The 72,089-nt window shown below is 44.0% G+C and overlaps 1 protein-coding gene across 2 annotated transcripts; it reads left to right on the top strand.

The window, feature by feature from the left end:
• Window positions 1-18,961: 18,961 nt before the first annotated feature.
• Window positions 18,962-34,743, top strand: LOC135558960 (phosphatidylinositol 4-phosphate 5-kinase type-1 gamma-like). 2 transcript variants are annotated; one of them, XM_064993210.1, is made up of 18 exons: window positions 18,962-19,310; window positions 23,600-23,637; window positions 23,854-23,949; window positions 24,231-24,361; window positions 24,580-24,697; window positions 25,551-25,703; window positions 26,664-26,963; window positions 27,294-27,493; window positions 27,680-27,763; window positions 27,876-27,924; window positions 28,523-28,607; window positions 28,780-28,938; window positions 29,141-29,270; window positions 30,983-31,018; window positions 31,117-31,200; window positions 31,295-31,808; window positions 33,009-33,092; window positions 33,191-34,743. In XM_064993210.1, the coding sequence occupies exons 1-18, from the start codon at window positions 19,193-19,195 to the stop codon at window positions 33,191-33,193; spliced, it is 2,382 nt and encodes a 793-aa protein (XP_064849282.1). In that variant the 5' UTR covers window positions 18,962-19,192; the 3' UTR covers window positions 33,194-34,743. The 2 variants fall into 2 exon arrangements, with proteins under 2 accessions (XP_064849282.1, XP_064849283.1); XM_064993211.1 differs by lacking the exon at window positions 33,191-34,743 and adding an exon at window positions 31,905-31,939 and having other exon boundaries at window positions 33,009-33,089.
• The last annotated feature ends 37,346 nt before the right edge of the window (window positions 34,744-72,089 follow it).

Here is a 72,089-nt window from a genome sequence, read left to right as displayed (position 1 = left end):
AGATCTGCTAGTCAACCAGACCCTTCCAGATCTGCCAGTCAACCAGACTCTTCCAGAACTGCCAGTCAACCAGACTCTTCCAGATCCGCCAGTCAACCAGACTCTTCCAGATCCGCCAGTCAGCCAGGATCTGCCGGAACCGCCAGTCAGCCAGGATCTGCCGGAACCGCCAGTCAGCCAGGATCAGCCGGATCCGCCAGTCAGCCAGACTCTTCCGGATCCGCCAGTCAGCCAGACTCTTCCAGATCTGCTAGTCAACCAGACCCTTCCAGATCTGCCAGTCAACCAGACTCTTCCAGATCTGCCAGTCAACCAGACTCTTCCAGATCCGCCAGTCAACCAGACTCTTCCAGATCCGCAAGCCAGCCAGGATCTGCCGGAGCCAACTACCTGCCGAGCTTCCTCTCAGTGCTGGGCTTCCTCTCAGTGCTGGGCTTCCTCTCAGTCCTGAGCTTCCCCTCAGTGCTGAGCTGCCCCTGTCCCGAGCTGCCCCTCTGTCCCGAGCTGCCCCTCTGTCCCGAGCTGCCCCTCAGTCCCGAGCTGACCCTCAGTCCAGTGGGGTTCTGGGTGAGGACAACTAGGCCATGGTCGGTGGCGAAGGTGGACTATCCTAGGACGGGAGGAGAGGGGACTAAGACATTTATAGAGTGGGTTCCGCGCCGGAGCCGGAGCAGCCACCATGGAGAGACGCCCACCCGGACCCTCCCTATTGTTTTGATGTGCGTCCGGGAGTCCGCACCTTAGGGGGGGTTCTGTCACGCCCTGGTCGAAATATATTATGTTTATTCTTCATTTATTCGGTCAGGCCAGGGTGTGACATGGGTTATTGTGGTGTGATATACTGATTGGGAACGGCATTCAACACCATAGTACCCTCCAAGCTCGTCATCAAGCTCGAGACCCTGGGTCTCGACCCCGCCCTGTGCAACTGGGTACTGGACTTCCTGACGGGCCGCCCCCAGGTGGTGAGTGTAGGTAACAACATCTCCTCCCCGCTGGTCCTCAACACTGGGGCCCCACAAGGGTGCGTTCTGAGCCCTCTCCTGTACTCCCTGTTCACCCACGACTGCGTGGCCACGCACGCCTCCAACTCAATCATCAAGTTTGCGGATGACACAACAGTGGTAGGCTTGATTACCAACAACGACGAGACGGCCTACAGGGAGGAAGTGAGGGCCCTCGGAGTGTGGTGTCAGGAAAATAACCTCACACTCAACGTCAACAAAACTAAGGAGACGATTGCGGACTTCAGGAAACAGCAGAGGGAACACCCCCCTATCCACATCGATGGAACAGTAGTGGAGAGAGTAGCAAGTTTTAAGTTCCTCGGCATACACATCACAGACAAACTGAATTGGTCCACTCACACAGACAGCATCGTGAAGAAGGCGCAGCAGCGCCTCTTCAACCTCAGGAGGCTGAAGAAATTTGGCTTGTCACCAAAAGCACTCACAAACTTCTACAGATGCACAATCGAGAGCATCCTGGCGGGCTGTATCACCGCCTGGTACGGCAACTGCTCCGCCCTCAACCGTAAGGCTCTCCAGAGGGTAGTGAGGTCTGCACAACGCATCACCGGGGGCAAACTACCTGCCCTCCAGGACACCTACACCACCCGATGTTACAGGAAGGCCATAAAGATCATCAAGGACATCAACCACCCGAGCCACTGCCTGTTCACCCCGCTATCATCCAGAAGGCGAGGTCAGTACAGGTGCATCAAAGCAAGGCCATCAGACTGTTAAACAGCCACCACTAACATTGAGTGGCTGCTGCCAACACACTGACACTGACTCAACTCCAGCCACTTTAATAATGGGAATTGTTGGGAAATGATGTAAATATATCACTAGCCACTTTAAACAATGCTACCTTATATAATGTTACTTACCCTACATTATTCATCTCATATGCATACGTATATACTGTACTCTATATCATCGACTGCATCCTTAGGTAATACATGTATCACTAGCCACTTTAACTATGCCACTTTGTTTACATACTCATCTCATATGTATATACTGTACTCGATACAGTAGATGGTATCTTGCCTATGCTGCTCTGTACCATCACTCATTCATATATCCTTATGTACATATTCTTTATCCCCTTACACTGTGTATAAGACAGTAGTTTAGGAATTGTTAGTTAGATTACTTGTTGGTTATTACTGCATTGTCGGAACTAGAAGCACAAGCATTTCGCTACACTCACATTAACATCTGCTAACCATTTGTATGTGACAAATAAAATTTGATTTGATTTGATATTTAGGCAGCCATATTCTTTGTGTGTTTCGTGGGTGATTGTCCTTGGTGTCCTTGTTCCTGTATCTGTGTTAGTTTACACTAGTATAGGCTGTTTCGGTTTTCGTTACGTTCTTTTGTTTTGTAATATTTGTATTGATTCGTGTTTACGTTTGTTCATTAAACATGGATCGCAATCTACACGCTGCATTTTGGTCCGACTCTCCTTCACCGCATGAAAACCGTTACAAGAACGCGTCTCCTTCCTGAGCGGTATGATGGCTGCGTGGTCCCATGGTGTTTATACAAATAAACATCCCCACTAGTGTCACACTCCCAGTACCTGGTATCACAGAAACATCCCTACTACTGTCACATTCCCAGTACCTGGTGTCACAGAAACATCCCCACTAGTGTCACACTCCCAGTACCTGGTATCACAGAAACATCCCCACTACTGTCACACTCCCAGTACCTGGTGTCACAGAAACATCCCCACTACTGTCACACTCCCAGTACCTGGTGTCACAGAAACATCCCTACTACTGTCACACTCCCAGTACCTGGTGTCAAATAAACATCCCCACTACTGTCACACTCCCAGTACCTGGTGTCACATAAACATCCCCGCTACTGTCACACTCCCAGTACCTGGTGTCACATAAACATCCCCACTACTGTCACACTCCCAGTACCTGGTGTCACAGAAACATCCCTACTACTGTCACACTCCCAGTACCTGGTGTCAAATAAACATCCCCACTAATGTCACACTCCCAGTACCTGGTGTCACATAAACATCCCCACTAATGTCACACTCCCAGTACCTGCTGTCACAGAAACATCCCCACTACTGTCACACTCCCAGTACCTGGTGTCACAGAAACATCCCCACTACTGTCACACTCCCAGTACCTGGTGTCACATAAACATCCCCGCTACTGTCACACTCCCAGTACCTGGTGTCACATAAACATCCCCACTACTGTCACACTCCCAGTACCTGGTGTCACAGAAACATCCCCACTACTGTCACACACCCAGTACCTGCTGTCAAATAAACATCCCCACTACTGTCACACTCCCAGTACCTGGTATCACAGAAACATCCCCACTACTGTCACACTCCCAGTACCTGGTGTCAAATAAACATCCCCACTACTGTCACACTCCCAATACCTGGTATCAAATAAACATCCCCACTACTGTCACATTCCCAGTACCCGGTATCACAGAAACATCCCCACTACTGTCACACTCCCAGTACCTGGTGTCACAGAAACATCCCCACTACTGTCACACTCCCAGTACCTGGTGTCACAGAAACATCCCCACTACTGTCACACTCCCAGTACCTGGTGTCACAGAAACATCCCTACTACTGTCACACTCCCAGTACCTGGTGTCAAATAAACATCCCCACTACTGTCACACTCCCAGTACCTGGTGTCAAATAAACATCCCCACTAGTGTCACACTCCCAGTACCTGGTATCACAGAAACATCCCCACTACTGTCACACTCCCAGTACCTGGTGTCAAATAAACATCCCCACTACTGTCACACTCCCAGTACCTGGTGTCAAATAAACATCCCCACTAGTGTCACACTCCCAGTACCTGGTATCACAGAAACATCCCCACTACTGTCACACTCCCAGTACCTGGTATCAAATAAACATCCCCACTACTGTCACACTCCCAGTACCTGGAATCAAATAAATATCCCCACTACTGTCACACTCCCAGTACCCGGTATCACAGAAACATCCCCACTACTGTCACATTCCCAGTACCTGGTGTCAAATAAACATCCCCACTACTGTCACACTCCCAGTACCTGGTATCAAATAAACATGCCCACTACTGTCACACTCCCAGTACCTGGTATCAAATAAACATCCCCACTACTGTCACACTCCCAGTACCCGGTATCACAGAAACATCCCCACTACTGTCACACTCCCAGTACCTGGTGTCAAATAAACATCCCCACTAATGTCACACTCCCAGTACCTGGTGTCACATAAACATCCCCACTAATGTCACACTCCCAGTACCTGCTGTCACAGAAACATCCCCACTACTGTCACACTCCCAGTACCTGGTGTCACAGAAACATCCCCACTACTGTCACACTCCCAGTACCTGGTGTCACATAAACATCCCCGCTACTGTCACACTCCCAGTACCTGGTGTCACATAAACATCCCCACTACTGTCACACTCCCAGTACCTGGTGTCACAGAAACATCCCCACTACTGTCACACACCCAGTACCTGCTGTCAAATAAACATCCCCACTACTGTCACACTCCCAGTACCTGGTATCACAGAAACATCCCCACTACTGTCACACTCCCAGTACCTGGTGTCACAGAAACATCCCCACTACTGTCACACTCCCAGTACCTGGTGTCACATAAACATCCCCACTACTGTCACACTCCCAGTACCTGGTGTCACATAAACATCCCCACTACTGTCACACTCCCAGTACCTGGTGTCACAGAAACATCCCCACTACTGTCACACTCCCAGTACCTGGTGTCACAGAAACATCCCCACTACTGTCACACTCCCAGTACCTGCTGTCAAATAAACATCCCCACTACTGTCACACTCCCAGTACCTGGTATCACAGAAACATCCCCACTACTGTCACACTCCCAGTACCTGGTGTCACAGAAACATCCCCACTACTGTCACACTCCCAGTACCTGGTATCACAGAAACATCCCCACTACTGTCACACTCCCAGTACCTGGTATCATATAAACATCCCCACTACTGTCACACTCCCAGTACCTGGTGTCAAATAAACATCCCCACTACTGTCACACTCCCAGTACCTGCTGTCACATAAACATCCCCACTACTGTCACACTCCCAGTGCCTGGTATCACAGAAACATCCCCACTACTGTCACACTCCCAGTACCTGGTGCCACAGAAACATCCCCACTACTGTCACACTCCCAGTACCTGGTGTCAAATAAACATCCCCACTACTGTCACACTCCCAGTACCTGCTGTCACATAAACATCCCCACTACTGTCACACTCCCAGTGCCTGGTATCACAGAAACATCCCCACTACTGTCACACTCCCAGTACCTGGTGCCACAGAAACATCCCCACTACTGTCACACTCCCAGTACCTGGTGCCACAGAAACATCCCCACTACTGTCACACTCCCAGTGCCTGGTATCACAGAAACATCCCCACTACTGTCACACTCCCAGTACCTGGTATCACAGAAACATCCCCACTACTGTCACACTCCCAGTACCTGGTATCAAATAAACATCCCCACTACTGTCACACTCCCAGTACCTGGTGTCACAGAAACATCCCCACTACTGTCACACTCCCAGTACCTGGTGTCACAGAAACATCCCCACTACTGTCACACTCCCAGTACCTGCTGTCACAGAAACATCCCCACTACTGTCACACTCCCAGTACCTGGTATCAAATACACATCCCCACTACTGTCACACTCCCAGTACCTGGTGTCCCAGAAACATCCCCACTACTGTCACACTCCCAGTACCTGGTATCAAATAAACATCCCCACTACTGTCACACTCCCAGTACCTGGTATCACAGAAACATCCCCACTACTGTCACACTCCCAGTACCTGGTGTCACAGAAACATCCCCACTACTGTCACACTCCCAGTACCTGCTGTCAAATAAACATCCCCACTACTGTCACACTCCCAGTACCTGCTGTCACAGAAACATCCCCACTACTGTCACACTCCCAATACCTGCTGTCACAGAAACATCCCCACTACTGTCACACTCCCAGTACCTGCTGTCAAATAAACATCCCCACTACTGTCACACTCCCAGTACCTGCTGTCACAGAAACATCCCCACTTGTTTCCTTTTCCTGTGTGCCCAGTGGCAGTATGCCTGTGTCCGGAGTGTCTTCAAACGTCTCCTGTGTTTCAAAAGGTTTTATCTATTGCGCCGATACACAGCCCCATCTTCTGTCCTGACTGTATATGACTCCAAGACCGTAGCCTTTCTGTCCCGTGAATCCGGACCCCGAATTCGAACTACATCCTGAGCTGCCAATGGTGACAACACTCTACCAGTTTTGTCAAAGTAGAATTTTTCTCTTTCCTTCAACTGCAGGGCCATGTCCTGCACAGCTGATGGGCAGTCATTCCTGCAGAGAATAGGCAGCCTGCATCCCATCCGGATTTCTATAGGTGACCAGACATACTCCAAGGTCGCAGCTCCGTAAGATAATACATTCAAGTTTAGATCAGTCCCACTATCTGCTGAGTTTTCAGCCATATCATTACTTTTAGGATTTAGTGAACTAGAGGATATATGTCTGATCTCATAATGCTCTGCAATAATCTAAAACTCACTGCAAGCAAATTGGGGTGCATTATTGGAAACCACCACTAGGGTGAGCTCATGCCTCGCAAAACATTATTTCAAATGTGAAATGACAGTCGTTGCTGTCGTGCTGGACAGGAGTGCAATTTCAGGGTAATTTGAGAAGTTGTCGATAGTTAACAAATAGTCCTTATCATTGCAGTGAAACAGGTCGACTCCAACCTTCTCCCAGGCTGTATTGAGTACCTCTCCCATAACCATGGGTTCCTCGGGCTGACTATAATTACATTTGAGACGTGTCACAATTTCCCACCATTTGCTCTATGTCCAAATTTATATTGGCCAATAAAGGAAATCTGGCCCTTATCTTACATTTTTTAGCTCCCAGATGTCCTTCATGCACTCTCTGTAGCATCTCCTGATGCATTGAAGTGGGTATCACCATTCTGTTTGTCTTCAACAGCACACCATCAACCACTGACAGCTCTGCGCTTAGTGGGAAGTACTGCTTACAAGAGACTTTTTGCCAGCCATTTTCCAGATTCCGGGTCACCTTGCAAAGATTGGGATCTTTTGTGGTCTCTTCAGTTGCATCTCCGAAACAGGAAATGACCATGACCATATCCACCTGCAAGGCAACCTCCTCCATAGACTTCCTGACTGATGCTGATTTGGGTCACCACTGGTGGAGCCCTTGAGAGGGCATCTGCTAACACCAAAGCTGATCCCGGGAAACATAGGTTTGAACAAAATCATAGCATTGCAACCTCATCGTCATCCTTTGAATATGAGGAGGCATGTCATTCAGGTTCTTTAAAGGGATTGGAATAAGTGGTTTGTGGTCTGTTTGTAGAATCCGCTTTTGTAAGCCATGAATGTAAAAGGTAAAACTTTTCACTGCCAACAACCAAATAATTGACCATGCCAACCATACCAACACACTGACTGCCTTTCCTATCAGTGGGGTTTGTCATCACCCTTACAGCTTTGACATTGGTATTATCAGGCTGCACACCCTCAGAGGACAGCTTATCCCCATGAAATGTAATCTCCTTCACACAGAACTGCATTTAGCCTGGTTTAGCTTCAAACCATGCTCCTGAACCCTGAGCAGAGTATTTTCCAGCCGCTCAATGTGTTTCTTAAAACGAAGGACCCCAGACCACAAAATCATCCATATACACTCGGACTCCCTCTAATCCCTCATTGACACTTTCCTTGGCCTTGTGAAAGAGCTCAGGGGTAGAGCTTATGTCCAAAGGTAACGTCTTAAAGGAATATCTTCCAAAGGAGGTATTGACTGTACAATGTTTGGTGCTGGCTACATCCAACCTCACCTTCCAGAATTCATTTGAAGCATCCAACTTGGAGAATTAGCACCAGCCATTTCACATACCATATAGATTCCTCCCTCTTAGGAATCTGAAAATGCTCCCTTTTGATACATTTATTAAGGTCCTTGGATTCCATACAGACTCTCAGATCTCCATTCCTTTTACGGACATACAGTTGAAGTCAGAAGTTTACATACACTTACGTTGGAGTCATTAAAACTTGTTTTTCAACCACTCCACACATTTCCTGTTAACAAACATTAATTTTGGCAAGTCGGTTAGGACATCTACTTTGTGCATGACACAAGTAATTTTTCCAGCAATTGTTTACAGACAGATTATTTCACTTATAATTCACTGTATCACAATTACAGTGGGTCAGAAGTTTACATACACTAAGTTGACTGTGCCATTTAAACAGCTTGGAAAATTCCAGAAAATGATGACATGGCTTTAGAAGTTTCTGTTAGGCTAATTGACATCATTTGAGTCAATTGGAGGTGTACCTGTTGATGTATTTCAAGGCCTACCTTCAAACTCAGTGCCTCTTTGCTAGACATCATGGGAAAATCAAAAGAAATCAGGCAAGACCTCAGAAAAATAATTGTAGACCTCCACAAGTCTGGTTCATCGTTGAGAGCAATTTCCAAACGCCTGAAGGTACCACATTTATCTGTACAAACAATAGTGCGCAAGTATAAACACCATGGGACCACGCAGCCATCATACCGCTCAGGAAGGAGACGCGTTCTGTCTCCTAGAGATGAACGTACTTTGGTGCGAAAAGTGCAAATCAATCACCGAACAACAGCAAAGGACGTTGTGAAGATGCTGGAGGAAACAGGTACAAAAGTATCTGTATCCACAGTAAAACAAGTCCAATATCGACATAACCTGAAAGGCCGCTCAGCAAGGAATAAGCCACTGCTCCAAAACCGCCATAAAAACCCAGACTACGAGCCGAAGAACACCTTCCCAACCGTGAAGCACAGGGGTGGCAGCATCATGTTATGGTGGTGCTTTGCTGCAGGAGGGACTGGTGCACTTCACAAAATAGATGGCATCATGAGGAGGAAAATTATGTGGATATATTGAAGCAACATCTCAAGACATCGGTCAGGGTCTTCCAAATGGACAATGATCACAAGCATACTTCCAAAGTTGTTGCAAAATGGCTTAAGGACAACAAAGTCAAGGTATTGAAGTGGCCATCATAAAGCCCTGACCTCAATCCCATAGAAAATTTGTGGGCAGAACTGAAAAAGTTTGTGCGAGCAAGGAGGCCTACAAACCAGACTCAGTTACACCAGCTCTGTCAGGAGGAATGGGCCAAATTCACCCAACTTATTGTGGGAACTTGTGGAAGGCTACCCGAAACGTTTGACCCAAGTTAAACAATTGAAAGGCAATGCTACCAAATACTAATTCAGGGTATGTAAACTTCTGACCCACTGGGAATGTGATGAAAGAAATAAAAGCTGATATAAATCATTCTCTCTACTATTATTCTGTATTAAATGTTAGGAGTTGTGAAAAACTGAGTTTAAATGTATTTGGCTAAGGTGTATGAAAACTTCCGACTTCAACTGTACAAAATGGAATTGACTCAGTCTGTTGGCTTCTCTTTTTTCATGAGCACGTCAAGTTTCACCATTCTACCCAACTCCTTGTCTTTAGATCCTTTCATAGTGGCAAAGGAACACTTCGCGGAGCATGAATCACTGGCTTGGCATTTTCTGTGAGAGTAATATAGTGAATGAGAGGCAATTCTCCAAATTCTGTGAACACATCAGCATATCTTTGAGCAATATCCTCACCGTTTTGATTTGACTTGCTCACCTGGTGAACACCTGCTGAACACAAAGTCATTAATGGTGTACACTCGCTTAACTAGACCCAACAACTCACATGCTGTATGTGTGTGCAAAATGAGGGAGGATAAGGGCAATAAATATGCCATGGTGGCGAAGCAATTACAATATACCAATTAAACGCTGGAGTGATTGACGTGCAGAAGATGAATGTGCAAGTAGAGATACTCGGGTGCAAAGGAACAAGATAAATAAATAAATACAGTATGGGGATGAGGTAGTTGGATGGGCTATTTACAGATGGGCTATGTATAGGTGCAGTGTCTGTGAGCTGCTCTGACAACTGGTGCTTAAAGCTAGTGAGGGAGATATGAGTATCTAGCTTCAGTGATTTTTGCAGTTCGTTCCAGTCATTGGCAGCAGAGAACTGGAAGGAAAGGCGGCCAAAGGAGGAATTGGCTTTGGGGGTGACTATTGAGATATACCTGCTGGAGTGTGTGCTACTGGTGGGTGCTGCTATGGTGACCACTGAGATAAGACGGGGCTTTACCTAGCAGAGACTATAGATGACCTGAAGTCAGTGGGTTTGGCGACGAGTATGAAAAGAAGGCCAGCCAACGAGAGCGTACAGGTCGCAATGGTGGGTAGTATATGGGGCTTTGGTGACAAAACGGATGGCACTGTGATAGACTGCATCCAATTTGTTGAGTAGAGTGTTGGAGGCTATTTTGTAAATGACATCGCCGAAGTCGAGGATCGGTAGGTTTGGTCAGTTTTACGAGGGTATGTTTGGCAGCATGAGTGAAGGATGGTTTGTTGTGAAATAGGAAGCTGATTCTAGATTTTATTTTGGATTGGAGATGCTTAATGTGAGTCTGGAAGGAGAGTTTACAGTCTAACCAGACACCTAGGTATTTGTAGTCTACATATTTTAAGTCAGAACCGTCCAGAGTAGTGATGCTGGACGGGCCAGGATGGGCCAGAAGTATACAGAATGGTGTCGTCTGCGTAGAGGTGGATCAGAGAATCACCAGCAGCAAGAGCGACATGATTGATGTATACAGAGAAGAGAGTCGGCCCGAGAATTGAACGCTGTGGCACACCCATAGAGACTGCCAGAGGTCCAGACAACAGGCCCTCCGATTTGACACACTGAACTGTATCAGAGAAGTAGTTTGGTGAACCGGGCGAGGCAGTCATTTGAGAAACCGAGGGTGTTTAGTTTGCCGATAAGAATGCTTGTGGTGCCTTTGTTCATAGTGCCCCCTTGTGTCCTTGTCAACAAAATCCACTGCTGCACTTTCCACTTCCATAGCAGTGTTTGTTGGTATGGAGCTAAATATTTTAATATGCAACTGTGGCAGCTCATTCGCCTGACATATTTTTACTGCAGTGTCCAAATGTAACTCACTTTCCCGCAGCAATCTTTCTCAAATTTTGGAGTCATTTACACCAAACACCATCTTATCTCTAAGCATAGATGAGGTTAGGTCTAAAAAATTGCATGTCTGTGCTTTTAATTTCAAGTCCGTAAGAAAGACGTGTAACTTCTCACCTTGCCGTTGAACACGACCACGAAACCCAAAACGTTTATGTGTCTTGTTCTTCTTAGGTGAACAATATGCATCGAAACGATTCAGTACCAATGCGAACTGTCTTTATCCTCCTCGTTTGCAAACATGAAGGCATTGAATATATCGAATGCCTGCGGTCCTGCTTTGGTGAGCAAGAGAGCAACTTTATGTTATTCTGGATTCCTTATGTAACTCCAATGGCAAACATATAGTGCTAAATATAACATATAGAGCTACATTTTCACTCCTGGTACCATGTATTACTTTGTTGGTTACAGCGAGCAAAGACGACCGTCAATCATAGTTAACACGTTTTTTTATTTGTATCTTGTCCCGACAGTTGCCACACATACACAACAGGTATAGGAAAAGAGTGTCGGAAAACATTACTCAAACCCACATCAATGCTGCGGTATATCTTCGAGTTCTGTGCTCGGAGTTCTGTGCCCAGTTGCTCTCGGTGTATCCATTCTAGCTCAGTGGGTGTATCATACAATGCATCCATATGGCAGAGGGAGACACATTCATAACTAGAGTGCAGAGGCCTGTCTGCCATCCCATGATGGATGGAGCCCCATCTGTGCAAAAGCCCACCATTCAATCCCATGGAATCTGTTTTTCCTCAGTATAGCCATGCAGCACACTGAACATCCCTTGTGCCGTTTCATGCTCGGGAATCGTGAGACAGAACAATATGTCCTTGTGAATAGCATCCACCAACATGTATAGTGAATAAAAGTCAATGCATGGGCATCTCGGCTCTCACAGCTAACGTCTATTTCGTGAGCATAAGATTGCTAGCAATAGCATACATTATTTGTTTAACAGTGTTATCTGACAGAGGTATTGATGTGAGTGGCTGTGCTTCTGCCTCCCCACACCTTGTTTTCACCATATCAATTGCGGCAAATAATATCAAAGTTTCATAGCGTGTGTGTGGTTTCATAGCGTAGCGGGCCTAGTCATTCACCGGGGGCATTGTGCAAAGGTCAAGTGCAGCCGTTTCCTTTAATCTAAGGGTGCTCTCTTTTTAAGGTTAACCATATTACAATGAAAAGCACGTTTGTCTATTAAAATAACATCAAATTGATCAGTAATAGGAGTGTAGACATTGTTAATGTTGTAAATGAAAACGGCAGATTGTGGAATATCTACATAGGTGGACAGAGGCCCGTTATCAGCAACCATCACGCCTGTGTTCCAATGGCACGTTGTGTTAGCTAATCCAAGTTTAGCATTTTAAAAGGCTAATTGATCATTAGAAAACCCTTTGCAGTTATGTTAACACAGCTGAAAACTGTTGTCCTGATTAAAGAAGCAATATTACTGGCATTAGCATTAGCATTTGTGGGTCCGATTACAGGCTCAAATGGCCAGAAACAAAGCACTTTCTTCTGAAACTCGTCAGTCTATTCTTGTTCTGAGAAATGAAGGCTATGACGTGAGAAATTGCCAAGAAACTTAAGATCTTGTACAACGCTGTGTACTACTCCCTTCACAGAACAGCGCAAACTGGATCTAACCAGAATAGAAAGAGGAGTGGGAGGTCCCGGTGCACAACTGAGCAAGAAGACAAGTACATTAGAGTGTCTAGTTTGAGGAACAGACGTCTCACGAGTCCTGTTGGGGAATAATCAGAATAGTTGGGTAACATAGATAAGATGTTTTATTTTCATTATATGCTTATGTGAGATATGTCATTAGAATGTCTATTTTTGGATAATACTGTTGGCCGGTTGCAGTTATCTGTTCTCTGTCATGGGGTCAGTTACTTGGGCCGCAGAGAGGGGAGGGGTCAAGCTTGTCTTCATATGTAAACATATCTTTTAAACCAATTATCTCTTGGCTCCACAATGTCTGTGTGCCAGTCACTGTGTCTCTGTGATCTTGTCAAGGAGGGGTGTATTTGATATATGCCTGTTGGATGAGGTTTTGTTTTATGGTCCTGAGAGCGAGATAAGAACATAGTTTAGGAGACAAAGCTGAACGATAATTTATAGCCAATGCTGTCTGGCTATATGTGTCTTTGCTATAATGGATCTCAGTTGCAGTGTGTAAGGACTCTCAGAGAATTCATTTATAGACACTGAATTGATCTGAGAGTCACAGGGTTGTGATGGAGCTCATATAATTAAAGATGGACTTTATGATAACTCTGACTTGTGTGTGGTTTGCTCTCATGATTTGGTAATTACAGGAAATTTCCACTACAGTCCTCAACTGGCAGCTTCATTAAATAGTACACGCAAAACACCAGTCTTGATGTCAACAGTGAAGAGGCGACTCTGGGATGCTGGCCTACGAATATACAATGTTTGTTTGCTTACGGTCATTTCTATTAATGCATTCAATATATATCATCGCATTAGTTTACCGTTCTCGTTGCCGGAATGGACACGTTGTTTGCAGAGTTCTCAACCTATGCTACATTTCTGAGAAACATGTTCTGGTTTTTCTTTCCATTTACGAGTTTTGTCAATTTATTCTCCTGTCAATGTTGAGTAAAGACGAGCACCTGATTATGCATATAAACTCAGCAAAAAAAGAAACGTCCCTTTTTCAGGATCACGTTTATCGTCGAAGGAATGAGCATTACACCGAGGCATGTATTCTGGAGCGGGATCAATTTGGATCATAAATTTCGGCATGACTCGAAAAAATATAGTGTGCAGTGGGAAAACAGTGGGAAAAAAAACCTTGCCGAAGACCAAAACTAACAAAAATGTCACACAGTGTCATCATAATATATGCACAAACTGTTCCACACTGCTTCGGATGCGAAGCATGCGGATGCCTTAAGCCGGCCCTAAGTAACATCTTGCTGGGGGTACCACTGCATTGCGAGCAAAACATTTTAGTTTTAGAGTTTGTAATTATACAAGTTTAGCCAAGCGGCATTATGGAATGGCATGTCGCGTTGAGGGGTGGTAGGTAGCCTAGTAACAGAATGGTCGCTGGTTCGAACCCCGAACCGACGAGGTGAAAAAATCTGACAATGTGCCCTTGAGCAAGGCACTTAACCCGAATTGCTGCTGTAAGCCATTCTGGATAAGAGCGTATGCTAAATGTAAAAAATGGGCTTAGAGAAAATGTTGAAATTGTTTATGTAAATTCATGCAATTCTACAAATTTTGCCATGTGGCGGAGTGAGAAATGTGCAGTTTTACAGCTAATTTCCTACAATTCTACACATTTTTCCCGGACTTATGCCATGTTAATATTATATCTGAGTGAGAGTCATTTGCAAAATCATTGGGGGCCTCCCGGTCCGTAATTCGACCATTATTACTACACGTTTAGATAGCTGGCTAGACTAATTTACCAATCTAAAAAATGTTAGCTTACATGGGCTAATTGAGTGACTGTCAATGGCTGACATAACAAGAGAAAAACTGCTGATGCACAACCAAATTTAGAAATTGCACAAATAGAAAATATAAATGTATTTGTTATTTTTTGGAAATTGATCCGTGGACCTACAAAAGGGGGGCCGCGGGCCCATCCTTGTTGTAAACCCTCCCTGAAGTCATACTAAACGTTGCTAAAGAAGAGTTTTAGTTATGGAAGTTAGCTTAGCTAACTTGTGGTACCTAACCTAACCCTTGTGCATGTTGATAACACTGTATCAGCTCAAACATTGTGGCTACATGACACTAACCAGGTTTCCTCCATCCACATTTCATGGATAGAAACAGGATATGCCGGTACAATTATATAAATGCTGACAGACAAATTCTTTGTTCGACATGGTGGGATCTCTGTGTGGGTAAAATGTACTATGCGAGAAATGGCGGTGGAAATGCCTTTATGCACAATTATTGATATAATAACCATCATATCGAAATAAACTTGGAGTCACACAAAATCTTGTGTGTTCCTCTCATTACGTCTTGGGAAAGCATGCAGTTTATTAGGCTGCAGATGAAATGAATTATGCTGAATTTCACAGGGTGGTGAAAGTGCACGCGATGACCTTGATGGTACTTTCCTATTAATATCAAGGGTCTTATTCTTGTGACATGATGTTTGATGCTTCCTACTCAGCACGAGATGTCCATGGACAGTGGAATTATGGGCGATATCCGGTCTGTCAGTCATGGCCTCTATCTCATCCAAAAATAGTAGTTCCAAATTTGACTATGTTTAGTCCGTCCAAATTGGTCCAAATTTAGCTGAAGATCAGCCTGACTGCTGGCTTGCTGTACGAAAATAATCATAAATTAAATATTTAAAATTATAGTGGCTCTATGGAAATATCCACAACAAAATATTCATCAAATCTTTTTTTTTTTTTTTTTTTTTTTTTACAAATTTGCCTGTATTCACATGGGTGCACAATATTAACAAGTGAATTTATTACAATTTGAATTCGGTATTTGAATTGCCATTTGCTTCTGTGGCACACTGCGCAAGTGCTGGGGGACGAAAGATGTGATGGCAAGTCATTCGGGCCATTTGCTCCTCTCACGGCCACACGCCCCACAGCAACAACTTTCAAAAACCGAATCCAAAAGAGGACTGGTATACAGTACATTCAAACGGGTGAAACGGAAGATCACATCAGGTATAATAATCATGATCTCCTTTGAATCATTTGTTTTTTTTCTCACTATATTTACTATTTACTTTCGTAAAACTGTTTTGCAGAAAATGAAGAAGAGTGTGACTAGGATTGTGGCAGTCATGAAATTTTGTCAGCCGGTGATTGTCAAGCAAAAAACTACTGGTCTCACGGTAAATTACCGTTAATTAACGTAAACATGTTTACCATCTCCTGGCTTCCCACGCATGGCCTACAAGCCACTGATGCAGACCTTTGGAACATCTACATTTTAAAAAGTCGAATAAATCCATGTAATATAGCCTACACCATCACAATAAATCCATTATTTATTTTTAGACAGGTCCAAAGAAACATGATTTGAAGAAAATGTAGTTTATTTCAGAAATTCAGAATTGTCCTTATGCCCTGATCTGATCTGATGATCTGATCTGGCTATGCCATATTGCTGTGGGCTACACCAGTTCATTTAGCAGACAAGATTTGCTTAGAAATCCGTGGCATTACTTTATAGTATGAAGAATGCAACTGAACATCGCTGAATGAAATAGAAAAGGATATTTTCTTAAAACGATATGAAGGAGTGTGCTCATATGGCTGTTCTGTGTTGAGTGGTTAACAAAGGAACAGGTCCTCCAATATGCTTCATTTAGTTATTTATGTATCTTTCATTGTGATACTGTAACGGTTCTCGTCTGTCGAAAGAGAAGCGGACCAAAATGCAGCGTGGTGGTTATTCATGTTCTTTAATGAAATGAACTAGACATTAAATAACGTACAAAACAAAGAAAGTGAAAACCTATACAGCCTATCTGGTGAACATAGAGACAGAGACAGGGACAATCAACCACAAAACACTCAAAGAATATGGGCTGCCTAAATATGGTTCCCAATCAGTGACAACGATAAACACCTGCCTCTGATTGAGAACCCCTCCAGACAGCCATAGACTATGCTAGATACCCCCACTAAGCCACACACCCAATACCTAACAAAACCCCAAGACAAAACACACCACAATAAACCCATGTCACACCCTGGCCTGACCAAATAAATAAAGACAAACACAATATACTTCGACCAGGGCGTGACAGATACAAACAGTGGGCTATATGTTTTGATTTTTTATACATTCTAAGGCTGCATGAAGTGACGTTGATGATGATTTTTTTTTTAAAGTTGCATGAAATACATGAGCTCTACTTAGGTTTTTTCTGCAGACTGCACAAACTTCATCGGTCTCTCATTCACAATTTGACATGCACTTGATAATGCCTTGAATTTCCCGGCGGCATCCCCTTTGTGTGGCCGTAATGCCCCCTAAAAAAATCCATGCCTTTTGCGGCCAGTGGCAGGTGTGTCCTGAATATAATAATTATAATTCCCTTCTTCTGGCTGCGTGCTCAGAAGCACATCTCACTCACATGGTTCCCTCAGCTAGCTCAATTCTTATTAGCCAATGCCTGTCTTTTACACAGGCTACAAGTGAAGACAGACACATCAGGGATGCAACTGAGTGTGTCCTTATCCAATTCTGAGGCATATATTGAAGATATTGGAAGAACTGTCCACATTTACTTTATGTCAGCCAAAAAAAGTAGGTCTAATAAACAGCAAAAACCACTTGCCTATGTCAATCTACTATCCCGTAGTACAAAGGTTGACCTATTCTGTGCATGAAATAAATGTTCCAAACATAGTCTGGGACAGTCGTAAGATGCCAAATTAATACAACCACTCACATAAAAAAAAAAAATTAAAAGGCTGATGCAACAGATCAGAACGTTTAGCTTAAATTGTTGATGAACTATTAGGCTATTTCTTCAGATCATAAACGTTCCCCAAACTACACATACGCTGCGTATACCATTTAGGCTCTACACCTGTTGTAAAGTGGATTAATGTGCTTAATTTGAAGAAGTTATTTGGCAACTTTAGTGATACAAACCTTGCCAAAACATATAGGCCTATGGGATACGCTACATTAGGGGTGCGACTATAATTTGAAAAAGTCGCAAAAAAAAAAAGACTTGCACTGTTTCTTGCCTTTACTGCCAACAAGCTGGGCGTCATTCACACGTGATAATATATCATTCACGAGTGATAGGCTAATATAGTCACCCATCAGACTATTCTTGATTTAATCCTTTCTTTACATATACTAAATAATAGGTAGGGGCGAGGACCGGGACGGAAGAAAAAGTGTTACATTGATGCTATTGACCCGGATAACTGGTTGCTGCAGAAATTAGGAAGTTCCACCTCAGAGAGGCCCAGCCCACGAGCTCCATCAGCAGCAGATGAATATGGACAGCGAACGTGTTAGTGCATCGAACCGAATCGCATCGGTTTGTTCTCTTGCACCGAATATTTTTTAACTATCGTTCCATGTATCAAATCGTCTTGAAAGGGAAAGATGCGCGTCCCTAACACACACAACTAGCCGCTAACACACTGAACCCCTTGTCAAAACCCACCCCAACCAAGATGAGAATGACTGCCCCCCCCCCCCCCCCCCCCAGAGCACTGAAATGAATGTCTAACACACATTTACGTACCAGTGTTATTGCATGACAATCCGAAGGTGTTTATTGTATTGCATTTGATTGAATGAAGAAGAAACTGAAAGCCACTGACATTGTTTGGGTTTACGGTCTGCAATTGTAAGCCGCCTTTACAGCACACACTTATTGTACAACTCAATAGTGACAGCTACGTGCTATAATGAAAGAGCTATTTTATGACAGTGTTGCTGCAAGATCTTTACTCTGTGTGTAACAGAGTGTATCTTTATTTTCCAATTCGGAACGGAAATCCTTCTTGCTCCTCAGTATGCTACCCATCCCGACAACATTTAGTGGACAAACATGCCAAATTAAATTACGAGTTGATTTCGCATAGACTGGATTTCTGTCATTCTACATGAGCATGCTATCCGCAAGAGGAGAGATAGAGAGAGAGAGAGAGAAGGATGCTCCAATGACATGCATGACAGACTCTCCTACGGGAATGACGCAGCCGCCGCTGTCATGCAACACTGCTTGGTTTATAAGGAGCGAGGCGAGCAGTTGCCTAGGTTATAGCGGTAGTATATCCGACAAGGCAACACCAATAGGCTATTGTTTGTATTCATGGGCGTACAATTACCACGATGAAAATAAGAGTGGTGTTGAAGAAATGCCGATGAGGCCACGTATTTAGCCTATTCAACGTGATGTCAGAGTGTCCTGTAGGCTACATTTCGCATTTGCCCTTGCATCAACAAAGGACATTATATCGCGACGCTTATCCTGGAATTGTAAATGGATGAGACTGCGCCAGCGGGGGAGGCCGGGGGAGGCATGCCCACATCGGGGGCGGGTAGATCGGACCAGATGGATACGGCCGGCCTCTCTCTCAAGCTGCATTCTGGAGACATGGGTTCGTATGTCTGGGCTTTATTATGACACTAGTTTAATTGACTAAATACATTTGCATGAGAGATTGTTCAGATGAACTAAACTGTCAGGAGAGCGCTGGCAACGTTCGACGGGGAGTATAAGGGTTCATTCAGGTTTTGGTCCAGCTGTCAATTATGGTTTGTCTCAGTAGACTAAATTATCTGTCAGTTTCCAGACCTAAGAAATGATTTATGGTAATAGGCTTATAACTAACCAAGATGGTCATCCTGCTATTTCTAAAGACAAGGACAAGCTGCCAGCAACCACCAAAAGCAAAAGCCTAATTAATTAATGCAGACATTGAGCATTCAGAAGCTGACCTAGTCCTGATTAAAATGTACAGCATGCATTAGTTGGCAGGCAATGTCCAGGGCCTGACTATGTGAAACAGGTCAAGACAAACTGTCTAGTTCGGAACCCAATTAAAGGTCATGTCTGCCAGTCTGTGGCATCAGATCATGGTCAATTTCCATCAAAAGGAGAGGAAATCGGGCCTCCACCCTCAAGCTCATGATTGTATAAGTTTGTGATTTGCAGAGAGGTAGAGATTGTCTGTCTGTCTGTCTGTCTGTCTGTCTGTCTGTCTGTCTGTCTGTCTGTCTGTCTGTCTGTCTGTCTGTCTGTCTGTCTGTCTGTCTGTCTGTCTGTCTGTCTGTCTGTCTGTCTGTCTGTCTGTCTGTCTGTCTGTCTGTCTGTCTGTCAGTGTAACAGACTATCTATATGATTCTTTGATCGTCATCTCCACTATCTTATTTAATCGTGGGATGTCGATTAAGGCAGGCCGCCTCACTGCGGAAGACACATTTCAGTTGGATGCAGTCAGTAGTACACCTGACTAGGTATCCTCCCTTTTCCCTTTAGAGATCAAACTAGGCCAATGTCTTTGTCACATAAAAGTGTTACGGTTAAAGATGAAACACCAGGAAGCAGATAGAAACTTAATACATGGCGTTGAATTATAAATGAACAAAAATGCCCTGAGCCTCTCTGCCTCAGCTTTACCTGAATGTACACTGAATGACCAGGAGAACAGACTATATAGAGTGTATAGGCAACAGCGCCACAGTTTAGCCTATATTACAATAATCCTTGAATATAGGAAGAACACCTTGTACCAGATATGTATGTAAGCAAACGCACAATTGTAATGGAAGAACAGAAAACTGTCTTAGTCCTTCATAGTATTCTAGTCTGTTACTGGATGTCTATTACAGAACCCAGAACCAAATCTCTCACGTGCGCTGGCCAGCTACTCAGTTTTTGATTCTGTCACAATAGACTATTGCATAGTTCCAATGCTATTACTCTGGTATAACAGCAGTATAATGTAATGTATAATATAATGTCTTTATTTAAAGATGATAAGACAAGAGTCCGAGGTGAACTGGAAGCAGTATGTGTGTATGTGTTACAGATGGATGGTTTGGTTCATGTTAAACCAAACCATCAAGCTGTACTCCATCTTCTGTGCTTCCTGTCAGCGAAGCTGTTCAAGCAGAGTTGAACACTGCACATACACACACTTGTGCTTTCCTCCTTTGTCAAACCAAGTATGAGGGAATGAACAGTACGGAGTAGGAATGAATGAACAGTGAATTTCAATACCATGGCAGATTCCCTATTGCACATGGAGTAAATGGAAATTGAATGGGCAACAGGGGTGTTTGTGTTCGTAGTTGACACACACATTTGATTTGTACAACATAATTGACTGGTTTTCTTAGCAGCTCTTCTTGCAGTCATTTCCCTATTGAATCTTTACAGTTTCCCATCTGTAGAGAAGCAGCAACTCCCCCAACGCGCACACACACACACACGCACGCACGCACGCACGCACGCACGCACGCACACACACACACACACACACACACACACACACACACCCACACACACACACACACACACACACACACACACACACACACACACACACAAACACAGAGAGTAGCAGACCATTATCTGCTGTAATCTGCTTATCAGCAGCACTTAGACTAGTGATGGAGCTAGAGACTGGCATCTGGTACAATCCTCATCCAGCAGACCTCTAGCCCCTCTCTTCCTCTCTCTTCTATTTCTCTTCTATTTTTAGTCGCTTTTCTCTTTCTCTCCTCTTTTCTCTCTCTATTAACCATCCCACCCCTTTGCCCTCAGAACAGCCCTCAGAACAACCTCAATTCGTGGGGACATGGACTCTACAAGGTGTTGAAAGAGTTCCACAGGGATGCTGGCCCATGTTGACTCCAATGCTTCTCACAGTTGTGTCAAGTTAGCTGGATGTCCTTTGGGTGGTGGATCATTCTTGATACACATGGGAAACTGTTGAGCATGAAAAACACAGCACTCAGTTTACATTGCTATCTGAGCAGTCTGATTTCTCTGACTAAGTGTTGGCACCAGCCCAAAACTGCACCTGCTCAAGCCTGAGGGAAATTGTCTCAAATCTCCTACGTTGGAAATGAGGGATGTGTGTGTGCCTGGGAGCACACTTGTGTGTACAGCATCGTGTGCACGTGCGCGTGTGCACGCTTGCAAGTAACAGCTCTATCCCCTAGTCGGCAGTGTTTTGCTATTAGACAGTCTTACACAACTCTTGTTTACGTCTCAATAACACACGCCATCAGTCGGCCATCTTCTGAGCTGACCAGTGAGAGGCCTAATCCTCTTCCTACCATAAAACCCGCACATGCCGAACAGTCTAATGGCTACAAATTCCAACGCAGTCCCTGGAAATGTCGACACCTCTGGAAACCCAATCAGTCATTTTATGATCTGAAACCTTCTGTCTTTTCAGTCTATATTGCAAAATGAACTGTTGAGCGTTCCGTCTTTCCGTCAGTTCCGTCCGTGTGCTCTTTCTCCGTTTTCTGTCTCGGGATTGTTCTGAGAGTTATGTCTGTCTGAATGTTCCGTCCTGAGTGGTTTTTTCCCCCTCAGTGTTCTGTACACACGTTTCGTGTCCGAGTGTTCTTTCTACCTCAGTGTTCTGTCTGTTGAGTGTTTTGTCTGTCTGAGCGTTGCGTCTGGGTTCGAGTCTGTGTGTTCTATCTTTCTAAATGTTCCTCATATATAATTAGGAATTAGAACTTTGCGTGACTGGCAAAATCCTGCCAAAAAGACCCTGCTAGCAAGACAACCTTCCAGAAGCTGATCTGTTGTCTGATGGTCATTAGCCCAGTGTCATTACTAGACCTTTAGGTCGATGACTAACGAGATTGGGTTGGCTCTAGTGTGTCCCATTGTTTCGTCTCTGGTGTGTGTGTCTATCTGTCCTTCTCTCTCACTCATCTGTAAGTCTCTCTCTTTTTTTTCCCCTTGCCAACTTCCTGGCGCTGGTTGTTCCGGCGGCTGGCACCCCTCTTAATCCTGCACTCTGATTGGCTACTCACTGCTCAGGGCATCCGGTCTCCTGGGAGACGGTGGGAGTGTCAACCAATGACAGGGCATTCAGATTAGAGAGCCTGTCGATCCTAAAGAGTCACCTTCCCAGGACAGATCTGCTCTAGAAATAGATTATATCTACATTAAATGCAGACACAAACTACCGTCAGGTCTGAGTTTTGAGGTGTTTTGGTATTTTTGTGTGTTTTTGGTGGCTATAACTGGAATAGCGTTGCACGTTCAGGCTCGAGTGACAAAGAGTTGGGTGAGACATTCAAAACTCTTCAGGGTAGATATGTTTACACATACTCAGGGTGTTAAAGATATGAATATATGTAGAACCAGAATTGTTTCCTGGGTTGTGTCTGGCAGTGCTTGTGTAACATATCCATGAAGGATTAGCCTTCAACTACTACCTGTGGATATTCTGATTGAATTTGTTATTTTAATTCTGGGCATCAGTGTTGGTTAACTACACTCTGCTGCATTGTATTTCTACGTCTGTAATGCTATTTGAGCCAAGAACCAGGTGTAAAGAATCCAAGCGCAGCATAAGGCATTTGATGGATAGGTCCGTGTGTGTGTGTGTGTGTATGTGTGTGTGTGTGTGTGTCAGTAATGTCAGTATGTGTCGTGGATGGTGTCCAAGATGGTGATAGTAGACAAGCTCCGGTTGGGCCATCTTCACTACGCCACTGATACTTTCCAGAGGGAATACACCTTTTAATAGTCGTGTAGATACAGTGCATGAACACTGATGTGTGTAGCTTTGGTTTCAGTCTTTTAGTACACTGCTGGCAATAACCGGTGCATACTTTGCCCTGGAACCCTTTTCCCTGGTTCCTGAATGCATTGATGTTCTCTCCTGCTGTCTTCTCTGTTCTTCAACAGAAGACGCTGGTCCTAGGAGGGCTACAATAACAAGCGAGGTGAGGGCTAGTTACACACACACGCACACGCACACACACACACACACACACACACACACACACACACACACACACACACACACACACACACACACACACACACACACACACACACACACACACTACATCCACCTAAAATGACATTGTTTTATGCAGTAAAGCGTGCACTGCAGTGTAAGTAACCCACAAATAAAACTCGTCCCTTTTCTCCCTCAGATGCCGTCCCCCACAGCTCAGGGTCTAGGCCCAGGTCAGGAGAAGAAGATCGGCCACAGGAGAGTGGACGCCTCTGGAGAGACCACCTACAAGAAGGTACACTACTCCTTTCCTCTTCTGCATCCCTCTCTCTCCTCTCTCCCTCATCCTCCCATTCGGCTTCTCTTCCCTTTCTGCCCTCTCCTTCGTTTTATACCTGTTTTCCCTCTCTTCTTGTCTTACCTCTCTGTTTTCTTCCTCTCCCCTGACCTTTCTGCACTTCTTCTACTTCTCCTATCTCACTTGTCCTCCTTTCATCCTCTTCCTCCCTCATGTTCGTTTTCATGGCTCTATTTATGAGACTTGGGGTTTGTAACCGGACGGCCTGTGCCCTACAGACCACGTCCTCTGCCCTGAAAGGTGCCATCCAGCTGGGCATCGGCTACACGGTGGGCAACCTGAGCTCCAAGCCAGAGAGAGATGTCCTCATGCAGGACTTCTATGTGGTGGAGAGCATTTTCTTCCCCAGGTGTGTTTCTGATTGTGTATGGATGGCAGATGTGTTTGTAAATGGGGAGTGGGGGGGGGGGTTGTTTGTGTTTGTGTGTGTGTTGTGTGTGTGTGTGTGTGCATAGACACTTAAAACACCTCCAATGTGAAGTGCTCTCTAGTACGATGCCCAGTTCTCTCCCCTGTCTTTCTCTCTTTCTGGCTCCCAACCCCATATTCTCTCCCTCTTCTCACCAGTGAGGGCAGTAACCTGACTCCTGCACATCACTACCCAGACTTCAGGTTTAAGACCTACGCCCCAGTGGCCTTCCGCTACTTCAGAGAGCTGTTTGGGATCCGACCCGATGACTACCTGGTGAGAGACAGTAACCAGAGTGAAAACACTACAGATAGTCTTGTTAATATCTAGGTTAAATGTAGTATCCTACATAAGGTGATTATTTGCACAACATGACATCATTAGGATTTTTCAAGGAAGCATATGCCCCTGGCCATTGCATATTTAATTGGACCTTTCTTTAACTAGGCCAGTCAGTGAAGGTGCAGGAGAGATATGCACCGATTGATTAACACACAGGCGGGGACACACACACACACCCTGACACACATCCTGTAAAGACGTGCACGTGCACACGTGCACACACGCAGTCACTCCAATAACCTCACACTACCTGCACCAGATGGAGATTAGAGTACTAAGACTTTCTTTGTAAAGCTCCAAGCTGATAACAGCAGACACTCCGTTATAGTCGAGGCCGACTCGGAAGCAAAGTAGGAGTGTCTGTTTCTATGTCACATGGTTTTACAATGGCAGGAAAATAGAATATTTGACTCACTGTATTAATCCAGCATGAGGAATCCATTCCGCGACATTCGTAGTTGTTCTCAGAAAAAGAGAGAGTGCGGGCGTATGTCATTCTCCTCAGTGTGTAGGGACAGAGGATCTTCAATCTCTCCCCTTAAGCCTGTTCAAGCCCCTGTTCAAGCCCCATCTGGCCTTCCAGACTCCACTTCAGGGAGCTGTAGATACCCTATAAAGTGTCTAAAGAAGGAACATCTAAAGCACCCTATAAAGTGTCTCATGAAGGACCATCTAAATCACCCTATAAAGTGCCCTATGTGAACCTCTCCAGTGTTGGTGCCATTTTATATGTTATCTCTACGGCCCACTGATGTATCCTGTGTGTATATCTGTGCTTTCTCTTCAGTACTCTCTATGCAATGAGCCCCTAATCGAGCTGTCCAATCCCGGTGCCAGCGGCTCCATATTCTACGTAACCAGGGACGACGAGTTCATCATCAAAACAGTCAATGCCAAGGAGGCGGAGTTTCTGCAGAAACTACTCCCGGGATACTACATGGTCCGTATGTCACAAGCCCCTCCTTCATTCCAATGAACGTGTGTGTGCGCGTGCGTTGGTCACATATTAGCCCCCGGGGTCAACCTATGTTCAACCAGGAGGGACTGCCGTGGGCTAAGAACATCACTAAGAAACGTCACGCGCCTTAGTAGACACACGGCCAGAGGTTTTAAGTCCAACCGACTCACGTCTGTCAGGTGTCTTGGACAGACGCCAGGAGTTAGGGTCACTGCAGGCAGCATCTGCAAAGGCATGCCTTCTTAATGTTATTATAATAACGTTATTATAGCATATAGCAAGTTATTCAATAAAGCTTTTGTACACTGTTCATGTTTTTGTATCAATGTATGGCTTAAGGAACATTCATTTCCCAGGCATTTATTAGTTCTACAAATGTTTTAAGGGGAAATATTTAACTAGTCGGACTGACATGTCTAAAATCCACTGGATTGTTAGTAATTAATTTTATGTCCTACTTGTTAGCAATTGATGTTATTCTTCAATAACACAAACTCCAAAGCAGAAAGACAAATCAAGATGTTATGCTGGGAGGCAGATGTTCAGTCTCCCCTGTCCTCAGCTTTTCTCCCCGGATGCCATTTATAACCCCCCACTCTAGCCTGGGGTTGACCCAGGCCAATGGCCAAATAACAAGTATCCTGCTCCTCACTCAATATACAGACCAATGAAAACGTGGCACACATAGCTCTGAGTTCAGGAGTGACATTCCACAGATTCTAAACAGATGTTGAACTGAAAACCAACTCCTATTGATTGTTAACTCGAGTCCTCTCCTCCTCGGTGTTGTGTATTTATTGTCAAAATATTGTTATATACTCAATATGATGACACCATATCATTTCCCATTGTTGCATGTAAAGAAGACTTCAATAGGCACAGAATTATACTTCTCACTCTCCTCCTCCCTCTTCTCCCATCTTCCTCTCCTCCTCTCTCTAGAATCTGAATCAGAACCCGAGGACCCTGCTTCCTAAGTTCTTTGGTCTCTACTGCGTCCAGTCTGGGGGTAAAAACATCCGTATCGTGGTCATGAACAATGTGTTACCGCGCGCCGTCCGCATGCACCTCAAGTTCGACCTGAAGGGCTCCACGTATAAACGGCGTGCGTCGAAGAAAGAGAGGGAGAAATCGAATCCCACCTTTAAAGATCTGGACTTTATAGCAGATGTACCGGAAGGACTGACCCTGGATCAGGATACATACAGCGCCCTGCTAAAGACCCTACAGAGAGACTGTCTGGTGAGAGAGGGAGGAGAGGATGAGGAGCAGGGATATGAGGAGAGGGTGGGGGGGGGATAATACATACAGAGCTTTGGTCAAGACCCTCCCTGTCTGGTGAGAGAGGGAGGTGGGGAGGAGAAGGGGAGGGAGGAGAGGGGAAGAAGAGTAGGGTGGTTTAGGATGGGTTTACAGGGGAAACCCCAAAAGAGAGACTGGCCTAGAGAGGAAGAGAGATTAGACATGAAAGGAAGGGGAGGATGAAAGCCATTATGACCTGTGTGTCTGTGCTGTTTGGTAGATCCTCCGATCATTCATTCTGACCTTCATTCTCTGTCTGTGGTACTCCAGGTGCTCGAGAGCTTTAAGATCATGGACTACAGTCTACTGCTGGGGGTCCATAACCTGGGCCTGGCTGTGAGAGAGTCCCAGGGCTCACCAGCAGGGGGCGATGAAAAGAAGCCTCAGGCCCAGAGAGCCCTCTACTCTACTGCCATGGAGTCTATACAGGGAGGGAAGGCTTGTAGAGACACATTAGACCACGATGCTACGTGAGTTACCGAGCTGACACACACAGGCACACAGGCATACATGTACACACACACACACACACACACACACACACACACACACACACACACACACACACACACACACACACACACACACACACACACACACGCACGGTGTCTTGGAGTCCTCTCCCACTAAATGAGATTCTCTCTCTCTCTCTCCAGGATGGGTGGTATTCCTGCTGTGGATGGTAAAGGAGAACGTCTCCTTCTCTTTATTGGAATTATCGACATCCTGCAGTCCTACAGGTCAATTTCACCAAATCACTCATTCAGTCACTACTGATGTCCTGCTAATCAAAAGGGCCAGTACTAATTAGATGATGTATGAATTACTGAGTTATTTTTTACTGCCCTGCAGGCTAATCAAGAAACTGGAGCACTCGTGGAAGTCTCTGATCAGTGACGGGGTGAGTCCAGTTGCAGGTTGCCGTTTATTGTCATGAGTCTTACCTTGGAGGCAGAACTGAGCGATTTCTGTTAGATGGGCCAGCTGCAAAGTCAAAATTGTCTATATCGAGAACAAAAAAAATCATAAAAACAAAAATGAGCTTTTCTTTTCTTCATTTAAGGCATTAGGGTTAGCAGTGTGGTTAAGGTCAGGGTTAGGTTTATGATTTTATGACATTGTGGCTGTGCCAGCTGGTGACTACTCTACAGAGGTGCCTCCAGGGCAAGATTTATGACAACAAATGCCAACCTGCAGTCCAGTCCTCCAGCGTACACAGGCCCGGTGACGATCTGCTCTACACAAAGCTGCATAATTCAACACAGACAGTCAACAGCAGACAGACAAAGTGTCCTTAAACCTTTAAGGACTAACCTACGGATGGAACATTAGTCTGATACTGAGAATGGCTAGTAGGTCATTATTTCAGAACCAACTTAGACGTTTGAAAAGGTGACATGGACTAACTCTCCCATTTCAATAATTCCCTATGCCCGACTGCACAGATGTGTTTGATGGTTTGTTTGCTGAGATGGTTTCCCCTTCTCTATCTCTCTCAGGACACAGTGTCTGTCCACAGGCCCAGTTTCTATGCAGACAGGTTCTACAAGTTCTGCAGCACCACTGTCTTTAGAAAGAGCTGCTGTGAGTAGGAGACACATTACACCACCTTGCAACAAGCATTTTATTTGATATTTCAGCTCACAAACAATTTCGAGATTGAATCGATGACTCATCGAGTTTACCCCTTGACTGCTTTCTCCTTTCTCCCTCGTCCATCTCCACCCTCTTTTTCTTGCCTCTCCCTCCCCTTCAGCCCTGAGGTCTTCTCCTTCCAAGAGAGGGCGAGGGGGGGCTCTGCCTGCACCCAAAAACAGTGTCCAAACACAGCTTTCCGTGGAGAGAGAGGAGAACCAGGAGAACGAAGACCTGCACCTCAGAGGGGCTCGTGGCTTCCCTCTGCTGGAGGAGGACGGTAAGACGGTTACCACACTCCATATCCATACAGAGGCTGACCTAAGGAAACTGTCTCTCCTGTTTGAGCCAAAATGGCCGACAAGCATTTGAGGACCAATAGCTTTTTTCCCCACACGGCTATTTGGGTGAAGTGTCATGCTGTGGTGGTAGATTACTAACACTCTATCACAATCATTTCTCTCTCTCTTCTCTCCTGTCAGGTCTGAGAGAGCATCCCCACACTCCTCCGTCTTTTGAGGATGCGACCACAGCATCCATCGCTACCACTCTCTCTTCAAACAACTCTCTCCCTACCACACCCTTTGATACACCAGAACACCCACGCTTCAGGTACACACACACACACACACACACACTAGAGAACGACCGCAGCAGCAGCAAGCTGGCTCATTCTCTAACGGAAAGGTGCAGGATTCAGAAGTAAGCGAATTGACACAGTGACCAAAATCGAACTCCTGTTGCAAATGTTAAATGAAATCGAAATGTGTTTTATTGGTCGCATACACATACAGTCATTCAAACTCGCTTTTCAACCACTCCACAAATGTCTTGTTAACTAACTATAGTTTTGGCAAGTTGGTTAGGACATCTACGTTGTGCATGACACAAGTCATTTTTCCAACAATTGTTTACAGACAGTTTATATAATTTATATTTCACTGTATCACAATTCCAGTGGGTCAGAAGTTTACATACACTAAATTGACTGTGCCTTTAAACAGCTTGGAAAATTCCAGAAAATTATGTCATGGCTTTAGAAGCTTCTGTTAGGCTAATTGACATAATTTGAGTCAATTGGAGGTGTACCTGTGGATGTATTTCAAGGCCTACCTTCGAACTCTGGTTCATCTTTGGGAGCAATTTCCAAAAGCCTGACGGTACCACATTCATCTGTACAAACAATAGTTCGCAAGTATAAACGCCATGGGACCAATCTCCTAGAGATGAACGTACTTTCGTGCAAAAAGTGCAAATCTATCCCTGAACAACAGCAAAGGACCTTGTGAAGATGCTGGAGGAAACAGGTACTAAAGTATCTATATCCACAGTTAAACAAGTCCTGTATCGACATAACCTGAAAGGCCGCTCAGCAAGGAAGAAGCCACTGCTCCAAAACCGCCATAAAAAAAGCCAGACTACGGTTTGCAACTGCACATGGGGAGAAATATCGTACTTTTTGTAGAAATGTCCTATGGTCTGATGAAACAAAAATAGAAGTGTTTGGCCATGATGACCATCGTTATAAATGGAGGAAAAAGAGGGAGGCTTGCAAGCCGAAGAACACCCCCCCAACCGTGAAGCACCATGTTGTGGGGGTGCTTTGCTGCAGATGTATTTGACTGGTGCACTTCACAAAATAGATGGCATCATGAGGTAGGAAAATTATGTGGATATATTGAAGCAACATCTCAAGACATCAGTCACATTGTCAGTGATGTGTACGCCAAGGAACTTGAAGCTTTCCACCTTTTCTGCTGCGGGTCCTGTCGATGTGGATAGGGGGGTGCTCCCTCTGCTGTTTCCTGAAGTCCACGATCAGCTCCTTTGTTTTGTTGACGTTGATGGAGAGGATATCTTCCTGGCACCACTCCGCCAGGGCCCTCACCTCCTCCCTGTAGGCTGTCTCATTGTTGTTGGTAATCATGCCTACCACTGTTGTGTTGTCTGCAAACTTGAATGAATTAGTTGAGTTAATTCACTAATTCACGAATAATAATGCTTGTGTCGAGGTGCCCGGACATTCATGCAATAAAATAAGCAAGCTAGCTAAGCAGATGGTTATGTGACCTGTTAGTAAATATTATGTAGTGTAAGCTGTTTGATTTTAAAATGGATGCATTAATGCATACATGACTGTCTCTGGGAAATGTTGTCATCAAAATGCTCACATTTTATTATATTGGCCTAAAATATTGGTATCATCATTGGCCCTAAAAAAGTATATATTTTTCTCTAACACACACACGCACGCTCCTACAGATACAGACTCACACACATGCTCCTACAGATACACACTCACCTGTCCCTGTTCTACCCCACAGGAGGCCAACCCACTCTCCACGGGACCGTGAGGGGAGGTAAGCAGTCTTATTTCCCTTTCAATCTAACACATCTCTTCTCACCATTCTGACTCTCATCGATGGTCCGATGTCACTTCCTGTGCTGTCCCCTGTAGTTTCAGGCCACAGCAGGAAGTAGTGGCGGTGCACGAGCAGACCATCACTGTAGCTGTAGAGGTGAAGAGGGAACCTACAACCAGGTACACACACACACACACACACACACACAAGAACGCACACACACACACGTATGTTATCAACTGTCTGACAGCGGTGTTTCTATCTCTGTCACAGTGTGGTTCCAGAGGACCTTCAGGACTCTAAAGCAACAGAGGAGGAAGTCATCACACAGACCACAGCTGCTTCCCCCACTTCCTCTACACCTCCTTCAACCCCTCCTCCATCCTCCACTACTCCCTGCTCAGTCCCACCAGCATCCACTCTCCCTCGCTCCCTTCCTCCCTCAGTCCCTTCCTCCTCTGCCCCTCACCCTCACTCTAACTCCACTCTCCCTTCTTCTTCCACTCGTCCTTTCTCCACCAATCAATCATCAGCTCACATCGCCTCCACCCTTCCACCCTCTGCAGTCCCTCCAGCCTCCAACTCGCCCTCTTCCACCACTCCCGCCTCCACCCTTCCCTCCTCCCCCCACCATTCTTCCCCCCTCCTTCCAAGCACCCCTCCCTCCTCTCTCCCTCCGAGTCCCCAGGTGACAGCAGAACGCTTTTCGTCCAATCATCTGTCTGTCACCTCGTCCATCAGCCACAACTCACTGGAGGGGGAGGTGCCAGTCTCAGACATCTACTTTGTAAGTCGTGGGTGTGCGCGCGTGTGTAACAGTCTTCAGCGTGTGAGTGTAGCTCTGAAGCTCTTGTGGTTTACTGGGGCTTTGGATTTCTTACAGTCGGGCAGTAAGGACAACGTGGTTGATCTATGAGGGTGAGGGTTTGTGTAGTTTGCTGCCATTGATCATTAATCACAAAGTGTGGCTTGAAAGCATGTGGCAATGTCGGTTACTCTCCCTGCAATAAAGAGGTTGGATTGAACCCTGAGACACCACATGCCTGATAACAAACATTCCGCTGAAATAGCAACTGGGAGAGAGAACAGTATACAGTGCTAAAAGTCTCTTTTGTGTTGTGTCGTGTGGATTGCATGTTGGCTTGTGGCATGTGTGTTGTTCATGCCTGGCTGATCCATATTAATCCAGTCATGTGATTTCTTCTTATAATCCCCCAGTCATATCATGATGGGTTGTCAACTGCAATCTGGCCTGGTGGTTCATTCACCATTATGTTCTTTGGTCATCCATTTTGAATATGTATTATTCCATTCTCCTCCACATTTTTACTCTCTTTTTCCTCTCGCTCTCCACTGTCCCACCCCACCCATGTTGTCACAACATCCTTCTGTCCATCTCTCTCTCTATGTGTCTCTGTCTCTCTTGCTCTCTCCATTCCCCCTCTTTTTCTCTCACTTCCTTTTCCATTTCTCTTCATCTACCCCCCTTTCCTTACCCGTGTGTGCATGTGTGTGTGTGTGTGTGTGTCTTTGTGTATGCACGTGCTTTGTGTATTATCAGTATGCTGATGGGAGGTATTGGGTGTACTCCCCAATTCTGGGTCGTAAGAAGCTCAACTCAAGCTCTAGCTGCAATGTAAGTCACGGCTGCTAGTTGCACAAGCCATAGTCCGTCGTAGTGTAATGTCAAGTGGTGTAGACTGGTGTCGGCTTCATTCCCCTGATTCTGAGCTTCTAGAACCCACCTCAAATCACCCCCTAACATAGCCCCTTAGGCACTTTGTGCAACTTAGATCGGAAAGGATCGGACAAGTGTGAGACAAAATGGCAAAACAACTAAACAATTAACACCCAACATAGGGCTAGAAGACCTATTTAGGACTTGTGGTCTTCCTCCCTAAACGTACTTTTCTCTCTCTTCCTCCGGTTTCTGCGAATGCTGACCTGTGTGTCTGCTGCCCCTGCTGGTTGGGTGGTGTAACAACAGAATCAGGAGGACAGGAGCTGGGTGTACTCTCCTCTGCACTACGGCTCAGAGTCCAGACCTGGCTCTGACGGGGAGAGCGAGACAGTAAGTGTGCACTTCGTCCATACCCCTACAGAGAAGTTTCCTTCACTCATACCCTAACTCTAACTCGCCCTCTCTCTCAAATGTCTTTTTCTCAACAGTAAGTTGAGTGGAGTCTCCAATGTAAGCGAATCACTTTGAGAGGATTGAAGACTACAGACAGAAGCCGTGATGCTTTGCGTCGCTCCAGGAAGCTCTATGAAGCTTCTACAGCATTGTGTAACCCTTGTGGCCCAATCTGCATGTGAAGGCTTGTTTTACCCACATGGATGGAGAAGGATTCTGTGGGAAAAAAATGAATGAAATGTTATTTCTCTGCTTTGGCAACACCTTCGTAACACACACGCATGCTAACACACACGTCTTCACACTCACACACCCTAACATTGTCCTATACAAGTATGCAACAATAATGTGCCCTTTGCTGCAAAATCAACTCATAAACATGAAAAATATGCATAATCTTCAATGGGAGTATTTTGAATAAAACCATATTGCAACCATTTCCAAACATCAGGCTGCCCAGAGAGACTATCGTAATAGTACTTTAGTTGGTCTTGTTGTGTTAAGAATGATATTTGTCTTTTGTTAACTGTGCTGTAATATCACAAATGGAATATCATGTGTTATATTGTCTTGGTCAGGTTTTTGACTCCTATGGTTAAATGTTGGAGAGTTTTGTCTTTTTATGAAGCAGAACTTTGTTTTTCTCAAGTTGTTTATAATGTTTTGTGGTGTTCACTGGTCTGATGGTGGTGGTTTCAAATTCAGCTCAATCAATAATGTAAGTTGAGAATCGTGAACATTTCTGTCTGGAATTGTGCTGTGCTCCGTGTTCTCACAGGGCATACTAAAGTCTTCACAATGGTCATGAAAACCTGAACATTTTATTTCATTATTAGCCCTCTAAAACTATCATTTTGTAAATGTTTTTTTTTAACCATATCTTTGTCATTGTTTTACATTTAAATGTTACATTTGAGTAATCTAGCAGAAGCTCTTATCCAGAGAAACCTACAGTTAGTTGGTGCATTCATGTTAAGATAGCTAGGTGGGACAATCGCATAGCATATGCATAGTGAGGACACATTTCCTCAATAAAGGAGCTATCAGCAAAGTCAGAGCTAGAAAGGGGGGGGGGGGGACAAGCGGTCAGTTTTTATTTGTTGAATTATTTGTTTCCTCTATTGCTGGGGATTGTTTTTTTGTGTTTTTTTAGATATACTGAACAAATGTGATATAAGATCATATAAATGTGTTATTATTGCCTTACTGAGAAATATTCCCCTGGTCAGTTTCCTTTAAAAAAAAATAATTTTGATCAAATGGGCCAGGGTAGGTGTAATATAAAATATGGTAATATATGCCATTTAGCAGACGCTTTAATCCTAAACGAATCACAGTCATGCATCCATTTGTACCGATGGGTGGCTCCAGCGGGAATCAAACCCACCACCCTTGGAGTTGCAAGCGACTGAGCCACACACAGGACCAACACAGTGTGTTGAACTTCAGCGTAACTTTCAAAAATAATAATATGATTATCATTATTTTTAAAATACTCAATTATAAGAGGTCCATACACTCCTCAGTAGTTCTATAATGTCATTCTTCAGCATCTAAGAAGAAACAAATATATTTTGTGAATTGTAAATAGTGTGTGTGGTAGTGGGTGCGTGGGTGACAAAGCAAAAGGGTTGGTGAGGAAAATACGATATTGCACTTTGTCCTGGTCGATAATATAAAACATCAAGGGTTAAAAAAATTACAAAGTTGTTCCAGTCCAGGGAACTTTAAAGGCTATAAACATTACTGTAACATTTAATCAATGTCCATCCTTCTAAAGGTGCAATCTGTACGTTATCTGGCTCACTGTGGCAACCAGACAAAGGACAAAAAAACACAATTGACCTGAAACAAAACACAAAGAAAAAAAATATTGTTCAAATTTGTCAGTGATACTGTACTTGTACGACTTCATCATCAATCCCCCGAAAGGTGTTGGGGTGAACCGTACAGATTGCCCCTTGAAGACAAATCAATGGCTGTGTGTAAAGTGTTTTGACAAGGAGTTAGAGCTTATCACTGAGTAAAAATTAAATAATATCTTGTGTAAGAATTAGTCAATTAAATCTCTCACTTAACAGGATCGGTGGCTCCCCCACGGGACGGTTGAGCTAACGTAGGCTAATGCGCTTAGCATGAGGTTGGAAGTAACATTTCCCAGGACATAGACATATCTGATATTGGCAGAAAGCATAAATTCTTGGTAATCTAACTGCACTGTCCATGCTATTGTTTGAGGAGAGTGCACAATTTTGAACTTGAAAAGTTATTAATCAACCAATTGGGCACATTTGTGCAGTCTTGATACAAAATTTCGAACAGAAATACAATAGTTTATTGGATCAGTCTAAAACTTTGCAACATACACTGCTTCCATCTAGTGGCTGGGCTGGAATAATACATTATGGCCTTTGTCTTGCATTTCAAAGATGATGGTACAAAAAAAAAACGGTCGTTTTTTTCTTTGTATTATCTTTTACCAGATCTAATGTGTTATATTCTCCTATATTACTTTCGCATTTCCACAAACTTCAAAGTGTTTCTTTTCAAATGGTACCAAGAATATGCATATCCTTGCTTCATGTCCTGAGCTCCAGGCAGTTTGATTTGGGAATGTAATTTCAGGTGAAAATGGAAAACAAGGGGCGGATCCTTATCCTTTGAACTTGTTATGTAAAATAATGGCTGATGTTTATTTCTTTGCGCAGGGCTGCAAACACTTGAAGAATCTGACCCATAGAGGTACTATATTCAGGGACGGCTCCAGGCATAAGAAACATAAGGGGTCACTTAGTGGTCACATGGGGGCCCCCGACCCCCCCCCCAAAAAAAAAAAAAAAAAAACATGATTGTGTTTTGGGGGGAATTCAGGGTCTCGACTTACTGTTGAGAGTTAGAATAGTAGACGAGGAGCAATTTCCACATGTGGTTGTGCATCCACAGTTTTTCTTTCATGTCAGTCACTGACTGTCACTCAATTAGCCGTGTTGGCTAACAATTCTTAAGAGCCTAGCCAATTATCTAAACTTAGTAATCATGTCCGAATACCAACCAGGACACGGTTTCCCAAAAGCATCTAAAGGCTAAATTAGACCCTTCGTAGGGAGCATCATTAAAACTCTGAGCTGGTTCCCAAAACCATCATGATTAATGTTTCTCTTAAAAACGCTTGTAATCTAACGCCTGCCTCAGACCACTCGTAGAACAGGCAAGTGTGTCGTCAGACTGCATAAAAACTAAACAGTAATCGGCCTATTTTAACCATATTGATATACATTTCATGTTCAATCAATTGAGTTCTATTTTGCTGCTTGTAGGCTACTGTCTATAATTTGTCTCAAAATATTTCATGATGTGTGGCCTAACATGTGCACTGTGATGTGCCAAATCAGTGATTTAGTGCATTTTAATTTGGTAAGCATTGGAATAAGCCCCCTCAATATTTGCATCCGTATGTGGTAATATCTCTGGAGGTGATCCGTCATCAGTATTGTGAAATCACTCTGATGTTAAGGTAAGATCTGAATGGAGGAAGCTGATCTGAGAGCAGCGCTGCCTTTAGATCCTATCAGTATCAATACATGCTCCAACAACGCACGTACCAAACATTCCTTCTGCATGGTGTTTTGGGAAACATGACATTTTCGGCCATTGTAGGACAGATGCATCTTTATAACACTTGTAAGGCTAAATTCCAGGGCTATCAGGAAACTGGGCCCGGGTCGGCAGGAAACCTGCCCAGGGGGCTCTGACCTCCACGGGTTCCCCGTTGATTTGATTTGATTCGTTTTGTCACTCTTATTTAAGGCTGTTGCGGTGACCATATTACAGACACACCTGCAGTTGAGTCATGACCGCATTGAGTCACTGTAATCTCCTTTTATGCGCTCTGGACATGTGTGAATAAAATACCTAACTCGCTAATGATCATCAGGTCGCTAATGGTCTGGTACTCAGGGCTCTATTGTCCCTAAAACCACTCTGACATCAATGCAAATGCAACCGAAAATCACATCAAACACTTACCATCAAAAAGTATGTGCTTTTAAACCTCAGCTCACTGTGATTGATCGATACGAAGAAAGAATTTGAACAACAGGTTGAAACTGAGTGGAAAACATGGTCATTGTGGATGTTGTTTCAAAGCCTAACGCAACAAAATGGACAGTGCTTTCTAAGGTGATGACAACTCACACTCGCTTGTGCCACCTCTCCCCAGGACCTTTCAGAGCCGGCGGTGATATCACCTGCCTCATAGTAGTCTTGGAAAGTCCCTGAACAGAACGGCAAAAGCCATATCCCTAGACTCCACCACATTCCCCCTTGCAAAACCCTGCCAAGCCCAAGTACCTCTGAACACAGAAAACAACAATTCACATGCTTGACATTGCAGTGCACATCAACTTAACTTCTACAGGTTTAAAGTTTCGGTATCACAGGATAAGGATAAGACATGCCCTTTCCTAAACCTCACCGGCAATGTACTCCTAGAGCTCCTCTCTGACCATCGGGGTCCCTCCAACCCCTCATTCGCTGTGTGCATGCTTTCTTCCTCCTCAGGGGGTGTCTCCTCTTCCCCTGACATCATCTCAGGCTCTTCTATGCCTACTTCCGTTTGCAGCACCCCCGCTGGCACATCCCCATGACCGTCCTGGGGCAGTGCTCTCAACATGTCATGCATCGTACGATTGAATCTTCCACATTGACCATTTCCCTGAGGGTGGTAGGGGCTACTGCGACTTTTATCGATACCATAGAGATTTCAGAGTTCCTTGATCATGTTGGCCTCGAAACACCTCCGTTGGTCATAATGCAATCTTGCTGGACAACCATAGTATTTGATCCAATACTGCAACACAGCATTAGCCGTAGTGTGAGCTGTCTGGTTCTTTGTCAGCACTGCTATGTTGAACTTGTTAAACATGTCTGTTAAGACCTAGACATTCTCAAATACATCTGTTGTCCTCCAACATTGTTTCACCCATATCTGGACAGTCTTCAGCATACCAGGCCAGAAGTAGCTCTTATGCATTGCATCATGCTTCGCTTCATATGCCTGGAACTGCAGTGGTTCTGGCACTACCAACTGCCACGTTTCCTCTCCATCTCTAGGATCTAGGAGCCTTCTGAAACAAAGCCTTTCTCATTCACCTAGAAGAACCCTGGCAGACTCCTGAACAGCTAATTAAAGGGCTACCCAGACCCCTCTTTTTACGCTGCTGCTACTCTCTGTTTACTATCTATGCATAGTCACTTTAACTCTACCTAAATGTACATATTGCCTCAATTACCTCGTCTAACCTGTGCCCCCGCACATTGACTTTGTACCGGTAGCCCCTGTATATAGCCTCGCTACTGTTATTTTACTGCTGCTCTTTAATTATTTGTTATTTATTATTTAAATGTTTCACTCTTCTAGGTTTTACTTAACACTTGTTTTTTTCCCCGTAAAACTGCATTGTTGGTTAAGGGCTTGTAAGTAAGCATTTCACTGTAAGGTTGTTCGGTGCATGTGACAAATAACATTTGATTTGATTTGATTAGCCGACCAAACATGAGTAGCCGACCAAACATGAGTAAAAAAATGAACCAGCAGGAAAGTGGCCTCCATTTGCTATTGGATTGTTTTCTCTTGTGTTTTCTCTTGTGTTTTCTCTTGCCTCTGTTCCGACCCATTAGATAATGGACCATTCGAAATCAAAACCCATTTGACATATTAGTAAAGACACGATTAAATTGGGAATAGTCTGATGGGTGGAAATATGATAAATTGATGAGAGAACATCGTAAGCAGCCTGAGGCAAGGAACAGAGCGCAGGCTCTTTTTTCCCTTCAACTTTCTCACATGATCACTAGCCTATAGTCCATCAAGCAAGCACGTATATCGTAAGATTTCTAAGGCGTTCGAAGGTTTGTATCATCCACAGCTAAAGTCGCCAAATAACTTTAAATCTAGCATATAAGACCTGTTTCAAACAATCCGTTTGAATCTGAACATAGTCACTTGCACTCTTGCTCTAGAATTGGAAACATATCCGTTCTATTTTATTCAGGTAAGTTCAATTATATTCTTCTTACTATAAAATCATATCATGTAAAATAAGAATTGCACGGGATGGGGAATGGCGTATATCCAGATAACATACAGTAGGTCAACTCATACTCTGTTCTTCTGAAATACTTGTTCTTCATATCACTATGTTTCTTCAGACCTGCCTAACATAAATCATGGATTTATTGTGATGGTGTATATTCAATTGATTTATTATACTTTTCTAAATGTAGATGTACCAAAGGTCTGCATCAGTAGCTGCTATGCATGGAGGCCTGGAGATGCTAAATGTGTTTATGTTCATTAATGGTCCGTGAGATCGGCGGTATTTTGCATGACAGTAACCATCTGACTAACACGACTGGCACAGCCCTACTCTCACTCAGACATAATTAACAGGGCAAAAATGTTCTCTCTGCCCCATGGCAAAATATGTTACATTGCAGAAAACATGCTTTAAAACTGCAACAAACAAAAAAACTCCACCCCATGGTAAACTGGGTACAATTGCAGGAAATTAGATGCAAAATTCTCTTCGCTGGCAGAATTTGTAGAATGAAATGTGTACATTTTATACATTTTATCTCTGCCCCATGGCAAAATGAGTAGACTTGCGTGAAATGTGTTAATAAAATTGCTAAATGTTCTCTCTGCCCTATGGCAAAATGGGTAGAATTGCAGAAAACATGCTTTAAAATGGCAACATTTTCTTTTTTTAACTGACCTGCAGTAGTTCAAGAGCATTTCACGGGGCATACAGGATCTGTGCTAGGGTGGTTTTGCCACTAGGTGGCAAAGTTGTAATGTTTAGGAGAGTTGAGTTTATTGACATTACTGTAACTCTATTGCAAAATTCAATTGAACAATTGTTTTTCATTTCCAATACAGTATGATGATTTTTTTGCTTGTATTCTTGAGTGTTTGTGTGTGTTTTCTGATTGGCCCTTTTTCTTGTTCCCTGGAGAGGCTTTTCCATTCTGAAACCTTGATCACACACACACACACACACACACACACACACACACACACACACACACACGCACACGCACACGCACACGCACACGCACACGCACACGCACACGCACACGCACACACACACACACACTAACACACACTAACACAAAGCACAGTTTGATGGTGTATTTCTTTAGTGCTAAAATAAAATGTCTGCCTTGGGTCGATATGACTCAACCTCACTCAATCTAGAGGCTTGTTTATAATCTCAGGCAGCACACACACATTTCTATTTCTGTTTTATGTTTGCCTACAGTACTCTCCACCTCTACCACAGAAGGGGAAAACAAGAGCAAAAGAGGAAATCCATGAGATATGTGTGCGTGTGTGTGTGTGTTTGTGTGTACGTGCGTGTGTGTGTGTGTGTGTGCTTGCATACATGTACTTGTTTTCCTACATTATCAGATCCCCAATGTCCTAACATTTCACCCCAATGTCCTGAAAAGGTAGGAAAATCAGAACTCTTTTGAAAACTCTGGACTTTTTTCAGGTCCTAAATGCTATTATAAGCTTAAGGGTTAGGTTTAGATTTTTGGGGGGTTAGGGTTTGGTTTAAGGTCAGGTTAGGAGTTAGGTTTAAAGTTAGGTTTAGGTTCAAGGTTAAGTGTATGGTTCGGGGTTAGGGAAAATAGGATGGCGCCAGAGAAAGATGGCTGATGTTTTTCCATACTCCTTACTAAATGTGTTTTTTTGTTCGTTTTTTTGCGTTGTTTGTAACTTATTTTTTTATTTTCTAACTTATTGAACTTTTAACTTATCTGTACATAATCTGTACATAATGTCATCTCTTACATGTATGTATGTATGTATGTATGTATGTATGTATGTATGTATGTATGTATGTATGTATGTATGTATGTATGTATGTATGTATGTATGTATGTATGTATGTGAAATGGGTGCCATTGGAACAATTAAAGTGACTAAGATACCGTAGACTAGTATAAAGTACATGTATGTATATATATATATATATATACATGTATGTATGTATGTATGCATGCATGTATTCTATACTACACCAATGACATCTCAAGCACATCAGATGCTGCTGCCTGTAGACATAGATTAGGAATCTGTGGCCACTTAAGAGGAAATTAAACACTAGCCAGTTTAATAATGTCTCCGTATCTTGCATCTTCCTCTCAGATGTGTAAATTGTACTTTATACTAGTCTACGGTATCTTAGTCACTTTAATTGTACTTTATACTAGTCAGCATTTGTGGGTTCAATTACAGGCTCAAAATGGCCAGAAACAAAGCACTTTCTTCTGAAACTCGTCAGTCTATTCTTGTTCTGAGAAATGAAGGTTATTCCAATGCCAGAAATTGCCAAGAAATTGAAGATCTCGTACAACTCTGTGCACTACTCCCTTCACAGAACAGCGCAAAATTGCCCTAACCAGAATAGAAAGAGGAGTGGGAGGCCCCGGTGCACAATTGAGCAAGAGGACAAGTACATTAGAGTGTCTAGTTTGAGAAACAGACTCCTCACAAGTCCTCAACAGCTTCATTAAATAGTACCCGCAAAACACCAGTCTCAATGTCAACAGTGAAGAGGCAAATCCGGGAGGCTGGCCTCCCGTACATACCCCCAACCAGAAGCCATGGATTACAGGCAACATCCGCACTGAGCTAAAGGCTACCGCTTTCAAGGAGCAGGACTCTAACCCGGAAGCTTGTAAGAAATCCCGCTATGCCCTCCGACGAACCATTAAACAGGCAAAGCATCATTACAGGACTAAGATCGAATTGTACTACACCGGCTCCGACAGTCGTCGGATGAGCCAGGGCTTGCAAACCATTACAGACTACAAAGGGAAGCACAGCCGAGAGCTGCCCAGTGACACGAGCCTATCAGACGAGCTGAACTACTTCTACACTCGCTTCTAGGAAAATAACACTGAAACATGCATGAGAGCACCAGCTGTTCCGGACTCTCCATAGCCGATGTGAGTAAGACCTTTAAACAGGTCAACATTCACAAGGCTGCAGGGCCATACAGATTACCAGGATGTGTACTGCAAGCATACACTGACCAACTGGCAAGTGTCTTCACTGACATTTTCATCCTCTCCCTGTCTGAGTCTGTAATATCATCATGTTTTAAGCAGACCACCATAGTCCCTGTGCCTAAGGAAACCTACCTAAATGACTACCGACCCGTAGCACTCACGTCCGTAGCCATGAAGTGCTTTGAAGAGCTGGTCATTGCTCACATCAACACCATTATCCCAAAAACCCTAGACCCACTCCAATTTGCATACCGCCCTAACAGATCCACAGATGATGCCATCTCTATTGCACTCCACACTGCCCTTTCCCACCTGGACAAAAGGAACACCTATGTGAGAATGCTATTCATTGACTGAGGCTCAGTGTTCAACACCATAGTGACCTCAAAGCTCATCAAAAAGCTAAGGACCCTAGGACTTAACAGTTCCCACTGCAACTGGATCCTGGACTTCCTGACCGGCCGCCCCATGTGGTAAGGGTAGGTAACAACACATCCGCCACACTGATCCTCAACACAGGGGCCCCTCGGGGGTACATGCTCAGTCCCCTCCTGTACTCCCTGTTCACTCATGACTACACAGCCAGGTACGACTCCAACACCATCATTAAGTTTGTCGATGGCACAACAGTGGTAGGCCGACAACAACGAGAGCCTTGAGGGAGGAGGTCAGAGGGAGGAGGTCAGAGACCTGGCAGTGTGGTGCCAGGACAACAACCTTTCCCTCAACGTGATCAAGACAAAGAAGATGATTGTGGACTATAGGAAAAGGAGGACTGAGCACGCCCCCATTCATATCGTCAGGCTGTAGTGGAGAAGGTTTTATGAGCTTCAAGTTCCTTGGTGTCCACATAACCAACAAACTAACATGGTCCAAGCACACCAAGACAGTCGTGAAGAGGACACGACAAAACCTATTCCCCCTCAGGAGACTGAAAAGATTTGGCATGGGTCCTCAGATCCTGAAAAGGTTCTACAGCTGCACCATCGAGAGCATCCTGGCTGGTTGCATCACTGCCTGGTACTGTATGGCAACTGCTCGGCCTCTGACCACAAGGCACTACAGAGGGTAGTGTGTACGGCCCAATACGTCACTGGGGCCAAGTTTCCTGCCATCCAGCACCTCTATACCAGGCGGTGTCAGAGGAAGGCCCTAAAAATTGTCAAAGACTCCAGCCACCCTAGTCATAGACTGTTCTCTCTGTTACCACATGGCAAGCGGTACCGGAGTGCCAAGTCTAGGTCCAAGAGGCTTCTAAACAGTTAACAACCCCAAGTCATAAGACTCCTGATCATCTAATCAAATGGCTATTTGCATTACTTCTGCTCTTTACTTACTTGTTCCTTTTATTTCTTATTATTTTTCACATTTTTTAAAATGCATTGTTGGTTAGGGGCTTGTAAGGAAGCATTTCACTGTGGTCTACACATGTTGTATTTGGCGCATGTGACTAATACAATTTGATTTGATTTGACATTTAAAGAAAACAAAGCTGTGTGTGTGTGTGTGTGTGTGTGTGTGTGTCTGGTTTCATTGCAGGCTTGAGTTACCTGGGGTGGCAGAGAGTTCCATTTAGTCACATAAGTCTATTTAATACTGTATGTTTCCCAGCTTGTGTTCTGGACCTTGGGGACTGGGAAAAGACCTCTGTTTGCATGTCTTGTGTGGATTCAATGAGTGTCCAAACTGTGTACCAACTGCTTGAACAGACAGTTTGGTACCTTTAACCCATCAACACCTCGCACAACGACCAATATTGATGCAGTCAATCTCTGATAAACTTTGAGCAAGGAGAGATTGACATGCATGTCATTGACATTTGCCCTCTGTGTACATCTAAGTGCAATAAGTGCTGCTCTGTTCTGGACCAACTGCAACTTGCCTATGTACTACTTTGCCGCACATGATCACACAACTGGACAGTAAATCCAGGTGAAACTACACATGATCACACAACTGGACAGTAGTCCAGGTGAAACTACACATGATCATACAACTGGATAGTAGTCTAGGTGAAACTACACATGATCACACAACTGGACAGTAGTCCAGGTGAAACTACACATGATCACACAACTGGACATTAGTCCAGGTGGAACTACACATGATCATACAACTGGACAGTAGTCCAGGTGAAACTACACATGATCACACAGTTGGACAGTAGTCCAGGTGCGACAATACTAGGGCCTGTAGGACCTGTCGGGTTGACTGAGATATCAAGAAAGCAGAGCAATGCCTATCATGGACATACCTCTTCCCATTTCAGTAACCATTTAGTCTATAGGTTAAAGTGTTTCCAGTACCTGTTTGACTGGGAGGGTTAATGCCCGGAGGAGAGGTGCTGGGTTCCCTCTAGAGACTTCCACCGACGACACCCCGGACAACCAGGTAGGACGCCAGGTGGCGCCCCTAGAGGAGGTGTACTGTTGCACCCTGATCTGGTTCACCTGTCCTTGTGATTGTCTCCACCCCCTCCAGGTGTAGCTTATCATCCCTGGTGTATTTATCCATGTGTTTCCTGTCTCTCTGTGCCAGTTCGTCTTGTTTGCCAAGTCAACCAGCGGTTTTCCTTGCTCCTATTTTCTCCTGTCTCTGTTTGTTTCTAGTCCTCCTGGTTTTGACCCTTGCCTGTCCTGTCTCCGAACCCGCCTGCCTGACCACTCTGCCTGTTCTGACTACCAGCCTGCCTATCCCCTTGTACTGTTTTGGACTCAGATCTGGTGGTTTCTGACCCCTTCCTGGCCTGTCCTCGAGACGGCCTATCGCCTGGTACTGTTTGGACTCTGACCTGGTTTATGAACTCTCGCCTGTCCCCGATCTGCCTTTGCCTACTCCCTTTGATACAATAAATATCGGAGCTCAACCATCTGCCTCCTGTGTCTGCATTTGGGTCTCGCCTTGTGCCCTTATACCATTACGCATGAATAAGAAGGCTCAGCATTTGTTTTTTTGCATACATGCCTAAATTCACTAATTCACTTGTCAACAAAAAACGGGGTTGGCAATATCAAAGGGTTTTGTTATGAATGAGCCGTCAGCCTCAATGAAGGATGGAGCTGAGTTTGCTTTTGTGCCCGGGATTTCATTTAAGGTACTCCAGAGCTTTCCACTATCATTGTTTATATAATTTATCCTTGTTCCATAGTATAGTGTTTTCTTATTTTTGTCTAGTTTAGTTACGTGATTTCTCAATTTACTGTATGTTTGCCAGTCTGCTGTGTTGCCTGACGACTTTGCCATTCCCTTTGCCCCTCCTCTCTCAGCCATACACTTTTCAGTTCATCATCTATCCATGGGGATTTGGCAGTTTTAACAGTCAGTTTCTTTATGTGCCTGTCAGTAAGCGCAAGAAGCAGTTTCATAAATGCTTCAAGTACGGTGTCAGGATGTTCCTCATTACACATTTCAGACCAACAAATATATTTCACATTTTCAACATAGGAATCAATGCAAAACCTCTTGTATGATTGTTTATACACAATTTTATGTCCCGTCTTTTTTTCTTCTAGATTTTGCAATTATATTATGATTGCTACATCCAATGGGTGTGGATACAGCTTTAGAGCAGATTTCTGCAGCATTAGTAAAGATGTGGTCAATACGCATGGAGGATTTAGCTCCTGTTCTGTTTTTAAATACCCTAGTAGGTCGGTTGACTGATAACCTGAACAAGGTTGCAGGCACTGGTTACAGTTTGAAGTGGACAGCTTGATGAAAGCCCGTCAATATTCAGTCACCCAGAAAATATACATCTCTGTTGATATCGCATACATTATCGAGCATTTCACACATATTAACAAGATACTGACCGTTAGCACTTGGTGGTCTATCGCAGCTTCCCACCAGAATAGGCTTTAGGTGAGGCAGCACTTGACATCAGATCCTCTCTAAACTTTACACGAATATGACTCTGTGTGTGTGTGTGTGTGTGTGTGTGTGTGTGTGTGTGTGTGTGTGTGTGTGTGTGTGTGTGTGTGTGTGTGTGTGTGTGTGTGTGTGTGTGTGTGTGTGTGTGTGAATGTCATTGCGGGTGTTAACTCAGCCCTGTCTGGCCATGATGGAATCTCTGATGGACAGGGATCACAGGCTGCTGGTCCAATCTTCTCCTTTAATGAAAACAAGATTCCTATTTCTCTTCTCTCTTTCTCTCGCTCCCCCTTTCTCTCTTTTCATCTCTTCTCTATCATAGATTCTAACTCATGTTTTGTTGAGAAAGAGACATGAAACATATTGTTGGAAAGCAAGGAAGGAATATAATGGATGCCTTCTAAGAAAGACAATAAACCCTGCATGTAGAAATGGCTAATTTTATGGTGCAGTTAGTCAATAAGACTGGGAAGAAAATACACTGAATGCCCACGAGGTTTTGTAGAGGCATGAAAAGTATGAGAGAGACAGAGGAAATACTATGGGCAGAATGCTGGATAGACTACTGGGTTAAAGAAAGGATGGAGTAAAGTGGTTCAGAGAGAGAGGGAAGGTAAAGAATGATTGCAGTGTTTTTGTGGCAGTTATCGGAAGCTGATCAGAGTGCCGTGGGCTTGGTTCGGGAATTTGGGACGAGGTCTGGATAGCATCACATTGGCCCAGGAAACACACGCCGTTTGCCACCGCCGAGGTCTCTTCCTGTCCTGTGACGCTGTAACTTCCTTCTGGTGGCGCTCTCCTGACATCCATGGCTGTCCTCGCGGCCTGGTTGTCATCACGGCCTGGTTGTCATCACGGCCTGGTTGTCATCACGGCGATTGGTGTTTATTTACATTTTCAAGGCATGGAGTGTGTGTGCGCGTATGTGTGTATGTCTGTCTGTGCAGCACCACTAGGCTTCCAAACAGTCTATCTTGCCCTAGTATCAGTGACCTTTTTAACCTGTTCTTTATCCTTGCCATGTTGTGCAGTATGCTTCATTCTCTCTGAACTGAAGGTACTTCTCCCCCTATTTCACACACCACCAGTCCTATGAGTATTTCTCCCTTTTCTCATCTCTCTCTATCCCCTTAGATTCCCTTTGTGTGTGTGTGTGTGTGTCCCTCTTCTTCTCTTCCTGTCCCCACAACTACTTTCTCCTGCCAGACGTCCAGACACAAGCACTCTGTCATCACCTTGTCAAAACAGTTTTAAACTCAGACAGACACCATCCAATGGTGATGACTCCATTCTCTTTCTCTTTTCCTCTTTCTCTTTATCAGTTGTGAAGGTTTTAAAGTGTATTGGTTAGGTCAGTGTGTTTTTGCCAGGTTTCGGGTGTTAATGGTGCGTAATAATTACTCACTTCCTGCCAATCATCCCTCATGAGCCTTGGCTCTTTACAGTTTCCATGGGGGCCATAGCAGTTGTAGTGGCCCACAGGAAACCGTGACTTACTGTTCTCCAAGGACCTGTTACTGAGAGCGAATAAAAGCCCAATGATGTTGTTAGGAGATTCTGGCACAGGGTGATGATACGTGATGCCCCAATGAGGCAGGAGCAGGTGGGTGGGCAGGTACTTGTGCATGCTGATGACAAGGCTCAGTGGCAATGAAATGAGGGCTTTACTGGCAATGCAGAAGTGTGGGTGTATGTGTGCATGCATGCGTGTGTGTCAGTGTGGTCAGGGTCTCCTCCTCTCATAGGGCTTGATTCAGACTTAGGAAACATATCCCTTTCCTATGCACTTCACAGTAGTTGGTATTTAGACTGACCTTACGAAGGGGCGTAACAGGCTTTGCAGGTTTGATTCCCTTGCACACGCTGAATTAAATGTAATTTAAATGCTGAAAACCCTCCCACTTGCTGTCCAACAGATTTTCTCATGGAGTTTTCATTCAACAGGGTACCATGTCTGCAGCATTGAAGATACCCAAGAACACAGTGGCCTCCATCATTTCTTCAATGGAAGAAGTTTGGAACCACCAAGACTCTTCCTAGAGCTGGCCGCCCGGCCAAACTGAGCAATCGGGGAGAAGGGTCTTGGTCTTTAATAATGGGAATTGATGGGAAATGTTGTAAATATATCACTAGCCACTTTAAACAATGCTACCTTATATAATGTTACTTACCCTACATTATTCATCTCATATGCATACCTATATACTGTACTCTATATCATCGACTGCATCCTTATGTAATACATGTATCACTAGCCACTTTAACTATGCCACTTTGTTTACATACTCATCTCACATGTATATACTGTACTCGATACCATCTACTGTATCTTGCCTATGCTGCTCTGTACCATCACTCACTCATATATGCTTATGTACATATTCTTTATCCCCTTACACTGTGTATAAGACAGTAGATTAGGAATTGTTAGTTAGATTACTTGTTGGTTATTACTGCATTGTCGGAACTAGAAGCACAAGCATTTCGCTACACTCGCATTAACATCTGCTAACCATGTGTATGTGACAAATAAAAATTGATTTGATTTGATTTGATTTGGTCAGTGAAGTGAAGTGACCAAGTACAAAATGGTCACTCTGAAAGAGTTCCAGAGTTTCTCTGTGGCTATGGGAGAACCTTACAGAAGGACAACCATCTCTGCAGCACTCCACCAACCAGACCTTTATGGTAGAGTGGCCAGATGGAAGCCACTCCTCAGTAAAAGGCACATGACAGCCTGCTTGGAGATTGCCAAAAGGCACCTAAAGGACACTCAGACCATGAGAAACAAGATTCTCTGGTCTGATGAAAACAAGATTGAACTCTTTGGCCTGAATGTCAAGCGTTATGTCTGGAGGAAACCTGGCACCATCCCTACAGTGAAGCACGGTGGTGGCATCATCATGCTGTGGGGATGTTTTTCAGTGGCAGGAACTGGGAGACTAGTCAGGATCGAGGGAAAGACTTACAGAGAAAAGTAGAGAGAGATCCTTGATGAAAACCTGCTCCAGAGTGCTCAGGACCTCAGACTGAGCCGCATACTGGTTCACCTTCCAACAGAACAATGACCCTAAACACACAGCCAAGAAAACACAGGAGTCTCTGAATGTCCTTGAGTGGCCCAGCCAGAGCCCAGACTTGAACCCAATCTAACATCTCTGGAGAGACCTGGAAATATCTGTGCAGCGTCGCTCCCCATCCAACCTGACAGAGTTTGAGAGGATCTGCAGAGAAGAATGGGAGAAATTTCCCAAATACAGGTGTTCCCAGCTTGTATCGTCATACCCAAGAAAACTTGAGGCTGTAATCTCTGCCAAAGGTGCTTCGACAATAACTAGGTAAAGGGTCTAAGGCTGTAATGTAACAACGTGTAAACAGTCAATGAATACTTTCCGAATGCACTATAAGTGTGTCTTTCTCCGTTTTCTTCCTACCTCGACTGCACCACAGCAGCTGATCTGTCCTTTATCAGACACAGACACAGCACTCAGACCAGCAGAACCAGAACTTTTAGCCAATAAGTTGGCACATTGGCACCACCTTTACATTTTTCTGTTCTGACTGAGTGACTGACAGACAGTCAGAGCGTGTCTCACTAGCTTTGATGATGTGCACTTGACTTTGGATGTGAATTTGCGCCAACTGAGCCAATCTTAAAATCGGGGCTGGCCATCTTGGTAAGGGGGCCGGCCGTTGACAACTGGTCAGCCAAATGCTCAATATAGATAATTATGACAACAGAGAAATTGCGCAAAAGTCAATTAAAACAACAATCCCATATTTTTGGGGTCAATTTCAACCAGCCCACCCCAATAAAATCTGGTCCGGCCCTTCTGGCATTTGCCAGAATTCAGAATTGCCAGATGGCCAATGCGATCCCCTTATCCAATTGGCTTACTTATTTACCTAGCTTTTATCAATAGCTCTCATCAATTTGTAAATTACAGTACATGGAAAATGGTGTTATTTCTATCTGAAAAAATGAAGTAGATGCTGCTCTATTTGGAACCGACAGGTTGCGCGTTTCATTGCACATGCAGGTGGTGGAGTCAGATTACTCGTAGAGAGAAAAGTGCATACAAAGGGAACTACGTTTCCATTTACGGCCGCTTAACTCGGGTCCGAATTACCCCCCATAGAGATTAGCAGTCCAGTCTCTTACTGAGGCCTGAAATCTCCCTCTCAGCGATCACCCACTAGGCTACAGCACACACCCACACACAAAAAAACACACAGAAGTACATTGATTTATGATTATGAGAAACAGATGATAACATTTTCAATATACACTGCTCTTTCCTTGGCATGGACTGACCAGGCGTAATCCAGGTGAAAGCTATGGTCCCTTATTGATGTTGCTTGTTAAATCCACTTCAATCAGTGTGGATTAAAGGGAGGAGACAGGTTAAAGAAGGATTTTTAAGCATTGAAACAATTGAGACATGGATTGTGTATGTGTGCCATTCAGAGAGTGAATGGGCGAGACAAAAGATTGAAGTGCCTTTGAACAGTGTATGGCACTATGTGCCAGGAGCAGCATTTTGTGTCAAACTGCAAAGATGCTCGATTTTTCACGCTCAACAGTTTCATGTGTGTATCGAGAATGGTCCACCACCCAAAGGACATCCAGCCAACTTGACACAACTGTGGGAAAAATTGGAGACAACATGGGCCAGCCTCCCCATGGAACGCTTTCGACACCTTCTAAAGTCCATGTTCCAGATTTTTGCTATACTCTAGTGTATTTTATGTATGGTCGTATGCACACTGCAAAAAGTGAAATTTAAATAAATATTTATATTTATACATAAATATTTTATATTGAGTGATAATTCGCTTGTCTTATTTTCTTGATTTTTCTTACCAAGCTAAATTATCTAACAATATTGTTATCTAAGATAATTTGCTTATTTTAACATGAAAAAAATGCTATTTTAGGTTAATAACTCAATTAAAGATCAATTACTTGTTTTAAGCCTTTTTTAGGTTAAAATAAGCAAAAATATCTGCAATCGACATTAGATAATTAAGCTTGGTAAGAAAAAAGAAAATAAATTTTAAGTGAATTATCACTCAACACAAGATATTTAAAATAGGCTTTCTTAGATTTACTTTTTGCGGTGTATGTGAACGTGGATGCATGCATGTGTGAGGACACGTTTTCTTAATGTGTATTTTTTATTCTATACTCTGATAAAGCAAACAGTGGCTTGTGGTGGCACAGGTCCTCCTCATATTCCACTGTGCAGGAGGACTATGTGAAACAGCCCATTCATGGTGATGAGCTGTTCTGTACTTCCCCACCACATCCTATTGGTGTTTCATTCACGCATGACTATACCTGCTTCACATGTTTTCTGCAGATGACTATGTGGACATGTTAACAGATCTCTCTCTCTCTCTCTCTCTCTCTCTCTCTCTCTCTCTCTCTCTCTCCCGCTCCCCTCTTCATTTCTGTGTAGTCTGCATGTTCTGTATCAGGGGGGAAATGGGGCGTAACAAAGCAAACGTTTCATCTGCAGGGAAAACTCTGTTATTCTTTGAGCCGGAGAACAAAGGAGAGGAGGAAGAAAGCAGCAGAGAAACAACAAACAGAGAGGGGGGGGTGAAAGAGAATGACAGAATCAGTTAGAGAGAGAAAGAGAGAGAGAGAGAGAGAGAGAGAGAGAGAGAGAGAGAGAGAGAGAGAGAGAGATGGATGGAGAGAGCAGATCAAAGCAGATGGGAAGTGTTTGAACTCCAGAGGGAGAGAACGAGACGGAGACGAAGAGTTGGTCCTGTGTGGGAGGTGACTCTGCACGTACCTACCCATCATGCATTGCGTCACCCCTATCAGCCCACTCATGGTTTTTGGGCCATCGCTGTTCTTATCACGTTACCATGGATATGATAAACCCCCATAAGAAACCAACAAAAGGTTACAGAGTTTTTTGGGATGTGGGAACCAGTGATGAAGTCATTTTAATCCAAATCTGATATGATGGCATAGCTTGCCCAAAATTGAGATTGTATATTGAGTTAGATACGATTTATTTACACAGAACAGCAAAACGCCCTACAACCTGTTTGTTGGTCTGTTGAAGGTTTTAGAGTTTGCCCACTTTGCTCCCATGACAGCATGCCAGAATACTGCCAGGATAGGAGTCATTTTAGGAATCACATTGAAATGAAGTTCTATTATAATCAAATCAAACTTTATTTGTCACGTGGGCCAAATACAAGTGTAGACCTTACCGTGAAATGCTGACAAGCCCTTAACCAACAGTGCAGTTCAAGTAGAGTTAAGAAAATATTTACCAAATGAACAAAGTAAAAAATGATAAAAAAGTAACACAATAAAATAACAGTAACGAAACTATATACAGGGGGTACCTGTACCGAGTCAATGAGCTGGGTTCAGGTTAGTCGAGGTAATTTCTATATGTAGGTAGGGGTGAAGTGACTATGCATAGATAATAAACAGCCCCTGTAGCACCTTACGGTCAGATGCCGAGCAGTTGCCATACCAGGCGGTGATAGAACCGATCAGGATGCTCTCGATGGTGCAGCTGTAGAACTTTTTGAGCATCTGGGGACCCATTCCAAATCTTTTCCAAATCTCGTCTCCTGAGGGGGAAAAAGTGTTGTTGTGCCATCTTCATAACTGTCTTGGTGTGTTTGGACCATGATAGTTCGTTGGTGATGTGGACACCAAGGAACTTGAAACTCTCGACCCGCTCCACTACAGCCCCGTCGATGTTAATGGGGGCTTGTTCGGCTTGCCTTTTCCTGTAGTCCACGATGAGTTCATTTGTCTTGCTCACATTGAGAGAGAGGTTGTTGTCCTGGCACCACACTGCCAGGTCTCTGACTTCCTCCTTATAGGCTGTCTCATTGTTGTCGGTGATCAGGCCTTCCACTGTTGTGTCATCTGCAATGATGGTGTTGGAGTCGTGCCTGGCCATGCAGTCGTGGGTGAACAGGGAGTACTGGAGGGGACTGAGCACGCACCTCTGGGAAGCTCCAGTGTTGAGGATCAGCGTGGCAGATGTGTTGCTACCTACCCTCACCACCTGGCCGGTCAGGAAGTCCAGGATCCAGTTGCAGAGGGAGGTGTTTAGTCCCAGGATCCTTAGCTTAGTGATGAGCTTTGAGGGTACTATGGTTGAACGCTGAGCTGTAGTCAATGAAAAGCATTCTCACATAGGTGTTCCTTTTGTCCAGGTGGGAAAGGGCAGTGTGGAGTGCGATTGAGATTACGTCATCTGTGGATCTGTTGGGTTGGTAAGCAAATTGGAGTGGGTCTAGGGTATCCAGGAGGATGCTGTTGATGTGAGCCATGACCAGCCTTTCAAAGCACTTCATGGCTACTGACGTGAGTGCTACAGGGCGGTAATCATTTAGGCAGGTTCCTTTGCTTTCTTGGGCACAGAGACTATGGTGGTCTGCTTGAAACATGTAGGTATTACAGACTCAGTCTGGGAGAGGTTGAAAATGTCAGTGAAGTCACTTTCCAGTTGATCTGCGCATGCTTTTAGTACATGTCCTGGTAATCCGTCTGGCCTCGTGGCTTTGTGAATGTTGAACTGTTTAAAGGTCTTGCTCACATCGGCTACCGAGAGCATTATCACACAGTCATCCAGAACAGCTGGTGCTCTCGTGCATGCTTCAGTGTTGCTTGCCTCGAAGTGAGCATAAAAGGCATTTAGTTCATCTGGTAGGCTCACGTCACTGGGCAGCTCACGTCTGGGTTTCCCTTTGTAGTCCGTAATAGTTTTCAACGAGCGTCAGAGTCGGTGTAGTGGGATTCATTCTTAATCCTGCATTGCTTGTTTGTTTGTTTGCTTTGCTTGTTTTGATGGTTCATCTGAGGCCATAGCAGGATTTCTTATGTGTCCTTGAAAGTGGCAGCTCCAGCCTTTAGCTCGATGCAGATGTTGCCTGTAATCCGAGATTTAGCCGGTGGTAACTTGCGGAATAGACACTGGCTGTAATACAATGGGTGGGTGTAACCTGACTGCAGGTTGGTTAAAACTACATTCCAGCTGGCGTCTATTCCAAAAGTTACTACCGGCTATTTCTTGGATGTTAAAATGCCTATTTAGTCTGTTCCATCTGACTGCGCAATCAACTGTCACATCAGCCCAGCCCGGCAATTTATAAACTTCATCTCCACTATAAAAAGCATCTAGACATTATCTCACATTTATTTTTCAACAGCATAGATTTATATTAACCTTGTTCTCTGTCTCCCCGACATTTGCAACATTGTTTCAATATTCAAATTCAATCTCAGGATGTCAGGATGAGACAGACAGGCAGGCAGGCAGCATTTCTCAAGCCAGTCAAAATCATGAATCAGCTAGCATCATTATGGATAATATACAAAGAAATGTCAATTGAGAAAGGGTCAAATGAAACAGTGCAGCCAGTTTGCAGTCTTTACATCTTCAGTATGAAGTGATTGTGTTAAATGTGTTGTTGGCTAGTTCCTCTGAACAACAGTGTCCTGACGAGTGAGCAAATGTTCTATGCCAGGCGAAATCCTGCCTCATTAGCTCATTGTTATGGATGTATTCAAATTAATGTCACCAGCTTAAACAAATGCAAATGCAGCTACTTTGCTGTTATTCTGGCTGCACTTTTTGACGCGACTGTACAGTATGTTAGCCATAGATGGCTAGCAACAAAGGGATAAGGACATTGCCAGCCAGTATGGCAATGGAACATTTAGAATGAACAACTGGGTCTTGTCCATAGATAAGGAACAAGAAGACTGAACCACTGGGTTTGTTGAATTTGATTTTCATAATAGCAAGCTACTGTAGGACTGATGGTTTGGTCAGCTAAACTAACAGGTCTGTTTGTTTGGTTACCAAGGCAACCATTGTAGCTGTCTAGTAAACTTGCAAGCTACTTCAGTGGATGTTGAACACGTCTACTGAAAAATAAACACATTTCCAGGCTTTACTGTATATGTATTTATATTCCTAATGTGATTTGGTGATGGAGTGTGGTTTTGGAGCCTAGAGTGTGGTTTTGGAGCCTGGAGTGTGGTTTTGGAACCTGGAGTATGGTTTTGGAGCCTGGAGTATGGTTTTGGAGCCTGGAGTATGGTTTTGGAGCCTGGAGTATGGTTTTGGAGCCTGGAGTGTGGTTTTGGAGCCTATAGTGTGGTTTTGGAGCCTGGAGTGTGGTTTTGGAGCCTAGAGTATGGCTTTGGAGCCTGGAGTGTGGTTTTGGAGCCTGGAGTGTGGTTTTGGAGCCTGGAGTGTGGTTTTGGAGCCTGGAGTGTGGTTTTGGAGCCTGGAGTGTGGTTTTGGTATGTTGCAGTGGTATCAACTGCTGTGGTTGGTTTTTGGCACTCCATCGTGGGGATGGGGGTGTTGTGGTGTTCTTTACAGTTGCTAAGGAAGAAAGTTTTATTGCCAGGCTGACTGATCAACCAGCAGCTCAGTAAAGAAAATATTTGACATTGTTGAAATGTGTTTTAGCTCCTAAGTATCTCTGAGCAGAGTCTGTGTTTGTCTTTGCCTTGGGCGGAGGGGAGCACTGAATAGTCATATTTGAGAAACCTGTTGGTGAAATGGCAAAGGACACTTTTAGTTGTATTTTATGAAAGTTTTTAAATGGTGGTAGGGTTTTCAAGAATACCACAATTCTTATTCACTGTGTAACTATATGTGACAGTCACTTTTTTCTTTGTATGGTGTATCCCAATGCTGATTCTTATTTTCCAGACTTACAAACCATTTTGCAATGACACCTATGTGTTGTAAATATTAACAATTTATTTTACCAAATGAATCATTTATTAGATTTTGTAAAGTTGAACTATTTATATACCAGGTTTGACAATATATTAGTTTCACTTTTCTTTCTTTATGCAGATATGTTTTTGTAAAATGGCATTGATTTCAAATAGAAATCCCCTCCTCTATAGTCTGTCCTATCAAGATTCAACTCATCTCAACTGAGATAGAGAGGTAGTGAGCCCATAAAGGACAAAACTCTCTCCATCTCTACTCACTTTTAATTTCTTTTTCTCAGGCACTCTTGTCTTCTTCTGTTCTGCAGTCAAGCGCCCCAGTACTATAACAAGTTAAATGTGCTCATGTAGTGGAGAGGGTTTGGTGAACATGTAATGAGTAGCCTTACCTTGATCCTGAGGCCTCATGTTATCTACCAGAGCAATTACCTGTAGGCTTTAGCTCAATGGGCTAACATGGTCTTGAGGCCCACAGATGACCTAGGATTGATACACAGTCTGTGACATTTCCATGAAGTTTCTCTGCTTTTGGGGTCTTTTCCCATGACCTCACAGCCAATTCTTACTATGCCGTCATGGCTGCCTGAGCATGTTCACTGAATCGACTTGACTGCAAATGACTCAATTCTTCTCTTTCTCCATTGATTGGACTCCTGGCTGTGAAAGTGTACCCCTTCCCCTCTCTCTCATCTCTCCATTCACCGTTGCCCTTTCTCCATCTCTCTCTCTCATTCTTTTTCTTCTTCTCTCTTTCTCTTTCTCTCTCTCCAGGGTGTATCATGTTTCAGTCCAAACATCAGTAATTGTCCGGTCTGTGTTTGACTAGCGGGTGGCATGTCCTCAGCTCCGAGTGCCCGATATTCAATGACAATGGCTCTTTTTCTCCAGCCATAGTGGAATGCTCGAAACGCTGTCTTTGATACACTTGATCTTATGTAAATATTGTTGAAGCTGTAGGATCTTTCCTTGTGTGTCATAGTCAGACGAGCTATTCGAACCGACTCCGATATACCCCAGCATGTATTTGGTCAGCCTTGCATTATGTAGGCATAGTGGTTATTGCTGTCAATAAGGGTCTCTGTGGTTATAAATGTTGAATTGGAGTACAGAATCTATGGGAGTCCATTCACCCAATCGCCTGCTATTACCTGAAAATGTTGGTTGTATTTTTCAACCACAGTAATGTCCTCCTTTACTATTTTCTCCTTCACACTTCTTTCTTTTCCTCTATTCCGTAGCTAAGGAATCCCAATTTTGGGCAACTTCCAAACTCATATACATACAGTATGTTTCATTCTGTATATTGTTGCGATAGAAATGTTTGACGCGGTAGGAGAATATGGTACCGCAACGGGAGAGTCCCAGTCAAACCAAGAGGGTTGTGTTGCGTTCCTCACCTTCTTTTCCAGTAAATGGGACTTTACTAGAAGCAACACTGGTCACAGGTCTGACCCCACGAGCACACGCCCTTCTGTTAACACACTAGCCACTACCTCTTTCTTCAGACAACTGTGGGTGCACGGGCGCGCATGTCTTTTGCATGCGTGTGCATTGCATTTCAGGCACTGCATTCCTTCTCTAGAGAGCAAACAGACATCGGGGAGCAGCATTGTAACTGAGGCGGAGATAGATAATCATCTATAATAGGAGACATGATGTAATGTGGATTGCTAGTCTGAAAGACGATGTGATACAGATTTGTAATTGACTTTGTAAGACACACACAAGCGTAGGCGCGCATGCACACACACCCATGCACACACGCACGCACGCACACACGCACGCATGCAAGCACGCACGCACACACACAAGCACACGAATGATGCACTATTGATTTCAGTCCCCTCTGGGGATGGACAGACACTCGTTCTCATGACGGCACACAGTACGTTGGGCATTGTTGGGTATTAGAGTGTTATGTGTTATATTGCACATTTCTGAGCTCCCCTCACAATGAGGAGATGAACAGATGGAGAGATGAGTGTAGAGGCGCTTAAAGGAGAGAAGATCCATGACAGATTCTTTCATCAGCAAGAGACAGTATGTGTACCTTCTTCTCTCTCTCTATCACTCTCTCACGCTCTCCAAAACACTCTCCTCTCCATCCTCTCCTTCCCACTCACTCTTTATTTTCTCCCATCCTCCAACAGCAGTGGGGAGTGTACCCCCTGCCAAGGGAAGGCAGACTCGGTGTTTTCAGATGTTCCTATGAAACCATAACAAAAAAGCCAGGAACGGACGATCTGACTGATGCAACTGAAACATGCTGTTGAATAGCCTCCCGAGCCTAGGGGATTCATGTTACAGACATACACCTACTGTACACACACACACACACACACACACACACACACACACACACACACACACACACACACACACACACACACACACACACACACACACACACACACACACACACACACACACACACCAAGTGGATTAGAAATTTGAGTTAGAATGTGAATTTCAAAAAAGTTAATACAATGGAATTCTCTTTGAGTTGGGTAGCAAAAACGTTAATGGTATACTCTTGGACAAAAGTGGTTCCAAAAAGGGTTCTTTGGCTGTTCCCATAGGACAACCCTTTTTGGTTATGGATAAAAAAACCTTTTGGTTCCAGATAGAACCATTTTGAGGTCCATGTAGAACCCTCTGTGGAAAGGGTTCAACTTTCTACCTAGAACCAACAAGGGTTCTTCAAAGGGTTTTCCTATGGGGACAGCTGAAGGACCCATTTAGGTTCTAGATAGCACCTTTCTTCTAAGAGTAGTCCTCCTGAAAGGCACAATGTGTAAGTTGTGTTGGTTGACTAGGGAGCTAAGTGATCTGGCTCTGAAGTTGGGGTCATAGTTCATTTGGATCTCTCTCTCTCTCTCTCACACACACACAAATGAACAGACAGAGAGAGATATATAGAGACTGTTTCTCATTAGGACAGTAACCCTAGTCTATGTTTGTCTCATGTGATCCAAAACAGGAAGTAAAGGGCCACCTTTCAGACATCCCCTAGCAGAACGGACTGCACTTTCATGTCCCTCTTTCACACACACACACACACACACACACACACACACACACACACACACACACACACACACACACACACACACACACACACACACACACACACACACACACACACACACACACACACACACGTCTGTTTTAAGGTCTCCTCCCCATACATGTGCCCCATATCATGACCTTCTTGGATTTCATGGCCCACAGTACCCTGCTAATTAATGTCAGAACGTTTCTGTTCAGTCTTTTCCCGCCCCTCTCCAAATAACTCTACCCCTCACTCTGTCAAATGTTCTACCTTTCTCTCACTCTTATTTTAAGGACAAGACAGACCTACACAAACGTTGGCTGTGCACAGCAGGTGGCCGTCCTATCGCCTCTGACCAAAGAACGTTGGCCGTCAATTTCTGTTAATTCTCCAATGATTTGACATGTTGAATCACCACCGTTCGTCAACACACAGCAGATGATCTACTGCGCATGGCCGATGTTCATGTTGGCCTGTCTTGTTCTCTATTCTATCCATCCCCCTTGCCATTTCTCTCTATGTCTAACACACACACACACACACACACACACACACACACACACACACACACACACACACACACACACACACACACACACACACACACACACACACACACACACACACACACACACACACACCCACACATACACACACACACACACACACACACACACTCCGCTGTTACCCTGCTGCTGAGGACAGTAATTGCATTAACCCTGCACCCCAATAACCACAACACTTCATTTGTTCACTCAGCGAGATGCCAGATTGATTGACATGCCTTTTGTCTCCGCCTCCTCCTCCCCTCTGTCTACCTCTCTCTGACCTCTAACAGAACCCACAGACACAGACCTATTTTAGAGTGACACATACCTAGAGTGGAGAGAGGGGAACAGTAGGACAATCAGTCAGTCAATCAACCAATAAATCCACCGATCAAGGACAACCAATCAATCACATATAGAGATAGGCAGAAGAGGGAATTGGATATTTAGCCGATTTCGATATGTACAGTGTAACTGACTGGATGTTAAACCCTGGTTGTCTGTGTGACTCAAACTTGATATAAATTTCTACGCCTGAATCCCGGCCTACACTGCAACAGCAAAAAGATGTTGGTTCAACGCACAATTGTAAGGCAACCTGCTACAATAGGATTGTGAGTTTGCTCAACATTTGGGCATGGATCTTAAATAACATACATTTTCAAGTTGAATTGAATGTTCACTCAACTTGTAATTTATAGGTTAAGTGAACAAACTATTTAACTCCCGAATTTATTTGACCTTATCTGCATATTTCGCAGTGTGCCTTGTCTTTCGAGTGAATTGTAAGTTACCATCCATATGTTATTCGTCACATGAGTTAAAGATAAATATATATATAGTAACTCTAGGCGTGAATACAAGGTGAATAACCAATACCAAGTAAAAAATAACATGGCTGAGGTAGAACCACAGGGAGTACCAGTTGATGTGCCGGGGTACGAGGTAATTGAGGTGGCTATGTACATAGTCAGGGGTAAAGCGACTAGGCAACCGGATGATAATAGACAGCAGCAGCATATGTGGAGAGTGTATGTTTGCGTGTGAACATATGTATTTTGTGTGTGTGTTTATGTATGTATGTATGTGTGTGTGTTTGGTGTCAGTGTAAGTATGTGTGAGAGTGTGGGTAGAGTCCAGTGTGTGTGTGCGTATAGTCAGAGCAGGAGAGTTAGTGCAAAACAAGTGAATGTGTGTGTTGTGTTGTGTAAGTGTGTGTTGGGGGTTAGGGTAAGTATGTGTGAGTGTGTGGGTAGAGTCCACTGTGTGTGCATACAGTCAGTGCAAGATAGTTAGCACAAAAAGGGTAAATGTAGGTAGTCGGGGAAGTCATTTGATTAGATATTTAGCAGTCTAGTTTAGCGGTCTTATGGTTTGGAGGAAGAAGCTGTTCAGGGTCCTGTTGGTTCCAGACTTGGTTCACTGGTACTGCTTGCCATCAAGATGTTCTCAATGATGCAGCTCTAGAACTTTTTGAGGATCTGGGGGCCCAGGCCAAATCTTTTCGGCCTCCTGAAGGGGGAAGAGGTCAGGTCGTGCCCTCTTCACAACTATGTGGACCATGTTTATTCCTTAGTGATGTTGACACAGAGAAACTTGATGCTCTCAACCCGGTCCACTACAGCCGCATCGATATGGATGGGGGTATACTCGCCCCTCCATTTCTTGCAGTCCATGATCAGCTCCTTTGTCTTGCTGACATTGGGGGATGGAGAGATTGTTTTCCTGGCACCATACTGCCAGGTCTCTGACCTCCTCCCTATAGGCTGCCTCATCGTTGTCAGTGATCAGTTTACCACCATCCTGTCATCACCAAACTTGATGAGTTCAGGAGGGGACTAAGCACACACCCCTGAGGGGCCCCCGTGTTAATGGAAGTCCAGAATCCAGTTGCAGAGGGAGGTGTTCAGTCCCAGGGTCCTGAGTTTGGTGATGAGCTTGGAGGGGATGAGTTTTGAATGCTGAGCTGTAGTCCATGAACAGCATAGGTATTCCTTTAGTCCAGTTGTGTGAGGGCAGTGTGGAGTGCAATAGTGATGGGGTCATCTGTGGATCTGTTGGGGCGGTGTATGAATCGGAGTGGGTCCAGGATGTCTGGGATGATGGTGTTGATGTGAGCAGTGACCTGCCTTTCAAAGATTGTCATGGCTATAGATGTGCCTTCTACGGGGAGAGAGTCATTTAGGAAGTTTACCTTGGTGTTCTTGGGCACGGGGACTATAGTGGTCTGTTTGAAACAAGTTGGTATTACAGACCTGGTCAGGGATAGGTTAAGCATTTCAGTAAAGACACTTGCCAGATGGTCAGTGCATGCTCTGAGCACGCATCCTGGTGTTCCGTCTGGCCCCTCTGCCTTGCGAATGTTTACCTGCTTACTGACATCAGTAGCCGTAGCGGAGAAAGAGATCACACAGTTGTCCGGAACAGCTGTTGTTCTCATGCATGGTTCAGTGTTTCTTGCCTCAAAGTGAGCATAGAAGGCATTTAGCTCGTCCGGTAGGCTTGCGTCACTGGGCAGCTCGTGGCTGGGTTTCCTATTGTAATCCGTGATAATTTGCAAACCCTGCCACATCCATCGAGCAGAGTAGGATTCGATCTCAGTCCTCTATTGACGCTTTGACTGTTTCATGGCTCATCTAAGGTCGTGGCGAAATGTCTTATTACCGTCCGGATTAGTTTCCTGCTCCATCACAGTGGCAATTCTAGCCTTTAGCAGAGTGCAGATGTTGCCTGTTATTCATGGCTTCTGGTTGTGGTATGTACAGTGCATTCAGAAAGTATTCAGACCCCTTGACTTTTTCCACGTTTTGTTTCGTTAAAGCTTTATTCCAAAATTGATTTTTTTTAAATATTCTCATCAATCTACACAAAATACCTCATAATGAAAAAGCAAAAACACTGCAAATGTATTCAAAATACATCTCTCGATTGCTCAGTGTGGCCGGGTGGCCAGCTCTAGGATGAGCCTAGGTGGTTCCAAACTTCTTCCATTTAAGAATGATGGAGGCCACTGTGTTCTTGGGGACCTTTAATGCTGCAGAAATGTTTTGGTACCCTTCCCCAGATCTGTGCCTCAACACAATGCTCTCTCGGAGCTCTACGGACAATTCCATTGACCTCATGGCTTGGTGTTTGCTCTGACGTGCACTATCAACTGTGGAACCTCATGTAAACAGGTGTGTGCCTTTCCAAATCATGTCCAATCAATCCAATTTACCACAGGTGGACTCCAATCAATTTGTAGAAACATCTCAAGGACGATCAATGGAAACAGGATACACCTGAGCTCAATTTCGAGTCTCATAGCAAAGGATCTGAATACTTATGCAAATAAGGAATTTCTAAAAACTTGTTTTCGTTTCGTCATTTTGGGTTATTATTGTGTGTAGATTGCCAAGGGAAAATGTATAATTTAATACATTTTATTGTAATTCTGTAACGATTCAATTTGTGGGAAAAAGTAAAGTATGGTCACATATTCCAGTCTGTGCTAGTGAAACATTCCTTTAGCCTAGCGTCCGCTTCAGTGGAACACATCCGTATTGAGCGCATCACAGGTACTTCTTGAGTTTTTGCTTGTAAAGCAGGAAGTAAGAGGATGGAGTTATGGACTGATTTGCCAAGGGTAGGGCGAGGGAGGGCCATGTGTGCATTTCTGTGTGTGGAATGAAAGTGATCTCGAGTTTTGTCACCTTCAGTTGCACAGGTGACCTGCTGGATAAAAAACGTTCATATACTCAGAGCTTTTCCCTCTCAGAGCGTTCAGAAAGCACACTGGACGCTCTGACCGAGGAGTAGGGTTGATTTGAGCATTCTGACCTAACAACAGCAGTCAAGCACCCAAGCTAACTGGCTAATGTTGGCTAGCTTGCTAGCTACTTCCAGACACAAATGAGAGAACTGCTCACTGACCATTTTACTCACCCTAGCAGAGCTGGTTTGGCTGTTTTTATGTTAACCAGACCATTAGTGACTATAACTGTGCTGCTGGCAATAATTTAATTACGCTATTTTGCCAACGTTTACTGACACCGGCCACGGGTGTTGAGCGTTCATAAATGTGTCAGTTATTCTGCTCTTTGGCACAGAGCTCTGGCACAGAGTCGATAGCCAGTGCGAATTTAACAGCTACGTCTATTGACAGTTGTTGCATTGACATCATGAACATTCTATTGAAATGGCTGCTTGAATAGTGGAGGCTTTTGTTTAGTTATTTTGCTAGCTAGCTAAACAATGAACCATAATCCTAACTCATAACGCTACTACCCTGCATTAATATGCAGGTAGCTAACCAACCAGGTCCAATGTTAGTCTGCTAACTAACACTGGGCAATAACTAACAATGCAAATGGCTCTGAGATACGTATACTTTTTCTACACAGATCATACAACTAACATTAGCTAGTGAGCCAGCCAGCAAACGTTAGCTAGATAACTAACAGTATGCTTTAACTTGAAATGACAACAACTTTCTGACAAATTTACAAACCTGTAATATCTGAAAATGTAGCTAGCTAGACTATCTTACGTATACATGGATGGATGCTTCTCCTTCTCTGTCATGGATGCCATGGTTGCCCTTAGTTTGAAGATGTAATCCAGAGACAGGTATTTTATAGAACAGCCTTTTGTGTGTTCTCTTTTTGACATCTCTCTGCATATTTGCAATCAATTGCCAGAATTTTCTACATCTCCTTAGCTAATTCCACTGTTCATTCCACTGATTTCAAAACTCTGTCCTCCAGAAAGTGGAGAAGCCTTTTTCAGTTCTACTACATGACATCTTTCAAAAAGGTGTGCTAAAAAGGATTACCTACACATACTGACCAGCTCATATTACAGACAGAAGCGTGCTACATTGCAGACCAATCCGAACGTATCTCTCGGCATATCCAGCCCATGCATTGTCCCAGCCAATCATAACTAGAGGGAAGGTTCCTGAATTTTTCCGTGGCTAAACCAACTAGGCTTCACAGATTTTCATTGTAAAGGGTTTAAACACTGTTTCCCATGCTCATTCAATGAACCATAAACAATTAATGAACATGCACCTGTGGAATGGTCGTTAAGACACTAACAGCTTACAAACAGTAGGCAATTAAGGTCACAAGTATGAAAACTTAGGACACTAAAGAGGCCTTTCTACTGACTCTGAAAAATACCAAAAGAAAGTTGCCCAGGGTCCCTGCTCATCTTGCGTGAACATGCCTTAGGCATGCTGCAAGAAGGCATGAGGATTGCAGATGTGGCAAGGGCAATAAATTGCAATGTCCGTACTGTGAGACACCTAAGACAGCGCTACAGGGAGACAGGATGGACAGATGATCATCCTCGCAGTGGCAGACCACGTGTAACAACACCTGCACAGGATCGGTACATCCCTACATCACACCTGCAGAACAGGTACAGGATGGCAACAACAACTGTCCAAGTTACTCCAGGAACGCACAATCCCTCAACCAGTGCTCAGACTGTCCTCAATAGGCTGAGAGAAACTGGACTGAGGACATGTAGTCCTGTTGTAAGGCAGGTCTGGCAAAAAGTGCTCTTCACTGATGAGTCGCGGTTTTGACTCACCAGGGGTGATGGTCGGATTCGCGTTTATTGTCGAAGGAATTAGACCGATGCCTGTACTCTGGAGAGGGATCAATTTGGAGGTGGATGGTCCATCATGGTCTGGGGCGGTGTGTCACAGCATCATCGGACTGAGCTTGTTGTCATTGCAGGCAATCTCAACGCTGTGTGTTACAGGGAAGACATCCTCCTCCCTCATGTGGTACCCTTCCTGCAGGTTCATCCTGACATGACCCTCCAGCATGACAAAGCCACCAGCCATACTACTCGTTCTGTGTGTAATTTCCTGCAAGACAAGAATGTCAGTGTTCTGCCATGGCCAGCGAAGAACCTGGATCTCAATCCCATTGAGCACATCTGGGACCTGTTGGATCGGAGGGTGAGGTCTAGGGCCATTCCCCCAGAAATGTCCGGGAACTTGCAGGTCGTTTGGTGGAAGAGTGGGGTAACATCTCACAGTAAGAACTGGCATATCTGGTGCAGTCCATGAGGAGGAGATGCATTGCAGTACTTAATGCAGCAAAGTTCAAATCCCCGAGCTGACGAGGTACTAATCTGTCGTTCTGCCCCTGAACAGGCAGTTAACCCACTGTTCCTAGGCCATCATTGAAAATAAGAATTTGTTCTTAACTGACTTGCCTAGTAAAGTAAAATAAAAAAAATACTGACTTTTGATTTTGACCCCCCCTTTGTTCAGGGACACATTATTCCATTTCTGTTAGTCACATGTCTGTGGAACTTTTTCAGTTTATGTCTCAGTTGTTGAAAATTGTTATGTTCATACAAATAATTACACATGTTAGGTTTTCTGAAAATAAATGCAGTTGACATTGAGAGGACGTTTCTTTTTATGCTGAGTTTATGTTTCAGAATGTATTTCTGCCAAAAAATGCATTTTGATTTGAAAAAAAAATAGGTTCAAATGGCTTAGTGACGCTCGCAACATATACCTAGTTTCCCGAAACGAGTCACAAATGAGTGTCAAAGTAAATATGATATCAGTACAATTAAACTCTTCATTACAAAGCATGTAACAGCAAGATGGCACTGGCAGACATGGCAGCTCTGCTTCTAGCTCCTAAGCAACTTGGCAGTATTAGATTTTTGGGTGTGTTATTTCTTACATTATTAGCCCAGAATGTTTTTTTGTGTTATTAAATACACTTGTAAATAACTTTTGGATTTCAGAGTGGCGGTAACTCAACAGCATTACCAACAGGAATATGACTTTCCCGAATTGGATCCTTGTTCGTAACCCCCAGGGCAATTTTCTTTGTTGTTTTTAACTCTGTTTATTAAGTTTTACACACACACACACACACACACACACACACACACACACACACACACACACACACACACACACACACACACACACACACACACACACACACACACACACAGAGACAAACACAACGCAAAGCAATATACATAATATACTCATCTAGAAAAAAAATACAAATAAAAATACAAATAAAAAAATAGCTTTAAAGATACCAGACTTTCGACAAGTTAAACACACCAGGCAGAAGGCTACAAAGGTTAAAGGGCAATCTATAGTACAGGGACAGAGCAAACACCTCACCATTGTTCCTGTAAACAGTCAAGGGATAAGGGTGGAGAAATGCAACCATTCACAGACAGTCATGGCCACAGACCGACCATCCACTGAACCAAAAATAAAGTTTACAATGCTTTAAAATAAAAAAAATAGAATGATTATTCATGTCGGCGCGAACAAAATGTAAAAATAACTGGGAAAAACAAACTCACACTTCAGTTTCTGCCCGGGCAAGATGAACAAGGCATCCGCGGGTCACAATCAATAAGCACATGGACCTTAATGCCCCCCCAGCAAAAACACAGAGAGAAGCTCCTCCAACCCTTAAGTCACAGGGGGGTCAAATACAGACTTATTTAGTTTTAATTGGAATGCCATCAGAGGATGGACTGTTTAAAGTAAGATCGGAATGGAGCCCAAGCCTCATTAAACAGTTTGGGGTTCCCACGTGAATTGAATTGAATTTTTCTAGTTTCAGAGAGCACAACACATCTCTCACCCAATATTTATAAGATGGGGGAGCTGCCATCTTCCAGTTCTGTAGTATTAGCCGTCTAGCTAAAAGAGTTGTATAAGCAACAGTGTCCGACTGGATTCTTGATAGGGGGGTACCCATGGGCAGTACTCCAAAAAGGGCTGTAAGGGGAGACGGATCTATAACAGTGTCATATATATCAGAGAAACACTTAAATATTAATTCCCAGAAACCTGACAGTGTATGACAGCCCCAAAACATATGCAACAGTGTGGCTGGTTCCACTTTACATCTGACACAGGTAGGATCAAAATCAGAGAATATTCTTCCAAGTTTGGCCCCCGACCAGTGGATACGGTGAACCACCTTGAATTGAATGAGGCTGTGTCTAGTGCTAAAAGAGGACGAGTGCACCCTGTGCAGCACAGATTCCCAGGCGTCTTCCCCAAGTTCCTCCCCCAAATCCTTTCCCCATCGAGTCTTTAAAGGCACCAAGGAAGGCTTCAGTAAGTCATGAATGATTGCATATACATCTGAAATTGCGCCCCTAGGAAGCTGGTTCAACTCCAAGATGCTCTCTATAGCTGTATTCGCAGGCCTATGGGGAAATCCAGGTGTGTTAGCTCTGACTAAGTTTCTAGTCTGGAGATAGCGGAAAAAGTGGGATTGAACTTTTCCTGCAGCTGAGAAAAAGAGGCAAATGTATCATCAAAGAATAATTGGGCTAGCGAGGAGAGGCCTAGTGAGTGCCAAATGCCAAAAGCCCCATCATTCAAAGATGGAGGAAATAAAATGTTCTGATTGATTGGGCCTTATAGAGAAAAGCCTCGGAGGCTAAAGGCTAAACGGAACTGATTCCAAATTTTAAGAGACTGCTTTACAATTGGGTTGACACACCTTTTGCCTAAGGACACTGGGAGAGACGAGCACAACACAGAGGAAAGTGCTGCAGGTTTACACGATTCAGACTCCATCTGGACCCAGACTGGTCTAGGGCCAGTAGGATCAGTCTGCAGCCAGTACAGAAGGGCTCTGAAATTTGCAGCCCAGTAGTATGTCTGAAAATTTGGTAGAGCTAAACCCCCTAATGACATAGGCTTCTGTAAATGTTTTCTACCAATCCGTGGTACCTTGCCATCCCAAATAAAATGCATTAATGTTTGATCCAGTGAAATGAAAAAGTGATTTTGGCGTAAAAACGGGTAAACATTGAAATAAATATAAAAATTTGGGCAACACATTCATTTTAATGACATTAATCCTTCCGATAAGAGAGAGGGGTAGCGAATTCCAAAAAGTAAAAGATTGTTTCAAACTGTCTGCTAGAGCAACAAAGTTTTCCTGAAACAAATTTTAATATTTCCTTGTCACTTTACTCCCAAGTAGGTGAATTGATCCCGGACAATCCTAAACTGAGAACTTGTAAAAGAGCACTTTAAAGCAGCCTTGTTTACCAGAAAAAGCTCACTCTTGCCTAGATTCAGCTTGTACCCTGAGATTGATCCAAACTTTTTAAGAACAAATAGGGCACGTGGCAATGAGGTATCAGGGTTAGAGATAAACAAAAGGAGGTCGTCAGCATATAGTGAGACTTTCTGCTCCCAGCCCGCCGAGATTATACCTTGAATGGCATCATTAGAGCATAGTACAATGGCGAGAGGCTCGATTGCCAAAGCAAACAACAAGGGGGAGAGTGGACAACCCTGTCTGGATCCGCGGTGCAAGGGAAAATAGTCAGAGGATAAGTTATTAGTCCGTACCGAAGCCATGGGGGAAAAATAAAGAATCTTTGTCCACGCAATGAATTTGGGGTCAAAGCCAATTCTAAGGGCAGCTGTTAGATAATCCCACTCAACGAGGTCAAACGCTTTTTCGGCCTCAAGTGAGACCACCACCTCCAGGTCCTCCGACGCTGGGGAGTACAGTATATACAGCTGAAAAGCTACCGCCTAATATTGAAAAATAAATGCCTATTTCTCACAAAGCCAGTCTGGTCAGAGTGTATTACTTGGTGCACCATACGGATGGCTAAAAGCTTAGCTAGGATTTTGTAATCACAGTTTAAAAGCGAGATTGGGCGATAGGATCCACATTCCAGGGGGTCTTTGTTTTTCTTTAATAGTAATGAAATTGAAGCCTGATAAAGACTAGGCGGTAGCTTTGAAGTATTAAGGCACTCTGTAAATAGTCGAGACAAGAATGGGCAAAGCAGACCAGAAAATTTCCTGTAAAATTTGGTTGGAAAACCGTCCGGACCCTGTGATTTACCACTTTTCATTGCGGACACTGCTGTTGCAATCTCCTCAAGCGTAAATTCTTCTTCTAGACAGTCATGGGAGTCTATCAATTGAAGGCATATTCAAGCCATTAAAGAAGGAGTCAATCAGCAAAGGGTCTTGAGGGGATTCAGAGGTGTATAGTGCAGAGTAAAATTGTTTGAATTGATCATTGATCTCTTTATGTATAACTGTGGTGGCACCAGACGGGGTCCTTATTTGTGGGATTAAACGTGAGGCCTCAGATTTACGGATCTGATGCGCAAGGAGTTTACTGGCCTTGTCGCCTTGTTCATAGACTTTGTATCGAGCTCGCAAGAGTAACTGTTCAGCTTTCCTAGTAGAAAGCTCATCAAATTCAGATTGGAGTAGTTGGCTCTCTTTATGCAGATCAGCGGAAGGATCCGTAGCACACTTCTCATCCAATGTGGCTATGGACTCGCTCAGGTCCCGAAGTCGCTGAGAGCGAACTCTGTTTTGGTTGGCAGTATAAGAAATAATTTGGCCACGTAGGGAAGCTTTGAGAGACTCCCATATGGTAGAGCAGGACATACCTGGTGTTGAATTAGTTTCTAGGAATAAGGTAATTTCAGAAGAAATGAAATTGACAAACTCCTTATCTGAGAGTAAAATGGGGTTGAGACGCCATTGATAACACATAGGAGGTCGCTGGGGAAACTCTAGTTCAAGCACTAATGGTGAATGGTCAGAGATAACAATACTCTCATAAGTACACTGCCGAAGGTTAGGCAGAAGTTTTTTGTCCAAAAAGAAGTAATCAATCCGGGAGTATGTTTGATGAACATGAGAATAAAAGGAATAATGTCTATCTGTAGGATGTAGGAAACGCCAGGCCTCAAACATAGCGTATTTCTGAAGAAAGAATTGAATAAGTAGGGCACATTTAGATGTGCCTGTATTTGTTTGTGAGTACTTGTCAAGAACTAAAATCAACAAATGAGAATCTAAATTGGGAATAGCAGACAGAAAGGAAGAAATGAAACTTGTGTCATCCCAATTGGGAGCATAAACACTAGCCAAAACAAGAGGGGTAGAAAACAGTTCACCGGTTACTATGACGTATCGTCCCTTAGGATCAGCAATAACCTCAGAAGCTACAAAGGGAGTAGCTTTATCAACCAGAATAGCAGCACCTCTTGATTTACTATGAAAGTTCGAGTGGAACACTTGACCAACCCAGTCCTTACGCATCCTAAAATGCTCACCAGTCCTCAAGTGAGTCTCTTGTAGAAATGCAATATTTGCATTCAAACCCTTTAAGTGTGTCAATACCCTCTTACGCTTCACCGGGTTATTAACCCCTTTGGTGTTCCATGAAATGGACTTGATCGCATTATTTCGGCCCCTCTGGGAATTCCCGTTATTCAACCCTGTCATTAGAGCATAGAATGGAAAAGCAATGAGCGCCCAAAACCCCCAGAATTACTTGTCTCAGAGTAATAATGTATGGTGGTAGATGTTTGGAAAAAGTACAGAAAAAAAAAAACAAAAAGACAGAATGACAACATTAGATCTGAACAATTCAACCTGCCCCCCCACCCCTCCCCCCATCCCAGACAATACCTCCCCAAACGAGGTACAAGCCTAAATAGAACATGTTCTCTTCGCACAGTATGTCTGTGAGAGTGCGGTCTTAAACCTAAACCCACAGTCCCGCTCTTTAAAGTCGTGATTTGTAAGTGGATCAAGCAGCAAAAAGAAAGATTATGTATTTTTTTCAAATAAAAAAAAGGCGAATCCCTTGTGCAAACGGAACGACAAAAGCACCACTTGTAGATGTATATCATTATATTCCCAGTCTTATAACAGGCATTGAGAGAGAAAATAAATTAAATGTATAAAGGCTCTCAGCCAAAAATCTAATTTGAAGTAAGGAAATTGTAGTAAGACAGTCAAAAATAATAGTAATTATAATAGTAGTCTAGTTGACGCTGAGACAGCGTACAAACAATACCAAAAAACTATGTGTGCGCAACATTGAACGTTTGCTGGGCATAAATGACGCTCAAAACTTTTAAAATTGAAGTGATACCCCAAAAACCGTGTAGCCTCGGAAGACATTTACTGTTTACTGGGTCAATGCAAACGGATGCAGTAAACAAATAACCAAAAATCTTTTGAGTCACTGAGACACTGTATAAACAAACTGAGTAGGTGAGCGAGACAGCCTAGAAACACAGGAGTTAAGTAAAACCTTAATACAATTAAATTAAAATGACTGAATGCTTGTAAGGCACGCACACGAGATGAACAAAACATTAGATCACATCAAAGCCTGAATGGTTTTGCCAACTATACAAGACTAGCCTGTTATATCTAAAAATAATTGTACCACAGGTGGGTTACTTGCTATCCACAGTTCGCAAGCAACAGTTGCTGAACTGTGAGCATGTTCAAGACTTCTTGATGTGACGTTTGTTATGCACGCCTCTATGAAGAGGGAACGCAACAGCCTGCTACAACTAAACTCTCCGTGGAGTGAAAAAGGTATGGACTGTAGGTGCAAGAAAGAATGACAACAGGCAGAATGTGGTACCGTTTACCAAGACTTTATTCCTTCACACGGTAATATGGGGGAAAGGGGCTGGACGGAACCAAAGCAAAGAAAGTAAATCTCAAAGCCCCCCCTCTCCTATCTTACCTGCCTACCCACTACTTACCTAATTTAGCACCACCTGGTGCCCTAACCAAAATACAAGGGGGTGGTCCGCCCAGGTCTTACCTAGTG

Source organism: Oncorhynchus masou, chromosome 17, assembly GCF_036934945.1.
Source record: "Oncorhynchus masou masou isolate Uvic2021 chromosome 17, UVic_Omas_1.1, whole genome shotgun sequence".
Lineage (NCBI taxonomy): Eukaryota > Metazoa > Chordata > Actinopteri > Salmoniformes > Salmonidae > Oncorhynchus > Oncorhynchus masou.
Note: the sequence above shows the minus strand (reverse complement) of the source record. Positions and strands in the feature narration are given on the sequence as shown.

Excerpts from the sequence above, each read along its gene's own strand:
- LOC135558960 (XM_064993210.1), top strand. The coding sequence starts at position 19,193 with ATGGATGAGACTGCGCCAGCGGGGGAGGCCGGGGGAGGCATGCCCACA. Across the intron at positions 27,764-27,875 it reads GACATCCTGCAGTCCTACAG|GCTAATCAAGAAACTGGAGC; the intron begins GTCAATTTCACC and ends ACTGCCCTGCAG. Across the intron at positions 31,019-31,116 it reads CCACGGGACCGTGAGGGGAG|TTTCAGGCCACAGCAGGAAG; the intron begins GTAAGCAGTCTT and ends TGTCCCCTGTAG.